The sequence below is a fragment of the Centropristis striata genome, chromosome 2 (genome assembly GCF_030273125.1).
Source record: "Centropristis striata isolate RG_2023a ecotype Rhode Island chromosome 2, C.striata_1.0, whole genome shotgun sequence".
In the NCBI taxonomy this organism is placed as follows: Eukaryota; Metazoa; Chordata; class Actinopteri; order Perciformes; family Serranidae; genus Centropristis; species Centropristis striata.
The window spans coordinates 1,140,022-1,212,110 of NC_081518.1; the positions used below are offsets into that span (position 1 = coordinate 1,140,022).

General features: G+C 33.2%; 1 protein-coding gene across 1 annotated transcript; it reads left to right on the forward strand.

Moving 5' to 3' along the window:
- The first annotated feature begins 3,588 nt into the window (after positions 1-3,588).
- dhx38 (DEAH (Asp-Glu-Ala-His) box polypeptide 38) lies at positions 3,589-38,970 on the forward strand. Its single transcript, XM_059358045.1, has 27 exons — positions 3,589-3,871; positions 6,081-6,400; positions 7,424-7,620; positions 8,728-8,874; positions 8,980-9,142; positions 9,338-9,456; positions 10,308-10,384; positions 10,512-10,667; positions 11,298-11,459; positions 12,489-12,596; positions 14,756-14,880; positions 15,796-15,933; positions 16,815-17,001; positions 18,497-18,682; positions 19,738-19,878; positions 21,475-21,585; positions 22,136-22,252; positions 22,353-22,460; positions 22,893-23,005; positions 23,785-23,993; positions 27,301-27,455; positions 28,512-28,667; positions 29,961-30,095; positions 31,539-31,664; positions 31,762-31,857; positions 32,557-32,681; positions 38,481-38,970. The coding sequence occupies exons 2-27, from the start codon at positions 6,084-6,086 to the stop codon at positions 38,560-38,562; spliced, it is 3,756 nt and encodes a 1,251-aa protein (XP_059214028.1). The 5' UTR covers positions 3,589-3,871; positions 6,081-6,083; the 3' UTR covers positions 38,563-38,970.
- The last annotated feature ends 33,119 nt before the right edge of the window (positions 38,971-72,089 follow it).

The window sequence follows — 72,089 nt, forward strand, 5'->3', positions numbered from 1 at the left end:
AATAATAATAATAATAATAATAATAATAATTATTATTATTATTATTATTACTATTATTGTTTATTCTTTCTATCTATCTATCTAGTTTTTGCTGATATTTACATTTAAATTTACAGTAGAAAACACACTCACTGTATTTTTTTACGGTGAAATTCTGGCAACCACAGCTGCCGGTATTTTACCGTAAATTTAACAGATTTTTTTTTAACAGTGTGGATTGATGCATTTTAATCTGAATTAGTTTATGAAAATACTGCAAGTGAATTTGAAGTTTTCTTTTTCACATAGTAAAACATGAAGCCTGTTGTTGTGCCTCTCTCTGAGCTGATAAGAGGCCCTGAAACACGTGTTTGCTGCTGATAAACTGATTAGCACATTGCAAATGTTTCAACATGGACTTTACATGTGAAGTCTGGATTTCATCGTCTCTTGACACATTCAGGTGTTTGTTGAAGCCTTTTTTAAAGACTTAACCCTAACTGTCTCAAGAGGCATTTAAAAAGACCAAAGCAGTTCAACCTTTGGTTCAACAAAAACTCATCAGATAAAAAGTCGACTTATGCAACAGCCACAAAACTTCTTGTTAGTTGTATAAAGTTCAAACCCCAACAGACCAACAGAGATCCTGCAGAGCCAAACCATGCAAAAAGTCTGAATGGTGTTCTGAAATTTAACTTTAACTTCCCACATATAATATAACTCTGTGCAAGATTCAGGGACTGTTTGGCCTTTTACTGATCTCACAAACAAACAAACAAAAACACGTCAAGATTAACTGTATTTAAAGAAAGAAGAAAGAAGTATTTAGATCCTTTACTGCAGTAAAAGTACTAATACCACACTGTGAAATTATTCCACTACACTGTAAAAAATGTCTGTAGATTTTAGGGTGAAAACTGCTAAACCATGACAGTAAAAGACGTAAAATGATAAATGAGTTAATTCAGTTTCAGTTACAATGAAACACTGTAAATGTTTATATCAGACAGAACTGTGTTGATTTTTTTACAAGTTTTTTATTTTTTAAAATATGTTACTCCACTGTAAAATACTCTGGCACCGTGTTTGTAACAAAAATATACTGTAATATATATATATAGTTGTCATTTTTACATTTATTTTTGTAAAAATACTTTTTCTCACTTAAATGTACTAAACACCATATCTCTAACAGAAATATACTGTACTATTTAATGGTAAAATCTTTAATTTATGCAGCATTTATAAAGTATTTTCTTGTCAATTATATGGCAGAACAGCGTTTCTTTTGATGGATTTTTAAAAAATCTTTTACGGTAAAAAATTTAATAAAATGTCAATCTTAAACGTGAAATCAACAGTGCTATTATAATTTTACTGTAATATTACAAAAAGTTCTAACGTATTTACTACGGTAAAGTTCTGGCAACCACAGCTGCTGGTTTTTTATCATAAAAAAAAAGTAAAAGTACAACAAGTATCAGCATCAAAATGTACTTAAAATATCGAAAGTAAAAGTACTCATATATTTGGTCATTTTGTGTCTTTTTTTAATCACTTTTACATCTATTTTTGTCATTTTGGGTCCTTTTTAGTCATTTTTCATCAATATTTGGTCATTTTGTGTCTTTTTTAGTCATTTTTTCATCTATTTTTGGTAATTTTGTGTCTTTTTTAGTCATTTTTTCCTCTATATTTGGTCATTTTGTGTCTTTTGGTCATTTTGTTCCTTTTTTTTGGTCATTTTTACAACTGTTTTGGTCATTTTGTGGCGTTTTAGGTTGTGGCCAAACCTTTAAAGGTGATTCATGTGTGTCCTTATTGTATATTTTTGATTGAACAGTATTTTTTCAGTGAGCAGACTGAATATTAGCTGCATTAACTTTGCTGAGAACAAACCACCAAGTTGATTCTGGAAGCCTTTATAAGCTTTCTCACCAGGTTTTTACTGAGCTGCTGGATTTGAATAATCTACAGAACATGTTACATTTTAATCAGCTGATCCTCTGAGGTGAAAACAACACAAAGCCATGTTAAAGGTGCTTATAACTGAGAAATTCAACTGCTTTATTTTGGCAAAATTAATCTATTCCTTATTTCTGATTTTATTTTTTGTCTTTTGTGTTTTATTTCTAGGCCTAAATTATACCTGGTGCACCAGGTATGTAAGAGCTGATATCTAGACATTTTCCATGGTTTTCTTGATAATAACCAGAATCATGATCAATAAAACCATGTTAAATGTCTAGATATCAGCTCTTAAATTAAACTCTCATCAGCTATTTTTGTTGTTATCATTATATTTGTCCAAACAAATGAACCTTTAGCTGTAACAGACATTAAAATGAACAAGAAATTGAAGAAAACAAGGCTGGTCAAATAATGTTTTCCATGACTGTATTTTTTGTCATTTTGTGTCTTTTTTAAAATATTTTTTTCATCTATTTTTTGTCATTTTGCGTGTTTTTAAGTTATTTTTACATCTATTTTTGGTCATTTGCATCTTTTTTTGATATTTTTTTCACATCTATAGTTTGTCATTTGCTTATTTAAGTCTTTTTTTTTCATCTGTTATTGGTCATTTTGTGTCTTTTGGTCATTTTTATATCTAATTTGGCCAATTTGTGTCTATTTCGATAATTTTGTGTCCTTTTTTGGTCATTTTTACATCTATTTTTGGTCATTTTGTGTCTTTTTTAGTCTTTTTTTCATCCGTTATTGGTCATTTTATGTCTTTTGGTCATTTTTATATCTATTTTTGGTCATTTTGTGTCTTTTTTAGTCTTTTTTTCATCCGTTATTGGTCATTTTGTGTCTTTTGGTCATTTTTATATCTATTTTTGGTCATTTAGTGTCTTTTTTAGTAATTTTTTCATCTATATTTGGTCATTTTGTGTCTTTATAGTACTTTTTTTCATCTATATTTGGTCATTTTGTGTCTTTTTTAGTCATTTTTTTAAATCTATATTTGGTCATTTTGCGTCTTTTTTAGTCTTTTTTTCATCCGTTATTGGTCATTTTATGTCTTTTGGTCATTTTTACATCTATTTTTGGTCATTTTGTGTCTTTTTTAGTCTTTTTTTCATCCGTTATTGGTCATTTTATGTCTTTTGGTCATTTTTATATCTATTTCTGGTCATTTTGTGTCTTTTTTAGTCTTTTTTTCATCCGTTATTGGTCATTTTGTGTCTTTTGGTCATTTTTATATCTATTTTTGGTCATTTAGTGTCTTTTTTAGTAATTTTTTCATCTATATTTGGTCATTTTGTGTCTTTATAGTACTTTTTTTCATCTATATTTGGTCATTTTGTGTCTTTTTTAGTCATTTTTTTAAATCTATATTTGGTCATTTTGCGTCTTTTTTATTCATTTTACATCTACAGTCATAGAAACATTCTTAATAATAACCAAAATCTTCAATAAAACCATGTTAAATGTCTAGATATCAGCTCTTAAATTAAACTCTTATCACCTATTTGTGTACCTTTAGTTGAACCAGACATTAAAATGACCAATAAACTGAAGTAAACTAAAGGTCTAATAAAGTTTTCCCTGTCTGATCTCTGTCTCTCTGTTAACAGCAGCTGTTTAAATAAAGTTGGTTTCACCGCTATGAATTGTGGGATAGTAATGGCGGCTCTGGTCCGGTAAACAGACGCGTTGTGTTTACTAAAGCCTCCGTTTATTTATTATCCACTAACAGCCACTAGCTCCGTGTTTTAGAGGCTCTTCTCCTCCAGCAGTAGGCCGCACATTCCTCCCCGGCCTGGTGGTAGTCCTCCCCCCGGCCTGGTGGCTCCTCAGGCGGGCAGCTCCCGGTACTCCTCCCCGGCCTGGTGGCTCCACAGGCGGGTAGCTCTCAGGCTAGCCGCCGCTAGCTTCTCCATCCGAGGTACGACGCACATACGACACATACGACTCTTCTAATTCAAGTTATTAAACACGGAGAACATGTGATTATAACTGAACTTTTAATGTCTGGTACAACTAAAGGTTCATTTGTTTGGACAAATATAATGATAAGAACAAAAACAGCTGATAAGAGTTTAATTTAAGAGCTGATATCTAGACATTTAACATGGTTTTATTGAAGATTTTGGTTATTATTAAGAATGTTTCTATGACTGTAGGTGTAAAAAAAGACACAAAATGACCAAAAGACACAAAATGACCAAATATGGATGAAAATATTACTGAAAAAGACACAAAATGACCAAATATAGATTAAAATATTACTGAAAAAGACACAAAATGACCAAATATAGATGAAAATACTACTGAAAAAGAAACAAAATGACCAAAAATAGATGATAAAATTAAAAAATAGACACAAACAACAAAAAATAGATGTAACATTATCAAAAAGACACAAAATGACCAAAAAAAAAGATGAAAAAATTATCAATTTTTTTTTGATTTTGGTTATTATTAAGAATGTTTCTATGACTGTAGATGTAAAAATGACTAAAAAAGACACAAAATGACCAAATATAGATTTAAAAAAATGACTATAAAGATGCAAAATGACCAAATATAGATAAAAAAAATGACTATAAAGATGCAAAATGACCAAATATAGATTTAAAAAAAAAAATGACTATAAAGATGCAAAATGACCAAATATAGATAAAAAAAAAATGACTATAAAGATGCAAAATGACCAAATATAGATAAAAAAAAAATGACTATAAAGATGCAAAATGACCAAATATAGATTGTGTAAATAAGTTACATTTAACTGCCGCAGTTCTGATTTAAAACACGTTGTTTTGGATGAAACGCATCAATGTTAGCGAACCAAGTTTTATATAATATATTTTAAATATTAAAATAAACAGATGCAAGATTTCATGTTAAAGACATTAAGGGCAGTGCATATGTTTAAAACATGTTTAGTCTGAAACGCATCAATGTTAGTAAACCAAGTTGCTATTTTTTTATTTATAACATTAATACGAAACTGTAAAATAAGATATTTGATCTGGCTGGTACGAGTCTCCCTCTGTTTCTGACTATCGAGTAATATGACTAATACTATATTATCAAGAATGTTTCCATGACTGTAGATGTAAAAATAGTTGTAAATATGACCAAAAAAGACACAAAATGACCAAAAATAGATGTAAAAATTACTAAAAAAGACACAAAATGACCAAAAATAGATGTAAAAATGACTATTGACTAATACGAGTAATACTATATTATCAAGAATGTTTCCATGACTGTAGATGTAAAAATGACTAAAAAAAGACACAAAATGACCTAAAATAGAGGTAAAAATGATTAAAAAAGACACAAAATGGCCAAAAAATAGATGTAAAAATAACTAAAAAAGACACAAAATGACCAAAAATAGATGTAAAATTACCAAAGAAAATACACAAAATTATCGAAATAGAAAGAAATTGGCCAAAAATAGTTGTAAAAATGACCAAAAAAGACACAAAATTGCCAAAAATAGATGTAAAAATGACTATCAACTAATACGAGTAATACTATATTATCAAGAATGTTTCCATGACTGTAGATGTAAAAATTACAAAAAAAAGACACAAATGGCCAAAAATTGTTGTATAATTACCAAAGAAAATACACTAAATTATCAAAATAGAAAGAAATTGGCCAAAAAATTGATGTAAAAATGACTAAAAAAGACACAAAATTACAAAAAATACAGTCATGGAAAACACAGACAATGTAATAAGGTTCCCCTTTTCAACATTACAAGCTGTCAGGAATATTTAGATTCATCTTATTCAGTCTTTCTGGAGTAAAATAAGTTCTCATAATCCAGTTACACTGAGTCAGTTTGAGATGGCAAGGCAAGGCCAGTTTATTTGTATAGCACAATTCAACACAAGGTGATTCAAAGTACTTTACATACACATTAAAAACAGCAAGACACAATTGAAAACAGTAAAAACAGTCAATTAAAACAGGGAAATATAAATAAAAATATAAATAAGATAAAATAAGATACAGCAGGATAAGAAAAGACATAAAATAATAAAAAAGCACAAGTCAAACATTGCATAATGATGGGTGTTTATTGTTAGCTTAGCACGTTTTCACCTTCTGCACCTTTGATTATCCCCCCTCAGATAATGGACGAGGACGTGTCCATGCACAGACTGGAGGGGACGGACCCGTCCTCTCAGGTGGGAGGTCTGCTGGTGAAGAAGAAGAGCGCCGCTGCAGAGCCTCACGTCTTCAGAGCTCCGACTCCTCGCACCTCCCTGCTGGGTCTGGACCTGCTGGCCGCCCAGAAGAGGAAGGAGAGGGAGAACAAGGAGCAGGCGGAGGCCGAGGAGGGCAGCAGGAAGAAGTCCAAGGTCTCCTCCTACAAGGACTGGGAGGAGAACAGGAGCGACTCCTCTGATGAAGAGGAGGAAGACAAGGAGAGCGGAGCCAAGAAGGAGAGGTTGGTCAAGTCAAATTTATTTATATATCACATTTCATACGGCAGGCGTAAACTCAATGTGCTTTAAGTACAGAAATATACAATATTCATACACTAAACATTATATAGAAAACAGATAAAATAAACCATAAAATAATGTGACAAACATAAAAACATTTAAGACTTTGTGTCTTTTTTGTTGTTGTCATTTTTACATCTACAGTCATGGAAACATTCTTGATAATAGCAAAAATCATTATGAATAAAACCATGTTAAATGTCTAGATATCAGCTCTTAAAATGAACAAGAAACTGAAGAAAACAATGTGGTGTAATAAAATTTCCCATGACTATATATTTTTTTGTCAATTTGTGTCTTTTTAAAATCATATTTACATCTTTTTTTAGTCATTTTGCATCTTTTTTTAGTCATTTTGCATTTTTTTATAATCTTTTTTTTAGTCATTTTTTCATCTACATTTGGTCATTTTGTGTCTTTTTTGGTCACTTTTACATCTACAGTCATGGAAACGTTCTTTATAATAACCAGAATCATCATCAATAAAACCATGCCAAATGTCTAGATATTAGCTTTTAAGTTAAACTCTTATCAGATATTTTTGTTGTTATCATTATATTTGTCCAAACAAATGAACCTTTAGTTGAACCAGACATTAAAATGAACAAGAAACTGAAGAAAACAAGGATCTAATAATATTTTCCATTTCATTCAGTCATTTTATGTCTTTTTTTTTAGTCATTTCTCGTCTATATTTGGTCATTTTGCGTCTTTATAGTAGTTTTGTGTCTTTTTTGGTCATTTTTACAACTGTTTTTGGTCATTTTTACAACTGTTTTTGGTCATTTTGTGTCTTTTTTTTGATCATTTGATCAAAAAGAATGAACTTAGAACATTAACACATTATTTTCATGTTTATGTATTCTTGTATTTTCTCCTTTCCCCTTTTACTCATTTTTCTAATTATAGGAGTGCACAAATATGTCTGGTATGTCTTTAATATTTTATTTTTTTCCTCTTACCAGCAGGAAGTACCGTGTGACTGGCTCCGAGACGCCGTCCAACCCCGGAGGAGTCAGCGAGGAGTTCAAACGCCGACACCAGCAGAGAGAGAAAGACCGGCGAGAACACGGAGTCTACGCCTCGTCTAAAGAAGATAAAAACAGAGAACGAGACCGAGAACGCAGCAGAGACAAGGGGAGGGACAGACGGGGGGAACGAGGTGAGGGGTCTGTTAGACTTCTGCAGCATCATTTATAATATGTAATTAATAATATTATTATATATATTAAGTTATTCCAAACATTTTCTGGCTTTAGTCTATCAAACGGGAGGATTTCTTACATTACATATTAATCAGTGGATCAAATACTTCATATTGATAATGAAACCAAACGTTAGATCAACCTTTACTTATGCTCCCTTTACTTAATTCAATTCAACTCAACTTTATTTGTAAAACACTTTAAAACAACCACAGCCACAACAAAGTGCTGTACATAAACAAACAGAACAAGAGACAGTAAAATAAATAAAACAGGAATAAACACTAAAATAAATTGTTTCATGGCTTTAAAAAAAAAAAGAAGAATTAAAAATAAATAAATAAAAGCAAACCATAAAACACTAAAACAAGAGTCTCATGCATGGTTAAAAGCCGAGGAATAAAAATAGGTTTTAAGATGACTTTTAAAACATACACCAGAAGACTTTAAAAAGATTTGGAAAAGACTCCTGGAAAACTATCGTGTCACATCTTAAGACGAAGGATTTTCTGTATTTTAGACTTCATATTATAAAGTAATCTTATATTTTAGTCTTAATATAATTTTATCTCACTTTTTTACTTCATCACTATCTAGATAATAATTTCCCTTTCAAATAAACTCATAATTTCTATTATTTCTATGTTTAAATTAGTATATATATCCAAAGCAGACTGTGGTAAGTTTAATTACTGCTTGGTTTTGAGTTGGATTTTGTGGTTTTTGTATCATTATTTCTCTGAATTAAAGCAAAATTGAAATCTAAAACTTTGTCACAAGATAAAACATTTTTTACGCAATTTTGACCAAAACTGTAGTTACTGCAGTTAGACTTTGTAGAGCAGTACAGGCTAAACAGAAAAACATGAAGCTACTTCAGTTTCTGTTGGGACGAAACGAAACGACAAAACCAATTTGGAAGAGTTTCTGTGATGAAAACTCTTGGCTAACGAGGCGTCTTTTCATATATTTTATGAGTAACATGAGCCTTTTCTCTTAGAAGCCTTGAAGGCCTTGCAGATCATTTAAAGTTGTTGAAGGTAACTTTGTGTGTTTTCTGTCAGATGAGCGAGAGAGCAGCCGTGGCAGCAGCAGCAGCCGGTCGGAGCGTTCGGAGCGTTCGGATCGCGGAGAGAGGAGCGATCGCTCTGAACGGATCAGCAGAGGAAGCAAGAGAGACGAACCTCTGACGCCTCAGCACCGACCCAGAGGTACAGGCTCTCACTCAGATGGTTTATTTTAAATTTATCATTCATAATTGTCCTTGGTCCAAGGATAATATATATTATATCTAACTGTTTTTTTTCTTTCCACAGACTCTTTCACCCCGTCCCGCTCCAACTGGGAGGAGGATGACAGCGGTTATTCCAGCTCCCGACATTCCCAGTGGGAGTCTCCGTCTCCGGCTCCGTCTAACAGGGAGATGGATCGATCAGAGAGAAGCCATCGCTCCGGACGGGAGAGCGAGAGGAGAGACAGGTGAACATGTTATTGTCATTAATATATATGTCACTTAGAGGTGTAAGAGGCTTTTCTAAATCCTCAGTTAGCTCCGATGCTGAGCTGCTGAGGAACTGATTCTCTGTCTGCTGACTAATAAAACCTGTTTCTGTGTGCTGTGTTAATAATAATAATAATAATAATAATAATAATATAATAATGCTGTGTGTTCAGGTCAGTGAGAGGTCGGTACTCTGACGACACGCCGCTGCCGACTCCATCATACAAATACAACGAGTGGGCCAACGACAGGAAGCACCTGGGCTCTACGCCACGTTTATCACAAGGAAAAGGTACAAGCTGAACTTACTGTGTTCACATGGAGGATTTAAAGCAGGGGTCTCAAACTCACGGGCCAATTGTGGCCCTCATGAAGATATTTTGTGGCCCCCACCTTGATATGAAAGTTTAATGTGAGTTTTATATGAATGGCACTTTACCGTGTTGTGTGTGGAAGGTCCCTTTAATTACTTTTTTTGGTGATTTTGTGTGTTTTATTGGTAATTTTGTGTTTTTTTTGGTAATTTTGTGTGCTTTTTTCTCATTTTGTGTCTTTTTTTAATAATTTTGTGTCTTTTTTTTGGTCATTTTGTCTTTTTTTAGTAATTTTGTGTCTTTTAAAAAAAACCCTGGTCTAAAGTGACCCGACTAAGTTTTTATATTCTATATCTTTGCAAAAAATTAATCATTCAGTTTTGCAAGTTACATACAAAATGACCAAAAAAAGACACAAAATTACTAAAAAAAAAGACACAAAATGACAGAAAAAAAACTAAATTACTTAAAGACACAAAATTATTATAAAAAAGACAGAAAATCACAAAAAAAGACACAGTTACCAAAAAATGCACAGAATTACCAAAAAAGACACAAAATTATTTAAAAAAAGATACAAAATTATTTAAAAAGACACTAAATTATTTAAAAAAAACACAAAATTACAAAAAAAGTAACTAAAGGGACCTTCCACACACAACACGGTAAAGTTCCATTCATATAAAACTCACATTAAACTTTCATATCAAGGTGGGGGCCACAAAATATCATCACGAGGGCCACAATTGGCCCGCAGGCCACCAGTTTGAGACCCCTGTGTTAAATATTGCATGCCGGATAACATTTCTTCTTCTTTTCTTTAATTCAGGTAGGAAAGATGAGAATGTGGGAGGAATTCTGTTTGATAATGAGGACGAGAAGGACCAGTGGGAGGAGGACCAGAAGGTGAGCAGCACCGTTATCTCTCATACAAGATGTTATAATAATAATAATAATAAATATTATTATTATTATTATTATTATTATTATTATTATTATTATTTAACCTCTCTGATTGTCTCTGTGTTGGCAGCAAGCGGACAGAGATTGGTACATGATGGACGAAGGCTACGACGAGTTCCACAACCCGTTCACCACCACGTCTGAAGAATACGTGAAGAAGAGAGAACAGATCCTCCAGAAACAGACTCAGAAGAGGATCTCCGCCCAGAAGAGACAGATCAACGAGGTACAGATATAGAGAAAAAATAAATTAAAAAATAAAGTAAGATAAAATAAAATAAAATAAGATAAAAAGATATATATAATAATAATAAATAAATAATAAAAAAAGTAAAAGTCAATAATAACAATGGTAAATAAATAAAATAAAAAGCTAGATAAAAAGATAAAACAATAAATAAATAATTAAAAAATATCATATATGTATATATATATATACACATATATATACATATATATGTATATATATACATATATATGTATATATATACATATATATGTGTATATATACATATATATGTATATATATGTGTATATATAATAAATAAATAAATAAAATAAAAAGCTAGACAAAAAGATAAAACAATAAATAAATAATTTGAAAATATTATATATATATGTAAAGATAGATATGTATGTATATATGTGTATATATATTATATATATATAATGTATATATATATATTATATATGTATGTATATATATAATAATAATAAAAATAAATAAATAAAATAAAATAAAAAGCTAGATAAAAAAGATAAAACAATAAATAAATAATGTCCTGCAGTATATATACTATAGTCTTGTCTTGTCTCTGTGTAACCTCTATGTGTGTGTGTGTGTGTGTGTCTCCAGGACAACGAGCGGTGGGAGACCAACCGGATGCTGACCAGCGGCGTGGTCCAGAGGCTGGAGGTTGATGAAGACTTTGAGGAAGATAACGCTGCCAAGGTTCACCTGCTGGTTCACAACCTGGTTCCTCCGTTCCTGGACGGGAGGATCGTCTTCACCAAGCAGGTAAAACAACCTCACGCTGCATCATCAGAGAGCTCTACGGGGACATCTCAGGACATTAGAGTATCAGGAAAAAGTTCAATATTATCTGTCAATCATTTCAGAAAGTGAAACTCATACATTATATAGATTCATTACACATAGAGTGAAACATTTCAATATTTGTTTTTCTTGTAATTTTGATGATTCTGGCTTAGAGAGAATCAAAACACTAAACTCAGTGTCTCAGAGAATTAGAATATTGTGAAAATATTAAATTTTGGAGTCCAGTTGGTATTTTTCTGTCTCTTTTTCGTAAATTTGTGTCTCTTTTTGGTCATTTTGTGTCTTTTTTTTGTGTCATTTTTGTGTCTTTTTTGGTCATTTTTTGCCTTTTTGGTCGTTTTATGTATTTTCTTTGTTATGTTGTGTCTCTTTGAGTAATTTTATGTCTTCCTTTGGTCATTTTTACATCTATTTTTGGTCATTTGGTGTCATTTTGGTCATTTTGGTGTCTTTTTTTGGTCATTTTTGCGTTTACTTTTGGACATTTTTGTGCCTTTTTGGTCATTTTATGTATTTTCTTTGTTATGTTGAGTCTCTGAGTAATTTTATGTCTTCTTTTGGGTCATTTTTACATGTATTTTCGGTCATTTTGTGTCTTTTTTTGTCATTTCTACATGTATTTTCGGTCATTTTGTGTCTTTTTTACACAGGTACAAAATTAGAATATCATTCTCATTTTATACTGAGAAGCTGAGTTTCGTGTTTTCATTCTCTCAAAGCCAGAATCATCAAAATTACAAGAAAAACAGGGTTGAAATATTTCACTATATGTGTAATGAATCTATATAATGTATGAGTTTCACTTTCTGAAATGATTTACAGAAAAATATTGAACTTTTTCACAATATTCTAATTTTTTGAGATGTTCCTGTAGTCACTAGGGGCTTTAACCAAACATTCAGTCATGAATCGGTGTCTTAGATGTCAGAACGATACTGGAGTAGTGTGTTTCTGATCTGAATGTGTGTTTGTTGTGTCCTGGTGCAGCCGGAGCCGGTGATCCCTGTTAAAGACGCCACGTCCGACATGGCCATCATCGCTCGTAAAGGCAGCCAGCTGGTCAGAAAACACCGAGAACAGAAAGAACGCAAGAAGGTTGGTGGGATTAATAAATAACTTTGGTTTAAATGTCCAATTAATGTATTATTATCTCCGCCTGTTTGAAGCCTGGAGGGGATCAGGCTTTCAGTCATGTGTGTATCTGGCTGTAGAAATAATAATTACCAAAAAATAAATTTTATTTATTTATTTTTATATATATATATATATATATATATATATATATATATTATACATATATACATTTTTTGGGGGGGTAATTATTATTTTTGTTTGTGTGTCTGTTTGTTAATTCCCTGTTAAAAATCACTAAAAAATGTTTCTTATTTTTACTTTTATTTATTTATTTAATTTATTTATATATATATATATATATATATATATATATATATATATATATATATATATATATATATATGTATTTACTTTTATTTATTTATTTTATTTATTTTTATATATAAAAAATAAGAAAATAAAAGTAAAATAGAAAACTGGAATATCTTGCATATGTACATATATATGTACATACATATATAAATACATATATACATATATAAACAAAAATAAATAAAATAAACATAAAATAAAAAAGTTTATACAACAAAATGTTGGCTGCATTCTACAAACATTGATGAAAACCAGCCCAGCCTCCAGAAATCTGCACTCTATTGAGTCCACTTTTCTAATTTTTATTCTCATCTGTGCAGAGAAATGTAAACAAAGCCGATATTATTTTGATGCTCTGCTGTTGATAATGTCAGTCGGTTTGTTGCGTTCACCTGTCTGTTTGATAATGTCAATGCTGTCTGACTTCATCACGTCACTAAATAATTTATTCATCATCTCCTTCACTGGTCGCTAGATGACATTTTAACATCAGAGAGGAGAAACCGCTAAACAAACACAACGCAAGATGATCCTTCATCTCTTCTGTGCTGCACTAAATTATAATGTATTTATTATTATTTTATTTTATATATTTTTTATTTTTTTATTTAATTTCATTTATTTATTTATTTTATTATTCATTTATTTATTATTTTATTTTATTTATTTTTTATTTATTTTTATTATTTTTTATTTTTATTGTGCAATAATACAATACGGTGACATAGACAGACAGTGAATATTAAACAACGACAATTGTGTGTGTGTGTGTGTGTGTGTGTGTATGTGTATGTGTGATAGTGTGAGTGTGTGATTGAGTGTGTGAGTTATTAATTAAGTATTAATATATGATAATAAATATTATGTATTATTATTAGGCAGAGAAAGCGGTTGCTAAAATGTAAATAGAATTAAAAAAAAAAAAAATATATATATATATATATATATATATATATATATATATATATAATAATTAAAATATAAATTAAAAAATAAATAAATAAATAAAAGAAAAAAGAGCATGCATGACTAACAATAATACTAATAAGTAAGTATTAATATATGATAATAAATTAAATATATCATTTTTAGGCAGAGAAAGCGGTACTACTAAAATGTAAATAGATTAAAAAAAAAATAGAATTAAAAATATATATATATGATAATAATTAAAAAATAAATAAGTACAGAAAAATAAAGAGCATGCATGAGACAATGAAACTCATAATGATAATTATAGGAGAGAGGAGAAAAATAAAACAAAAAAAACAACAAACAAAAAAAAGAAACCAACATGATGATATGCTTTCTTTGCGAGGATAATGGGAAGAATGATAGCAGCAAAGACAATAATAATAATAATAATAATAATAATAATAATGCTAGTATCAATACTGTCTGGATCTTTAATCCACATAATCATGTGACATGTTTTTTTTTTTTTAAATCAAAATCTGTTTATTGAAGGATTTTCAGTATAACAAAAGACATGGGGTAGTCATGAGTACAACAATTAGCACCAATGTGTCCAGATAGATATGGATTGGGTAGTATAACTTAAAGAGAAACAAAACACAGAAAACAAACAAACAGAGAACAAACAAAAAAAGCAACAACAACCAAATGTAACGATATACAGAAAAGAAGGACAATATAACAAACAAATAAAATCTTCATATGTAAAATAATCCCTCCCTAGTCACTGCCAATACACTACAATAATATGAGCACATTGCCACATCTAAAGCCTGCGCTAACAATAAGCAGATTACTTCATGTGACATGTTTTAATGTTTTATTGTGTTCAGGCGCAGCACAAACACTGGGAGTTAGCAGGAACTAAACTGGGAGACATCATGGGGGTGAAGAAGACGGAGGAGGAGGACAAACCAGGAGGAGCCGCCGTGGGAGAGGACGGGAAGGTAGACTACAGGTGAGCAGACACACACCTGATGACTTTACTGTTTAATAATCCAGCCTTCACTGGTAGAACTGTAATTACTGAGCTGCCATGTCAACTTTGGGCTATTTCTCTCTCTCTCAAGGTTTTAATAGTTTTGGATTTTTCATTAGTTTTAGTTTTAATTTCGTTGTCAATTTTTTCTTTTCAAATTCAGTTAGTTTTTAGAGTGAGTTTGCTAGTTTTCATTAATTTTTATTTTTTGGAAAATGCTTAGTTTTAGTTTAGTTTTTATTAGTTTTAGTGTTAGTTTTAGTTTTTTTTGTCACTTTTTTTGGTTAATTTGACACTTTTTTCTCATAAATTTGTCACTTTTTTTTCGTAAATTTGACACTTTTTTTCTCGTAAATTTGTCACTTTTTTCTCGTAAATTTGACACTTTTTTCTCGTAAATTTGACACTTTTTTTCTCGTAAATTTGACACTTTTTTCTCGTAAATTTGACACTTTTTTCTCGTAAATTTGTCACTTTTTTCTTGTAAATTTGTGCCTTTTTTATTAGTTGTAGTTGTTGTGTAATGGGGTATTTGTTGGGTCCAGATTCAATAAGGTCACGATAAATGTTTCCTTTATTTCCTTTGTCTGATCCATCTCAGCCCCAATAAGTTTATTAAGTCATAAAACCAGATAGATGAAATAGATTTCATATCAACCAAAAAGGTTTACGGATGAAAAAAGCTGACAAAGACGAAAACAAAGGACATTTTACTATAATTTTAGTTAGTTTTAGTTAGTTTTGGAACCACAAAATACAGTTTCAGTTAGTTATCATTTTTGTAAAAACTTGTTTTTCTTTTTATTTCAGTTAACGAAAATGTTTTTTCAATTCTAGTTTTGGTTATTTCGTTAACTATAATAACCTTACTCTCTCTCTCTTTTTGCCTTCCAGAGCAGAGCAGAAGTTTGCGGATCACATGAAAGAAAAGAGTGAAGCCACCAGTGATTTTGCCAAGAAGAAGACTCTCCTGGAGCAGAGACAGTATCTGCCCATCTTTGCTGTCAGGCAGCAACTTCTGAACATCATAAGGTATTAATAATATATTTAATAATATTTTCATTATGGATTAATCTGTCAATTATTTAAACTATTAATAGTTTAGTTGTTTGGTGAATAAAATGTCTAAAAATATCAATGAGTGTTTCCAAACCACCAGATGACGTCCTCAAATCTCTTGTTTTGTCCAAAAACCAAAGAGATATTCAGTTTATTGTCATAAAGGAACAAAGAAACCAGAAATATTCACATTGAAGAAGCTGAAATCAGAGAATTTGGACTTACTGTCTTTAAAAAAAACTGCTCAAACCAATTATTGGATAATCAAAATAGTTGACGATTCATTTAATTATCGATTATTGTTTGATTCATTGAATAATTGTTGCAGATCTAATAATTTTATATATTTTTTGGAAATTTTACATATTTTTAAAGTAAATTTACATCTTTTTTGGGTAATTTTACATCTTTTTGGGTAATTTTTAGGGCTGCAACTAACTATTATAATCAAACTGTTGATAGTTCAAAATAGTTGATGATTAATTTAATCATTGATTTTTGTTCCATTAATATAATAATTGTTGCAGCTCTAATTGATGCATACATATACCTGTGAAAACCAATAAAAAAGGATTACAAAAATGAATAAATTCACCACTAAAAGTGCTACAACAGTTGAAGGCGTGATAGGTCATACGTCTTCATGTGTTAACTGTGTGTGTGTGTGTGTGTGTGTGTGTGTGTGTGTGTGTGTGTGTGTGTGTGTGTGTGTGTGTGTGTGTGTGTGTGTGTGTGTGTGTGTGTGTGTGTGTGTGTGTGTGTGTGTGTGTGTGTGTGTGTGTGTGTGTGTGTGTGTGTGTGTGTGTGTGTGTGTGTGTGTGTGTGTGTGTGTGTGTGTGTGTGTGTGTGTGCAGGGACAACAGCATCGTGATCGTGGTCGGGGAGACGGGCAGTGGGAAGACCACCCAGCTGACTCAGTACCTGCATGAGGACGGCTACACCAGCTACGGCATGGTGGGCTGCACGCAGCCTCGAAGAGTGGCCGCCATGAGCGTCGCCAAGAGAGTCAGCGAGGAGATCGGCACCAACCTGGGGGAGGAGGTGAGACACCTGTTATTATATATAAATACTTAGTTAAATAAATACTTGGACCCACTGTTGAGAACCAGCAGGCTGTCTGCAGGTTTATCTCTGAGTTTAGAACCATTGGAGACATTTCATTTGAGTTCATTCGTGTTAATATTAAGATAAGATATACTTTATTCATCCCAGCAGAGGAATTTAGGTGTTCCAGCAGCTAATATACACACAACACAACACAACACAACACAACACAACACAACACAACACAACACAACACATGTATACATACATATTCCACAGTTACAGCAAGTGTGCAAATAAACAAGTGTGCAAAAATACAGTTCGATGTATACATACAGTATAAGAAGCTTAAGCTAAAGTTTAAATAAATATCAAATAAATATTCTTCTGTCCTTACTAAAAGGGGAGTCGTTATAATGAGAATTGAGTATTGGTTTGATCCATAGACTGTATAAAATGGTTTGATCGTGCAGAAACTGGTTTTAGAACTTCACTGTATTGGACAAAACCCTTGATAATGCTTGATTATTTGTCAGATATTGCTTCTTTTTATGTGGTTTTGCGTCACAATTTTCGTCATTTTGTCTCTTTTTTAGTCTCATTTTGTCTTTGCATGTCATTTTGTGTCCATTTGTCTCTTTTTTGTTTATGAAGACTTAAAATTCAGTGTCTCAAAAAAAATATTACAAAAGACCAATTAAAAGTCTGTTTAATATGTAAATGTTTCCTCTAAAAAAAATATGTCATCTATATGACTCAATACTTGGTTGGGACTGTTTGACTTGAACTACTGGAATTATTATTATTATTATATTCTGATTTATTGAGCTGATCCTGTATGTGCTCATGAACTCTGGAGGAGTTTCAGCGCCCCCTTGTGTCAGGAACAATCATTAAATGTCATGTGTTGTGTAACAGCGCCATCTAGTGTTCAAAGGGAGAATATCATCCTGCATGTTGCTGCTCTGAACTGATGAGCAACAATAAAGAGAAACACAGGAACTGTTTGAATATTAGGGTGAAGTTTGTTTAAAATTTACTCTTACCAAGGTTATAATAGTTTTGTTTTTTCATTAGTTTTTGTTTTAATTTCATTGTGAATTTTTGTTTTCAAATTCAGTTAGTTTTAATGAGTTTTTAGAGTGAGTTTGCTAGTTTTAATTAGTTTTTATATTTTGGAAAATGCCTAGTTTTAGTTTAGTTTTTATTAGTTTTTTTTAGTTTTTATTAGTTATAGTTGTTTTGTAATGGGGTATTTGTCGGGTGCCAAACTTTTTCACAATATTCAACCTTTTTGAGATGTACCTGTAGTCACTAGGGGCTCTAACAAAATATTCAGTCATGAATCCGTGCCTTAGATGTCTTATTTTTATTTCAGTTTTGTTTTTTTCCGTTAGTTTTCGTTAACTTTAATAACCTTGTTCTGTTACTTCAAAGTATTAAAGTGGTGCATATTATTTAGAGTTAACTCTACTGAACTTGTTGTCTTTAGGTCGGCTACGCGATCCGTTTTGAGGACTGCACGTCAGAGAAAACCCTGATCAAGTACATGACGGACGGGATCCTGCTGAGAGAATCTCTGAGGGAGTCGGACCTGGACCACTACAGCGCCGTCATCATGGACGAGGCCCACGAACGCTCTCTGAACACGGACGTGCTGTTTGGTCTGCTGAGGGAGGTCAGAACTCTAGAAACACTTTACACCTGTTAAAGAGCTTTTTAGGGCCAGTGCTCGGGCCCTAATGTATCCATAAGGATTATTTTTCTCCTTCTTTTTTAGGGCCCGAGCACTGACTAGTCAGTGAGGTACTCACATTATAAATACAGTCATGGAAAAAAATATTAAATCACCATTGTTTAATTTAAGAACTGATATCTAGACATTTAACATGGTTTTATTGATTATGATTTTGGTTATTATCTAGAAAACCATCGAAATAGACACAAATTGATGAAAAATAGATGAAAAAATTAACAAAAAGACACAAATTGACCAAAAATAGATGTAAAAATTGACTAAAAAAGACGCAAAATTACAAAAAATACAGTCATGAAAAAAAATATTAGACCATTGTTTTCTTCAGTTTCTTGTTCATTTTAATGTCTGGTTCAACTAAAGGTTCATTTGTTTGGACAAATATAATGATAACAACAAAAATATCTGATAAGAGTTTAATTTAAGAGCTGATATCTAGACATTTAACATGGTTTTATTGGTGATGATTTTGGTTATTATCTAGAAAACTAGATGAAAAAATGACCAAAAAGATGCAAAATGGCCAAAAATAGATGAGAAAATGACAAAAAAAAACGCAAATTACAAAAAAGTAGATGTTAATATTATCAAAAAAGACACAAAATGACCCAAAATAGATGTAAAAATTGACTAAAAAAGACGCAAAATGACAAAAATAGAACATATTAGACCCTTGTTTTCTTCAATTTCTTGTTCATTTTAATGTCTGGTACAACTAAAGGTTCATTCTCTGGAGGAGAACTGGTGGGTAATAAGTTCAGTGAAAACATTTAAAGTTCTGTTCATGTGTAGAGATGGAAGAACATTTAGGAAAAAGTCTGCTGCATATCTTATCCCAGTCTAGAGAATTAAATGTCTGAATCTGCTGTTCTAATGATACATTTAATAAATGACAGATTACCTTGTTTGGTTGCTTGTTTCCTCTTCAGATTTATTGTAAATAACCTGTGTTTCCTCTCCTGCTCTGTTTCCTCCAGGTCGTGTCTCGTCGTACTGATCTGAAACTCATCGTGACTTCTGCTACGATGGACTCTGACAAGTTTGCTGCATTTTTTGGCAACGTTCCTATTTTCCACATTCCAGGAAGAACATTTCCTGTAGACATCTTGTTTAGCAAGGTACGTTTTTATATTTCTGTTCTTCTTTCACCTACACTACACCCTAAATAAATAACATTATCTTTATATCCCAACTTCTGATCATTACTATTGTGCCACATTTCAGGAATTACTACTGTAACATAAATCTTTTTTTGTGTTCAACCCTCCTAAGTCTTGGGCTATTTTGTTGGTTTTTAACTACTTTTCATTCTACCTGTATATTCCACTTCAAAAAATCTTTTTCATGCCATGTTGGTATAATTTTTTTCAGCACAACCTCACCTAAATGACCTGATAATAAATAACCTTTGACTTATACCCTTTTTCGACCAGAGCCAGTTCTGGGCCTGTGCTCATGTGGTTCACAGTTGGTTCAACTTGCGAACCAGCTCTGAACCTGTTTACTTTTCAGCTTGTATATAAATAATGTTTGTAGTGTAGACATTTAATGAGCAAAACGTTCAAATAATACGTCATTAAGTCAAAATACAGTGAAAAGCTCAAAGTTATGAGACCAAACCGCTAAACGTCCTCTTTTCTATCTATATAACGTTATATATAACTTTATTGACACGTTGCCGTGGATACGCTCTGCTTCTCTCCTGGTGACGGCTCGCCTTGTTAGTGACCTGTCAATCAAAGGTAGCCCCGCCCCAAACATACCTAAACATATCAAATAAATGAATGAATGTTTTAGTTGGTTTCTCTCAGCGGCACCGAGTTGTTCTTGTTAGTCAGATAAGCCCACATGGATCACACAAAATTACACAAAAAGACACCAAAAAATTACCAAAAAGAAGGATGTAAAAAGATTTTTTTTTAAAACATGTGAAATGACAAAATGACCAACAATAAACCTTAAATGTTTCCCAAGCAGAACACCCAGGAAGACATTTTTAAAAAGGAGGTGTAAAATGACATAAAAAAGACACAGAATTCGCAAAAAAAAGACATAAGAGACCAACAAAAAATGTAAAATGACCAAAAAGGACATTATATCACCAAGAAAAACACACAAAATGACCAAAAAAGATGTGAAATTACAAAAAGAGACACTAAATTATCTAAGAAGGCACAAAGTTACCTAAAAACATGTTAAAAATGCCCAAAATAAGACATAAAATTACCAAAAATTACAAACCAGTATTGTTCTGCTTCTCTCCTGATGACGGCTCGCCTTGTCAGTGACCTGTCAATCAAAGGTAGCCCCGCCCCAAATCATACCTAAACATATCAAATAAATGAATGAAACACGTTTTAGTTGGTAACCCCACATGGATCAACATTTTAAACCCAAGAGACACAGTTGTAAAAGTGAACACAGTTTGCAATTGTATCATATAAGAGGTAAAATGAGGAAAACATCTAGTTCTATATTTTTATACTAAAATATTTGACCTTTCTCCGGTTTTAATTGGCCTAATGTCATCAAACAAAAACTGTCAGGAGTTTGGAGCCGGTCCTTCACAGGGAGGTTGATGGCAGAACTCAACGTTGCTTCTTTTTTATGTCGTGGCGTCATGAAGACGTGATGTGATTTGATCACGCTGGTGTCATCGTGGACTCGAGAGGGTTAATCCTAAATGTGTTTTGTTTTGTTGTTTTGTTGTGCAGACTCCTCAGGAGGACTACGTGGAGGCAGCAGTGAAACAGGCGCTGCAGATCCACCTCAGTGGGTTAATAGGAGACATCCTCATCTTTATGCCCGGCCAGGAGGATATCGAGGTAAGACACATGGCTGATCTGGATTTCATGTGCAAAACGTGCTGCAGCAGTAAAGTAGTACTTTTTTGCAAAATGACGAAAAAAGACACAAAATGACCAAAAAAGACGCAAAAAGACACAAAATGACTAAAAAAAAAAAGACGCAAAATGACCAAAACAGACACAAAATGACTAAAAAATGACACAAAATTACCAAAACAGACACAAAATGACCAAAAAAAGACACAAAATGACCAAAAAAAAGACACAAAATGACCAAAACAGACACAAAATTACCAAAACAGACTCATAAAGACACAAAATGACCAAAACAGACACAAAATGACAAAAAAGGACACAAAATGGCTAAAAAAAGACACAAAATGACAAAAAAAGACACTAAAGGCAGAAAATAACAAAAAAAAAGACACACAAAGACCAAAATAGATACAAAATGACAAAAAAGACACCTTTTTCTCTTTAAAAAGACAGACTGTAACCTCAGTCAGAGGTTCTTCTTCTTCTCCTCCTGTGTTCCTGTTAGTAGTAAGGTTCATCCTTCTGGTTCCAGGTGACGTCTGACCAGATCGTGGAGCGTCTGGAGGACCTGGAGAACGCTCCGGCTCTGGCCGTGCTGCCCATCTACTCCCAGCTGCCCTCTGACCTGCAGGCCAAGATCTTCCAGAAGGTTTCTATCTGGACCTGCATCTCCACTTCACATCCATCACTCTTTGTTATTAACAATGAGTGATAATATAAAGCTGACTGTTTTTATTTTTTCCCTTTAGGCTCCAGACGGTGTGAGGAAATGCATCGTGGCTACAAACATCGCTGAGACTTCCCTCACTGTGGACGGGATCATGTTTGTTGTAGATGCAGGATACTGCAAACTGAAGGTACTCACATTATATATATATATATATATATAATATATATATTCCACATTGCAGTGCTTTAAGATCTTTTGTTTAAAGAAATATGAAACCTTTTATGTCCTGTGGAGTCCCTCAGGGCTCAGTTCTGGGGCCCCTGTTGTTCTCACTGTACTTACTGCCCCTAGGACAGATCATAAACAGTTTTAACTTTTCTTATCATTTATATGCAGACGACACCCAACTCTGTTTCTCAGACGTATCTGTTTAGACATTTAGTGACGATATGTACCTGGTCAACCACGTGTCTAGGCTTTAATTCTGTTTTCTTGTTGTTTTTCTGTTTGCCTGTATGTTGTTTTATACCCTTGTAAAGAACTTTGTGGGTTTTTTTTCTGTGAAAAGTGCTTTATAAATACATTTTACTTACTTACTTGCTTTTCTTCCTGTCAACAGGTTTTCAACCCTCGTATTGGAATGGATGCTCTGCAGGTTTATCCCATCAGCCAGGCTAACGCTAACCAGCGCTCCGGCAGAGCTGGACGTACCGGACCAGGACAGTGTTACAGGTACAGGACGAGATTTGTGCATGGGTAGAAGTTATATATTTATATATAATCAAACATGGAATCATTACGGTAATTTAACCCTCGCTTCTGCTGGAAGCCCACAAAGCAGGAACACTCAGCATGGAGAAATGGAAACACTAGATTATGTCTGAAAAAAGTTGACAAAGACGAAAACGAAAGACATTTTCACTATAATTTTAGTTAGTTTTGTAACCACAAAATGCAGTTTTTATTTTTATTTCAGTTAACGAAAATGTTTTCTCAATTCTAGGTCCCGTTATTTCGTTAGTTTTTGTTAACTATAATAACCTGTGTGTGTGTGTGTGTGTGTGTGTGTGTGTGTGTGTGTGTGTGTGTGTGTGTGTGTGTGTGTGTGTGTGTGTGTGTGTGTGTGTGTGTCTCTGTGTGTGTGTGTGTCTCTGTGTGTGTGTGTGTGTGTGTCTGTGTGTGTGTGTGTGTGTGTCTCTGTGTGTCTCTGTGTGTGTGTCTCTGTGTGTCTGTGTGTGTGTGTGTGTGTGTGTCTCTGTGTGTCTGTGTGTCTGTGTGTCTGTGTGTGTGTGTGTGTGTGTGTGTGTGTGTGTGTGTGTCTCTGTGTGTCTCTGTGTGTCTGTGTGTGTGTGTGTGTGTGTGTGTGTGTGTGTGTCTCTGTGTGTCTGTGTGTGTGTGTGTGTGTGTGTGTGTGTGTGTGTGTCTCTGTGTGTCTGTGTGTGTGTGTGTGTGTGTGTGTGTGTGTGTGTCTGTGTGTGTGTGTGTGTCTGTGTGTGTGTGTGTGTCTCCAGGCTGTACACTCAGAGTGCGTATAAGAACGAGATGCTGACCACCACCATCCCAGAGATCCAGAGGACCAACCTGGCCAACGTGGTGCTGCTGCTGAAGTCTCTGGGGGTCCAGGACCTGCTGCTGTTCCACTTCATGGACCCCCCCCCTGAAGACAACATGCTCAACTCCATGTACCAGCTCTGGATCCTGGGGGCGCTCGACAACACAGGTGGGCTGATACCTAACGGTTGAAATTACAAGAGTTTGAGTTTATTTTTATTTATTTAAAACAGGGACAATACATATTAATGAACATAGACATGTAAATATGCAAGATTATAGCCAACGGCTAATTTCCATCTTTAGTCCCTTTGGCAGGTTGATGTCAATACCATAAGACAATAAAATCAATAAAACAACAAGTAGAACAGTTGAATGAACAGGAGGAGAGAAAACGTGTCCTTGAGAACACAATAGAACAGAAAATAAAAATAAAAGCAAGAACAATGAAAAGTATAGTGGATCATGGAACATAGAGTGTTAATGTGTAATTATATTGCAGATTGGCCGATAGCACAGTAAATATAAAGTGCTATTTTAAATACACAATACTTAATACACATTACATTTATTAAATACCAGCAATGGTAATTTTATGATATGATAAGAGACAACTGCAACTTAATCTGTGCATCATTCGTTCTTTCCATTTTCAATTGACAATCAAAAACCAAATAATGAAAAATTGACTGGTTATTTTGGCAAGGCAAGTTTATTTGTATAGCACAATTCAACACAAGGTGATTCAAAGTGCTTTACAAAAACATTAAAAACAGCAAGACACAATTGAAAACAGTAAAAACAGTCAATTAAAACAGGGAAATAAAAATGCAAATAAGATAAAATAAGATACAGCAGGATAAGAAAACGCTCAAAGTGAAGTCGGATCAATGATAGGTATTATGGTTTTGCCAAAAATGCTTTCTGTTCGAGGCCAGAAATTACAGTCTGTCCATCTCTGTTCTGGAACATTGGCAGTTGGTGGCAGTTAATTCTGTTGATTGCTTTGATCTGATTGCCTTTGATCTTTGATGTGATTACAGTTACAGATACACACACACACACACATGCATACACGCGCGCACACACACATTTTGAGGTTAAAGGGCATAGTTATAAATCTCTGAAGAATCTCATCATAGTGTACACACACCGGCAGTAGCCCCCGTGGCCCTTTCAAAATTTCCCCAGAGGAAATTTTCTGGCTTGTTTTTATTATAACACAAAAAATGAAAAAAAAATGCTTGTTTTTTCTTTCTTTTAATTGAAAACTGACGGCGGTTTAGAGCAGCTATTCTCAACCTTGGGGTCGGGACCCCAATTGGGGTCGCGAGATGATTTCTGGGGGTCAACAAATCATTTTGAAAGTCAGCTCTGTCTCCACTGTGTTAAAGTGTTCATGTGTTCATGTGCTTGTCTTTTTGGTCATTGGGGGGGTCATTTTGTGTCTTTTTTTTCATTTTGTGTCTTTTTTTGATCATTTTGTGGTCAATTTGTGTCTTTTTTTTTTTTGTCATTTTGTGTCTTTTTTTTGTCATTTTGTGTCTTTTGAGTCATTTTGTTTATTTTTCGGGCCATTTTGTGTCTTTTTCTGATCGTTTTGTGTCATAAAATATAAAAAAAATATATAAATGCACAGACAGAGAGATGTTTTAGTTGTTGTCTGCTTCATTATTTGTCCAAAATTCGTCGTATCGACTGAGTTTGTCTGATCTGAACTGTGATATTCTGTCCAGTGAGTGGAGGTCAATGGGGACAACATGCTGGTTAAACTGGGGGTCAATGGGGACAACATGCATGTTAAACTGGGGGTCCAGACTCAGAAAGGTTGAATCCACTGGTTCTGCAGTGATGCTGCAGCCAGTAAACATGCTGCAGGAGGAGCTGTGAGCTTTATCTGCTGCAGTAATTGCCTGGTAACTGATCCTGTGTTTGATTTGACTGGTCGGCTCTCATTTCGTAGCCAGATTCCAGAGGATTTGGGGCTTTGGGGCTGAGGGGGGCTTGATGAGTCCCTGTATGGTGTGTTAACAGCAGATTATCTCTGATTAAGGCTTACCTGTCCCAGACTGGCTGCTCTGCTGCTCTGCTCTTCCTCCTCATAAGCTCCTTAGACTCTGTCCTCTAATCATTTAAATCACAGCCGCCAAACTTTTTCATCTCACTCACACTTCACTGTCTTTTCTTCTTCTTCTTCTTCTTCTTCTTCTTCTTCTTCTTCTCTACAAGTATTCCGTCTGTCAGCAGTTCATCCTCCTCTCTCAGGCTGATAACAGACAAATAAGTGTCACATTATTCTGGTTTCTTCCTTCCATGGAAAAGAAGCTTATCGCTCGTCTTTTTCGTGCTTCTTCCCTTCTTTTTTTCCTTCTTCAAGTCCTAATTTTGGTCTAAAATTGGTGCGTTTATTATTATAAGGGCAAATGAATTGCGTTTTTGAGGGCTTTATCGTATTCCAAAACTCACCAAACTTGTCATTTTTCATTAGTTTTAGTTTTAATTACGTTGTGATTTTTTTGTTTTCAAATTCAGTTAGTTTTAATGGGTTTTTAGAGTGATTTTGTTAGTTTTAGCCAGTTTTAATTTTTTGGGAAAATGCTTAGTTTTAGTTTAGTTTTAATTAGTTGTAGTTTAGTTTTTATTAGTTGTAGTTGTTTTGTAATGGGGTATTTGTTAGTTGCCAGATTCAATACGGTAACAATAAATGTTTCCTGTTTGTCAATTTTTTCTCGTAAATTTGTCACTTTTTTTCTCGTAAATTTGACAATTTTTTCTTGTATATTCCTCACTTTTTTCTCGTAAATTTGTCACTTTTTTTCTAAAAAATTTGACAATTTTTTCCTGTATATTCCTCACTTTTTTCTCGGCAATTTGTCACTTTTTTTCTAAAAAAATTGACAATTTTTTCTTGTATATTCCTCACTTTTTTCTCGTAAATGTGTCACTTTTTTTCTCGTAAATTTGTCTTTTTTTTCTCAAAAATTTGACAATTTTTTCTTGTATATTCCTCACTTTTTTCTCGTAAATTTGTCACTTTTTTTCTCGTAAATTTGACAATTTTTTCTTGTATATTCCTCACTTTTTTCTCGTAAATTTGTCACTTTTTTTCTCATAAATTTGACAATTTTTTTCCTTGAATTCCTCACTTTTTTCTCGTAAATTCCTCACTTTTTTCTCGTAAATTTGTCACTTTTTTCTTGTAAATTTGTCACTTTTTTCTCGTAAATTTGTCACTTTTTTCTTGTAAATTTGTCACTTTTTTTCTCATAAATTTGTCACTTTTTTCTTGTAAATTTGTCACTTTTTTCTCGTAAATTTGTCACTTTTTTCTTGTAAATTTGTCACTTTTTTTCTCATAAATTTGTCACTTTTTTCTCGTAAATTTGTCACTTTTTTCTCGTAAATTTGTCACTTTTTTCTCGTAAATTTGTCACTTTTTTTCTTGTAAATGTGTCACTTTCTCTTCGTCCTTCCAGGAGCGTTGACCCCGACGGGCCGTCTGATGGTGGAGTTTCCTCTGGACCCGGCGCTCTCCAAGATGCTGATCGTGTCGTGTGATATGGGCTGCAGCGCCGACATCCTCATCATCGTCTCCATGCTGTCGGTGCCGGCCATCTTCTACAGACCCAAGGCACGTTTCAGACACTCACTCTTTCACTGAAACACAGACGGTTTCAGTTTTAGCTTACCAAGTGTCAGTGTGCAATAGATGGAAGGATGCCATCCCTATTTTTGATATTCCTATCCTTTTTTTTTTTTTCCACTTTTCTTTATTGGGGTACTTTTCTTTCGTTCACATACAAAAATAAAGATGATACAAGATGTTAATTTATGCTTGAAATCAACACGAAAGAACAGAATGATCATTGATCTTTTTTAGTTATTTTGTGTCTTTTTTAATCACTGTGTGTCTTTTTGGTCATTTTGTCTCTTTTTGTGTCTTTTTTTTTTTTTTTAGTAATTTTGTGTATTTTTGTGTCTTTTTGGTAATTTTGTGTCCTTTGTTGTGTCTTTTTTTACTCATTGTGTTTCTCTTTTTGGTCATTTTGTTTCTTTTTTGTCATTTTGTGTCTTTTTTTTTAGTAATTTTGTGTCTTTTTTGTCATTTTGTGTCTTTTTTTTAGTAATTTTGTGTCTTTTTTGGTCATTTTGTGTCTTTTTTTGGTCATTTTGTGTATTTTTTTGGTCATTTTGTGTCTTTTTTGGTCATTTTGTGTCTTCTTATCATGTTGTGTCTTTTTTTGGTCATTTTGTGTCTTTTTTTAGTCATTTTGTGTCTTTTTTTGGTCATTATGTGTCTTTTTTAGTCCTTTAGTCCAACATAAAATGTGATTTTGAATCTTTTTTTTACTTTGAAAACACTATCATGCTCAATAAAGCATTCTAAATGTGTCAAATGTGCCCAAAGGTGTCAAATCTACCATATAAGAGGGTTCCATCCAGTTCTATCATTTGATACTAAATCTATTTGAGCTTGTCTCCAGTTTTACTTGGTATATCATCATCAAACTGAAACTGGCCTCATGGAGTTTACAGCCAGAACTTTAGAGGTAAATGTACAGTAGGGCTCCACGCTGCTTTGTTTTATACTCTGATGGAGGCAACAAGTCTGGATTATTTGGAGCTTTTAGAGGGTTAAAATATAAATAAATCTTTATATTTTAAGCTTTAATGTGTCTCTCTGCAGGGTCGAGAGGAGGAGAGCGACCAGGTGAGGGAGAAGTTCTCGGTCCCGGAGAGCGACCACCTCACCTACCTGAACGTCTACATGCAGTGGAAGAACAACAACTACTCCAGCATCTGGTGCAACGAGCACTTCATCCACACCAAAGCCATGCGCAAGGTCAGGATCGTTTTTTATTATTGCCAAGCAGGTTGTTGTCACATGCTGTGGTGTATTCTGTCCTACAGAGTTGGTCAAAGTTGAGTTGTAACTAGAAATGAACTCCTTGATGTCAGTTTTTTTTTTGTCATTTTGTCTTTTTTTTGTTGTTGTCATTTTGTGTCTTTTTTTTTGTCATTTTGTGTCTTTTTTTGGGTCAAAATTAAGTTTGAACTAAACATGAACTCCTTGATGTCTGTTTTATCTTGTGACAAAGTTTTAGAATTCAATTTTGCTTTATTTCAGAGAAATAATTATATAAAAACCACAAAATCCAACTCAAAACCAAGCCACTTACCACAGTCTCATTTAGATATATATTAATTTAAACATAAATATAATAAAAATTTAGTTTATTTGAAAAGGAAATTATTATCTAGATAGTGATGAAGTAAAAAAGTGAGATAAAATGATTATTAAGACTAAAATATAACATTTCTTTATAATATTAAGTCTAAAATACACAAATCTTTGAATAGAGTTGTTGAACACTTTTAAATACACTGTTCATCTGTTATCAATATCTATTTTTCATGATTTTGTCTTTTTTGATAATTTTAACATCTATTTTTGGTCTTTTTGTGTCTTTTTTTAGTAATTTTTACATCAATTTTAGGTACTTTTGTGTCGTTTTTAGTCATTTAAACATACATTTTTGGTAATTTTGTGTCTTTTTCAATCATTTTTACATCTATTTTTGGTCATTTTGAGTCTTTTTTTTTTTATAATTTCAGCATCTATTTTGGTCATTTTGTGAGGTTTTTTTAGTCATTTCTACATCTATTTTTGGTCATTTTATGTCTTTTTTTTAATAATTTCAGCATCTATTTTGGTCATTTTGTGTCCTTTTTAGTCATTTTTACATTTATTTTTGGTCATTTTCTATATTTTTGATCATTTTTACATTTATTTTTGGTCATTTTGTGTCTTTTTTTAAAATCATTTTTACACCTATTTTTGGTCATTTTCTGTCTATTTCGATAACTTTGTGTCCTTTTTTGGTCATTTTTACACCTACAGTCATAGAAACATTCTTGATTATAACCAGAATCATTCTGAATAAAACCATGTTGTGTTACGTCACTGAGACAAACCCAAGACTAGAAAAAGACTGATATGAACCAGATTACTACCTTAAACTGAACCATGAAGATGACTCCAGTAAAACTAGATTAACTAAAGACTCTCAGCTTCTATTCTGGGTCTTTATCATAAGACTTCCTCTCACCAGTCCTACCTGTTGTGTGGTTGCAGGTGCGTGAGGTGCGCTCCCAGCTGAAGGACATCATGGTGCAGCAGAGGATGAACCTGATCTCCTGTGGTTCTGACTGGGACATCATCAGGAAGTGTATCTGTGCTGCGTACTTCCACCAGGCCGCCAAGCTCAAGGTACCTGCTGCTCTGTTCATACGTTACTGCTGGAGGCAGATTTATAGCAGCTTAATTACAGAGTGGAGAAATATCCTCCTGGCCTCACATTAATATGGCGCTAAAATCTGAAAGGGAATTTGAAATCATGACTCTATAATCAAGGCTCCCAGTTTGACTTACGAGCAGCCGGCTGACCGCAGCGATCGCAGCTGTTGGAGATACTTCACGTTTATTTTCCTGCTGTCTGAGGAGCAAATTAGCCCCAATGACCTGCTTCACTCTGACCTCAAGGAGCTCCACAAACACAGTTAACCCTTTGATGCACAGCATGGTCTACAGCAGGGGTCTCTAACTCAGATTACCTGGAGGCCGCTGGAGACAAAATGATCAAAAAAGAAAAATTGCAAAAAAGACACAAAATGACTGAAAAAGACACAAAATTAAATAAATAAAAAATTACTTAAAAAAGACAAAATTATTTAAAAAAGACACAGAATTACCAAAAAAGACAGAAAATTATTTTTTTTAAAACACAATCATTAAAAAAGACACAAAATTACCAAAAAAAGACACAATATTATTTAAAAAAAAAGATACAAAATTACAAAAAAAAGACACAAAATTACAAAAAAGACACAATTATTTTAAAAAGACACAAAATTATTAAAAAAAGGCATTAAATTATTTTCAAAATAAGTAACAAAATGACCAAAAACAGTAATTAAAGGGACCTTCCACACACAACACGGTAAAGTGCCATTCATATAAAACTCACATTAAACTTTCATATCAAGGTGGGGGCCACAAAATATCGTCACGAGGGCCACAATTGGCCCGCGGGCCGCCAGTTTGAGACCAATGGTCTAAAGTGACCCTACTAAGTTTTTATATAATATATCTTTGCAATAAATTAATTTCATCATTCAGTATTTCAGGTTTTCCTCAAATAACTTTGTTTTTTTTATCATTGTCTTAATTTTTTGTTTTCATTTCTTACTTTTTGAATAAAACCCCTTTTTTGTATCATTACACTTCTAATGCACAAGGTCATTTCTGACCCATGTTGTGCATATTTTTAGTCATTTTAACGTTTATTTTTGGTCATTTTGTGTCTTATTTAGTCATTTTAACGTTTATTTTTGGTCATTTTGTGTCTTATTTAGTCATTTTAACGTTTATTTTTGGTAATTTTGTGTCTTTTTTAGTCATTTTAATGTCTATTTTTGGTCATTTTGTGTCTTCTTTGGTCGTGTAATAAATAAAAATAAAAGATATTCAAACACACAGCAGCATGAAATAACATGAGAAATGAATGAGGGTTATTTTAGACCATGTTGGTCATTAGAAGGTGTTTATATGTTGAGCATCAAAGGGTTAAACTGACATTTTCCCACCCAGAAATTCCGAGTGGCACATGTAATTATTTATTATTTCTGCGTTGTGTTCTGTGTCTGCTCCCAGGGAATCGGGGAATATGTGAACGTGAGGACAGGAATGCCGTGTCACCTCCATCCCACCAGCTCGCTGTTCGGGATGGGCTACACCCCCGACTACATCATCTACCACGAGCTCGTCATGACAACCAAGGTAAAGAAATAAAATAACAACAAAAAATCCTTCTGCTGCTGGCAGCATGAGAGAGATTAATAACTGACTGATGGTGTTTAATGTGTGTGTGTTGCAGGAGTACATGCAGTGTGTAACAGCAGTGGACGGAGAGTGGCTGGCTGAACTGGGACCAATGTTCTACAGCATCAAACACGCTGGGAGGAGCAGACAGGTGAGGCCTACCTGGATGGACTAAATGATAAAAACTAAAGGATGGATCTTTAGCAGTGTCTCCTCCAAGCTGTGGAACAGTTTACTGCTGCATATCTGCTCCTCAGAGACTTTGTACACTGTTTCAGTTCTACTTTTCTTATTTTGTTAGTTTTTATAATAATCTATAATAATATTGGGTTGTGCCCAGTTCAACCAAAAAGGTTTACGGATGAAAAAAGTTGACAAAGACCAAAACTAAGGACATTTTCACTATAATTTTAGTTAGTTTTAGTTAGTTTTGGAACCACAAAATACAGTTTCAGTTAGTTATCGTTTTTAAAAAAAACGATAAAAATGATTTAAAGAAGAAGTTACATCTCTTTGTAGGGTCCTTAAAATTCTCGTTTTTATTTTTATTTCATTTAAAGAAAATGTTTTTTTCAATTCTAGTTTTCATATTTTGTTAGTTTTTGTTATCATTTTTTAAAAACAATAAAAAATATTAAAATAGAAGAAGAAGAAGAAGTAGAAGAAGTTATATCTCTTTGTAGGGTCCTTTTTAAAATAACGTTTTTATTTTTATTTCAGTTAACTAAAATGTTTTTTCATATCTAGTTTTCTTATTTCGTTAGTTTTGTGCCCAGTTTAACCAGAAAGTGATCTTTTTCTGTCAACCTTTCTCATCGTTCTGTTTGTATTTTTGTTTCTCCTCCTGCAGGAGAACCGGCGGCGGGCCAAGGAGGAGATCACCAACATGGAGGAGGAGATGTCGATGGCGGAGGAGCAGCTCCGTGCTCGCCGAGAGGAGCAGGAGAAGAAGAACAACAACTCTGGCACTGTGAGGTAAGAGTCTCCTCCTCCTCCTCTCTCCTCCTGCTCCTCCTCCTCCTCCTGCTCCTCTAACAATAGTTCCCTCTGGGCCTCATTCTCCATCTACAGTCACATAGAAACATTTAATTTACCTTCCTCACTGCCAATCCATATCTCCTCCTCCTCCTCCTCCTCCTCTCTCCTCCTCCTCCTCTCTCGCTCCTCATGATGAGCTTTTCTCACCTCTGCTCCCTGCAGACGAGACAAAAAGAAATAATATTGACTCCTGGCTGACCTCCATTACTGCAGCAATTTAAATGGAGCCGTAGCCGAGCGGAGGGAGGAGGAGGGAGGAGGAGGGAGGAGGAGGGAGGAGGAGGGAGGAGGACGTTCAGTTTCAAATTAGACCAAAAAATTAATTTCACAGCCGTCCGCCAGCTTTACAGACAGAAATCAGGTTATAAAGACTTTAGATTTTAGAAGAAGAAGAAGAAGAAGAAGAAGAAGAAGAAGTTTTCTTGTTAATTAATCAGCTGGTTTATCTGTCTGAGTCTGAAACAGACCTGTGAAATAATCAGAGAGGAGCTTTAGGATTCAGGATTAGATTTAACAGAAGAAGCTGATGTGATGATGAAAGTCTCCGGTTCTCCTGGAGCTCTTTGCTTCTCTTTGGTTCTCTTTGTCCTCCAGGAGAACCTCACAAACGTCTCGTCTTTGAAATATTCTCCTGTCTGTTTATCACTCGTCTCCCTGTTCACCAGCACAGATCACTGGTGTGAATTAGTGAAAGCAACAGTCTCTTGTTTTGTGTTAAAGGCTTCGTTTACACGTTTAGGACGCTTAAAATGGTAAAAAGGACAAAATATTTGATGTGAAGTGCCTTTCGTTTAGACGGTGACAGAGTTTTTGGGGCTTAAAAACGTTTAAAAAATGTGAAACCAGCCTCCAGAGTAGAGCTGTGCCGTATTGTATCGTTCACGATTATACCGGTATATTTTTTTATGGGTTTAAAAAAAATGCATGTCATGATATTGGCAACATTCCTACTTCTTGATGTAGTGGTGTAAGGGTTTCCTATTAATGACCTAGACTGTGGTGGCCCGCTATAGTCTCATGTGCTGCACTAACGTCACATTTCAAGTTACTGAAAGTTAGGGTTGTCAAAAGTATCAATACTTAAAAAAGTGTCGATACTAAAACTTTGTATCCGGATACTATTCTCATTTTCAAAAGTATCGATACTAAAACTTTGTATCCGGATACTATTCTCATTTTCAAAAGTATCGATACTAAAACTTTGTATCCGGATACTATTCTCATTTGCAAAAGTATCGATACTAAAACTTTGTATCCGGATACTATTCTCATTTGCAAAAGTATCGATACTAAAACTTTGTATCCGGATACTATTCTCATTTGCAAAAGTATCGATACTAAAACTTTGTATCCGGATACTATTCTCATTTGCAAAAGTATCGATACCCCCCCACCTTTCGTTTCAAACTGACCTATTACTGATGTTATCGTAGCATTAATGTTAGCCGTGTTATTATTAGCCGTTAGCCGCAGCTAGCAATTGAAGGCTGACGTCACGTTAATGATTATAAACAACGTAAATTAATAAATCAGGCACGTAGTATGCCCATATTATGTTTATTGACACAGTGTCAGTGTACAAAAGCATTAAGAGTAAATACGTTTATATAAATGTTGGTGACTGAAAAGTGTTATTTTCTCTCTTGAAGTCCCAGAATGAAGCAGAGAAAAGTCGACTTATTCATCAAGCTTTCCTAATATTGTGCACAGCATGCAAAATATTGTTCTAATTGTTATTGTTTATTGTATTTATTTATTTTTTGCACTACCTCAGACCTGAAGCTTGTTATCATAGTTGCAGTTTCTTTTTGCACAAAAAACAAAACTTCAAAACAAGAACCTGTCTGTAATGTATCAGTCCCCACAGAGAGATGTCTTTGTGTGGGTCTGCGCGAACCAAAATAAATCCAACCAACCTGTTTCCGGGCCGTCAGAGATCCAAACACACTGCTGCATTATGCTGTTTGTTAGCCACGAGCTAACATTAGCTAACAATTAAAGTTGTTTTAATCACAAAAAGCTACTATTACTTTTGTACGGGTGCTTGAAATCCTTGAAAATGCTTGAATTTAAATGTTATATATGTATTTCTCTTGCAATCTGACTATATCCATCTATAGATAATCACATGTTCAATGTAAAAAATAATGAGTAGCCTATCTGAAATGAAAACCATTCCTCCTGACTGAAAAATATATGTAAAAATGACCAAAAAAGACACAAACTGACCAAAAATAGATGTAAAAATGACCAAAAAAGCCTCAAAATTACAAAAATAGATGCAAAAATTACCAAAAAATGACACAAAATTGTCGAAATAGAAACAAACTGACCAAAATAGATGTAAAAATGACCAAAAAAGCCTCAAAATTACAAAAATAGATGTAAAAATGACCAAAAAATGACACAAAATTGTCGAAATAGAAACAAACTGACTAAAAAAGACACAAAATGATGAAAATAGATGTAAAAATTACCAAAAATACAGTCATGGAAAAAAGTATTTGAGCGTTCCTCCTGAAAGTGTAACACCATCTCTGTTGGTTTGGTTCAGTGAAATCTCCCCTTTTACTATGTAAGAACTCATCTAAAACATGCAGCTTACAACAGGTGAAGATACTGGAAAAGACTGGAAATTTACCTGGAAAGTCCTTGAAAAAAGCTTGAATCTGACCACTGATAAAGAGTACCAACCCTGCCTGTCACTATACAAATGCAGCTTTCAAAATAAGAGCACAGAATCCACCACAGAAATTACAATTACAATAATTTTTTTATTATTTGTTAATACTCAAGAGTCAAGAGTATTTTTTTTTTAATTTGGCAACTGTTGAGATTTGCAATTTACACTACATTTAGATTTATGATTGATTTTTATTTTGTTGTGCGATTTTTATTTATTTATAAAGACTAAAAAACAATTTTCTATATATTTTTCCGTATTTTTTAATATCGTCAAGAATATTGATTTCGCAAAAATACTCTGAAATATCGCAGAAAATATCGTGATAATCTTTTAGGGCCATATCGCCCTAAAAGTAAAAATTTCTACATGTATTGATGATTTAATTTTAATGCTCAAAAATCATGATGGTTTATTTGACCTTTGACCCCAAAAATGTAGTTACTGTCTGTCGCTGTCTTTGTCACAAGATAAAACAGACATCAAGGCTTTCATTTTTAGTTATAACTCAATTTTGACCCAAAAAAAGACACAAAGTGACTAAAAAAAGACACAAAATGATTAAAAAATTACACGAAATGACCAAAAAAATACACAAAATGACTGAAAAAGACACAAAAAGATACACTGCTTGGTTTTGAGTTGGATTTTGTGGTATTTTATATAATTATTTCTCTGAAATAAAGCAACGTTTAAATCTAAAACTTTGTCACCAGATAAAAACAGACATCAAGGAGTTCATTTTTAGTTATAACTCAATTTAGACCCAAAATGTAGCTACTGCAGTTAGACTCTGTAGGACTCAGTTCAGTCCAATGCTAACCATCTGTAGCATTGTGCTAAAGCAGTAGCAGCAGCAGCAGCAGCAGTAGTAGCATTAGCATTAGCAGCAGCTAGCTGGTTTAAAGGTGCTGAAGGTGAGGAAGAGTGTGAATATGAAGGTAAAGCAGCAGGACTCAGAGTTAAAAGCTGCTGGAGTCTGTGTGAAGAGCTCTGACAGCACAATCTATCATCTTTAATTACTGCAGACACACACACACACACCTGCAGCCATCAGGCCGTAACCTCCTTCTGTCACTGTCCCGTTCTGTCTCCTCCTTCACTTTAGGACAAATTGTTGCACTTCCTTTAATACACAAGCTGCTGCTAGCTTCACAACAGCTACACACACACACACACACACACACACACACAGTACAAGACAGTACAGTGTGTGTGTGCAAATACGCCAACAATGCACACATGTGGAGTGTTTACTGGATTTAAACACAGATTTAACTCTCCAGGCTTTTAAAGGAGCATTCCACTAGTTTTACCATTCACATTCATGTTTTGTTGTCCTACAAATCTATTTATTTTGGTGCAGTAAAATCAGCCTAAACTGCATTATCACACTGTGTACTTTAAATTTGATAGTAAATGAAGATTTGACACAGAGTACGGTGATTTGACTAAACAACTTAAGAAAATTTCAGAAGCGTGCTGATTGATTTTCAGCTCATATTAGACATGAACAGAGCTGTAAGAGAGAAAAATACATCAATAAATGTGAAGCTGTGTAGCCTGCAGGCAAAAATGTGAAGTACACATCGGCCTTATTATATTATTATTGTTGGTTTTACTGACTATTTTGTATTTAACCTATAACTGCTGTAACTACATTTTTGGTCAAAATTTAGTTAAAACTAAAAATTAACTCCTCGATGTCTGTTTTATCTCTATCTTATTGAAATTTTGCTTTATTTCAGAGAAATAATTATATAATAACCACAAAATCCAACTCAAAACCAAGCCATTTACCACAGTCTGATTTGGACATATATATACTAATTTAAACATAAAAATAATAGAAATTATAAGTTTATTTGAAAGGGAAATTGTTATCTAGATAGTGATGAAGTAAAAAAAAGTGAGATAAAATTATATTAAGACTAAAATTTCTTTATAATATTAAGTCTAAAATACACAAATCTTTGTATTTAGAGTTGTTAAACACTTTTAAATACACTTATAAGAAAATCAATTTAAAAATGTTTTATTCACTGAATAAACAAAATATAACAACATATAACAACATTATAGTTCCTGCTCTCTGTTTATCATCACTATTAGAACCTTTTACAGCAAAACCACAGACAGGAACTATGTTTTTGGGGTCAAAGGTCAAATAAATCATCATGATTTTTTAGCATAAAAATGACATCATCAATATAGTATATATAATATAGAAAAATTTTGGTCATTTTGTGTCTTTTTTAAAATTCATTTGGTGTCTTTTTTTATTCATTTTGTCTTTTTTGTCATTTTGTGTCTTTTTTTTATTCATTTTGTCTTTTTTGTCATTTTGTGTCTTTTTATTCATTTTGTATTTTTTATTCATTTTGTCTTTTTTAGTCATTTTATGTCTTTTTTTAATTCATTTTGTGTCTTTTTTTTATTCACTTTGTGTCCTTTTTCAGCATTTGTCTTTTTTAGTCATTTTGTGTGTTTTTTTTATCATTTTGTGTCTTTTTTTTATCATTTTGTGTCTTTTTTGTCATTTTGTGTCTTTTTTTGTCATTTTGTGTCTTTTTTAATCATTTTGTGTCTTTTTTTTGGTCATTTTGTGTCTTTTTTTAATCATTTTGTGTCTTTTTAATCATTTTGTGTCTTTTTTTTAGTCATTTTGTGTCTTTTTAATCATTTTGTGTCTTTTTTTTTAGTCATTTTGTGTCTTTTTAAAATTCATTTTGTGTCTTTTTAAAATTCATTTTGTGTCTTTTTTTGTCATTTTGTCTTTTTTGACATTTTGTGTCTTTTTTTGTCATTTTGTCTTTTTTGACATTTTGTGTCTTTTTTTAGTCATTTTGTGTCTTTTTTTGTCATTTTGTCTTTTTTGACATTTTGTGTCTTTTTTTAGTCATTTTGTGTCTTATGTTACATTAAAAAAAGCAGTTTTTGTCAGTTCAACCCTTTGTGTAGCTGCAGTTAGACTCTGTATGACAGTATTTAATCAACAACATATTGTCACAGGGACTAAAACTTGACTTTTTCTCTTTTCTTTTTTTTTTTAGGGCTGTGAAAATCTGCACCCCAGGAAGAAAAGACGAAGCTCCCATGACGCCCAGACGCACCCCGGCCCGCTTCGGACTGTAGAACCAGAACCAGAACCAGGACCAGGACCAGAACCTGAACCAGGACCTCCTGGAGGTTAAACCCATGTTGATTTCTTCTCATCTAGAACTCACCAGCAGAAGCAACCCCAGTGTAACTCCCAGCTGTTGTGCTGCAGTTCCTGATCCCGCCACTAGAGTGAGAACTTGTATAAGGCACCAGACGAGCCGCTCCACCACAAACCATTTCATGATCACATGTAAGAAATAAAGGACTGCAGCTAGTTTGTTTTTTGTATATTCAGTATTTATATGTTACAGTGTTTTTACTGATGTCTCTCTAATGATTTTATCTGAGCTGGAAACGATTAATTTTCTATCTTCTGTTGCTTTTTCTCCATCCTGACTGTATCCTGAGAGGGAAACTGATAAATAGTTGATCTGATTTCAATGTTCCTTGTCTTTGTGTCCTTGTGTTTACTGGTTCTAGTGCTGCAGCTGTGTGTGTGTGTGTGTGTGTGTGTGTGTGTGCTGTGTGTGTCACCATGAGGGGCTCCTCTACAGCACTATTCACACTCTACTTGTGTTATGAGTGTCTCCAGACTCTACAGTCGTATTGTTGTGGCCCCAAACACACAAAAAAAACACTCAATTGACCCTTTTCCACTTCCTGTTCACCTTGTTTCACCAGTGTAATGTACCACACAAAATTTTTTTTTACATTAAACACACAAAAAGACAAAAATCACATATAAAACGCACAACAAAAAACACAAAGACAAAAAATAAAATAAAACGCACAAAAAAAACCACACAAAAAGACAAAAAACACATATAAAACGCACAACAAAATACACACAAAAAGACAAAAACCACATATAAAATGCACAACAAAATACAAAAAACACAAAAAGACAAAAAACATTAAACGCACAACAAAATACATAAAACACACAAAAAGACAAAAAACACATAAAATGCACAACAAAATACAAAACACAAAAAGACAAAAAACATATAAAACGCACAGCAAAATACAAAAAACACACAAAAAGCACACAAAAAGACAAAAGACATAAAACGCACAACAAAAAACACAAAAAGACAAAAAACACATAAAATGCACAACAAAATACAAAAAACACACAAAGACAAAAAAAAAAAAACGCACAACAAAATACATAAAACACACAAAAAGACAAAAAACATAAAACGCGCAACAAAAACCACATAAAATGCACAACAAAATACAAAAAACACGCAAAAAGACAAAACACATAAAAAACGCACAACAAAATACATAAAACACAAAAAGACAAAAAACAAACGCACAACAAAATACAAAAAACACACAAAAATCCAAAAACCACATGTAAAAAATAAAATAAAATAGAATTTGACCATTTTTGACAAAAATCGACATGTATGACTTGTTTAGGGGCTCATTTTTGGACATCCCATAATATGGTGTTTTTTTAACCATTTTTGGACGCTCAACTGACCTTTTTCTACTTCCTGTTAACTTGTTCCAACAGTGTAATAATGTACCACACAAAAAAATTACAAAAAATACACATAAAACACACGCACACACACAAAAATGCAACAAAATACAAAAAACACACAAAAAGACAAAAACCACATACAAAAAATAAATAAAATAAAATAGAATTTGACCATTTTTGACAAAAATCGACATGTAATATATAGTATGACTTTTTTTTAGGGGGTCATTCTTGGACATCCCATAATACGGTGTTTTTTAACCATATTTGGACAATCAGCTGACCGACTGTTTCTCCTTCCTGTTAACTTGTTCCAGCAGTAATAATGTAGCACAGCTTTGCTATCAGGCTGATTAAACATGTCCACTGTTTTATTTTCATGGTCAAAAATAGCACAAAACAGTTTCCTTTGTGGTTTTTCTTTGCTAATGTCTCTTTTAAACGTGTGAATGTGTTGATGTGCCCTCTGCTGCCCTCAGCTGATCAGAATATCATTTATCAGCTTCACATAGACTTTATTACATCTGTTATAAAGAGTTTAGTGAGGCCATGTTTGCATAGTGACACTGGTTCTGTTTATGGGATCTGAGACAGCAGAATGGCTGCTAGCTAATGGGGTTTTTTTTTTCTTTTGTAAATGAAAAAAATAAATGTTAGCTATTTTTTTAATCCACAGTGATTTCATTTGATATTGTAAGTCACTAATGTGTCTTTGTGCACGGCTAGTTTCTAACATAATTATGTCATTTAGATGCACATTTTTAAGTTGGTTGTTGCAGCAGCATGAATGATGGCTCAATAAGTGAACGTCATGCAAATTAGTCCAGGCTGTAAATTCTCTCTGTGGCACCAGTCGCCCTATAAAAACAAGTGGTGGATGCTTCATTTACACCTTCTCAGCTGCCTGTAATGCATAATAATAATAATAGTCAAAAAAATATATATATAAAAGAACTTGTCATACTGAAAGGTTGTCCAGAAATATATATATATATATATTTTTTTTTTAATTCTTTTCATGTCTTTGTAAGTCATTTTGTGTCTTTTTTTTTGTCATTTTGTGTCTTTTTTTAGTCATTTTGTGTATTTTTTGTCTTTTTTTAGTCATTTTGTGTCTTTTTTTAGTCATTTTGTGTATTTTTTGTCTTTTTTTTTGTCATTTTGTGTCTTTTTTTAGTCCTTTAGTCCAACATAAAATGTGATTTTGAATCTTTTTTTTACTTTCAAAACACTATCATGCTCAATCAAGAATTTTAAATGTTGCAAATGTGCATTAATTTCAGAGTACACTGAGACATTAAACTGCATCATTTTCAATTAAATTCTGGAAAAGTTGGGGTGTTCTAAAACTTTTGACCAGAAGTGTAAATATATATATATAAAACAAAACCCCACCATATTATAGTATGTCCAAAAATTGAAGGAAAAAAAATGAAATAGTATGACTTTTTTTGGATTTGGGGTCATTTTTGGTGTTTTCACGCTTTTTTTGGACAAACTATACTACCACATGTATCAACAGACTATAATTGATCAATTTTAAGCATTTTTAGGCATTTTTAAATTTGACCATTTTTGACAAAAATCGACATGCTATAGTATGAGGTTTTTTTTGAGGGGGTCATTTTTGGATTGAAAACACCATATTATGGGAATAATATGGTGTTTTCATGTCATTTTTGGACAAACTATACTACCACATGTGACCAATTTTAAGCATTTTTAAAGCATGTTGATAAAAATCAACATGCTATACTATGACTTTTTTTTGAGGGAGTCATTTTTGGACATCCTATAATATGGTGTTGTTTTTGCCAATATTGGATAAACTATACCACCACATGTATCAACAGACTTTAATTGGGCCATTTCTAGCATTTTTAGGCATTTTAGAATTTGACCATTTTTGACAAAAATCGACATGTTATAGTATGACTTTTTCGGATGGGGTCATTTTTGGACATCCCATAATATGGTGTTTTCATGTTATTTTTGGACAAACTATACCACCACATGTATCAACAGATTATAATTGGGCTATTTCTAGCATATTTAGACAATTTAAAATATGACCATTTTTGACAAAAATCGACATGCTATAGTATGACTTTTTTTTGAGGGAGTCATTTTTGGAAATCCCATAATATGTTGGTTTTTGGCCAATTTTGGACAAACCATACCACCACATGTATCAACAGACTATAATGCACAACATGGGTCAGAAATCACCTTGTGCATCAGAAGAGTAGTGATGAAAAAAAGGTTTTTATTCAAAAAGTAAGAAATGAAAACAAAACATTAGGATGTATGATGATCAAAAACAAGTTATTTGAGGAAAACCTGCAATACTGAATGATGAAATTAATTTATTGCAAAATATAGAATATAAAAACTTAGTGGGGTCACTTCAGACCAGGGGTTTCAAACTGGCGGCACGCGGGCCAATTGTGGCCCTCGTGATGATATTTTGTGGCCCCCACCTTGATATGAAAGTTTAATGTGAGTTTTATATGAATGGCACTTTAATGTGTTGTGTGTGGACCGTTTATTATCTGCCGTGTCGTTACCAGAAGAACTGGAAATGTTATGGAATGTAATTTTATGTCTTTTAAGTAATTTTGTGGGGGTTTTTGGCAATTTTGTGTCTTTTTTGGCAATTTTGTGTCTTTTTTTTTGGTAATGTTGTGTCTTTTTTCTTGTAATTTTGTGTCTTTTTTTAGTAACTTTGTGTATTTCTTTGTAATTTTGTGTATTTAGTAATTTTGTGTCTTTTTTTAAGTAATTTTGTGTCTTTTTTTATTAATTTTGTCTTTTTTTGTAATTTTGTGTCTTTTTTTGTAATTTTGTGTCTTATGGTCATTTTGTGTCTTTTTTGGTCATTGTGTGTCTTTTTTGGTCATTGTGTGTCTTTTTTCAGTAATTTTATGTATTTTTTTAAGTAATTTAGTTTTTTTCTGTCATTTTGTCTCTTTTTAGTAATTTGTGTCTTTTTTTCGGTCATTTTGATCCTGCCTCCAGCGGCCCCCAGGTAATTTGAGTTTGAGACCCCTGTTCTAGATGAAGGTTCACATTCTCCAAACACGTGATTGTCGTGTACACATGATAAACTCATTCTTTTAACTAACTGGAGGTCAGAGGTCACAGGCTTTATGTAAACATAAATATGGATCAACTCAAACAAGGTGAACTCCCCGTGAGATTCATAACTGGAATGTTTCTAAATGAAATCCCCAGAATGGTTTGTTTTTCATTTTCAGCTTCAATATTGCGAACCGAGGCAGCGAAAAAACTGATGAGAAGAGAAACAGAAAGCGAGTTTTTTTTGGGCAATTTTGTGTCTTTTTTTGTAATTTTGTGTCTTTTTTAGTAATTTTGTGTCTTTTTTAGTAATTTTGTGTCTTTTTTTTAGTAATTTTGTGTCTTTTTTTTAGTAATTTTGTCTTTTTTTTTTTTGTATATTACTTTGTAATTTTGTGTCTTTTAGTAATTTTGTGTCTTTTTTAGTAATTTTGTGTCTTTTTTAGTAATTTTGTCTTTTTTTTTTAATTTTGTGTATTTCTTTGTAATTTTGTGTCTTTTAGTAATTTTGTGTCTTTTTGGTAATTTTGTCTTTTTTCTTGTAATTTTGTGTTTTTTAAAGTAATTTAGTGTTTTTTTCAGTCATTTTGTGTCTTTTTTTGGTCATTTTGATCCTGCCTCCAGCAGGTAATTTGAGTTTTAGACCCCTGCTTTAGACCATCAAAGGGTTAATTATGACAGATGATGAAGACACTAACTGGAGGTCAGAGGTCAGAGGCTTTATGTAAACATAAATATGGATCAACTCAAACAAGGTGAACTCCCCGTGAGATTCATAACTGGAATGTTTTTAAATGAAATCCCCAGAATGGTTTGTTTTTCATTTTCAGCTTCACCATTGCGAGTCGAGGCAGCGAAAAAACTGATGAAGAGAAACAGAAAGCGTGTTTTTTTTGTGCAATTTTATGTCTTCATTTTTGTAATTTTGTGTCCTTTTTTTGATCACTTTTTTTTGGTAATTTTCTTTTTTTTTCAAGTAATTTTGTCTTTTTTTGTAATTTTGTGTCACTTTTATTAATTTTGTGTCTTTTTTAGTAATTTTGTGTCCTTTTTTAGTAATTTTGTGTCTTTTTTTAGTAATTTTGTGTCTTTTTTTAGTAATTTTGTATATATCTTTGTAATTTTGTGTCTTTCAGTAATTTTGTGTCTTTTTTTAGTCATTTTGTGTCCTTTTTTAGTAATTTTGTGTCTTTTTTTAGTCATTTTGTATATATCTTTGTAATTGTGTGTCTTTTTTAGTAATTTTGTGTCTTTTTTTAGTAATTTTGTGTCTTTTTTTAGTAATTTTGTGTGTTTTTTGGTAATTTTGTGTCTTTTTTAGTAATTTTGTGTCTTTTTTGGTCATTGTGTCTTTTTATAGTTATTCTGTGTATTTTTTTTGGTCAGTTTGTGTCTTTTTTTCTGTAATTTTATGTATTTTTTTAAGTAATTTTGTTTTTTTCTGTCATTTTGTCTCTTTTTTTAATAATTTGTGGCAGGTAATTTGAGTTTTTAGACCCCTGATCTAGATGAAGGTTCACATTCTCCAAACACGTGATTGTCGTGTGCCCATGATAAACTCATTCTTTTAACTAACTGGAGGTCAGAGGTCAGAGGCTTTATGTAAACATAAATATGGATCAACTCAAACAAGGTGAACTCCCCGTGAGATTCATAACTGGAATGTTTTTAAATGAAATCCCCAGAATGGTTGTTTTTCATTTTCAGCTTCACCATTGTGAGTCGAGGCAGCGAAAAAACTGATGAGAAGAGAAAGAGAAATCGTTTCTGTCCTCCGTTAGTCAGATGTGACATGAAGACGAGTGATCCGGAGCTTTGAATCCTTGATGCTTTAGATGAAGAGCAGGCGAGACGTGGCTGGATCTCCTGTTTGGCTTTATTGAAGCTCCATGTAAATGTGCAGGTCAGAGGAACACGGATGGTGTTGCAGCGTCTTCATCACAGCGTCTTCATCACACTGGCGTTTATTGATGTCTCTTACTCGCTCGCATCAATTTGGAGGAAGACAAAAAAAAGGAAAAAAGGAAATAAAAAGCTGTGATTTCTTCAAATGCAGCGTGCAACAACTAGCCCTGTTTTTCTCTCTGCAGCACTTTTTTCTTTCTTGTTGGTCAGTTTCACTGTAAACCTCAAATGCAAATAAGCGTGATGATGATGATGATGATGATGATGATGATGATGAAGATGACTCTCCAGCTCATCCTGATGGAGTGTGGCAGGTGGAGGAGGAGGGGATGGATGGATATAATGGACTCCACCAACTTTAATGAGACAAATCTCAGCTCCTGGCTGACATTTTCCAGTAGTCCTTGTGAACGGCGGAGTCAGCAGTCACCTTTACCAAAGCTCCCCGAGACGCTGCGCGTAATGATGGAGGGAATTAAAAACGGCCTCCGAGGCGCCGAGACGGGAGCCGCAGGATTAGGGCGCTAAGCCACGCCTCTTAAAACAGCTCTACGGCCCCTCCCCAATAAAGGACAGCTCTCCTTCATACACTGTAAAAAAAAAACAACTGTTGTTTTTACCGTTAAAAAAAAAACGGCAGCTGTGGTTGTCAGAACTTTACGGTGCAACTTTTTGAAATAATAAATAAGTAATAATAAATAATAAACTAGAAAATTTCCTCTGGGGAAATTGTGAAAGGGCCACGGGGGCTACTGCCGGTGTGTGTACACTATGATGAGATTCTTCCGAGATTTATAACAATTAATACTAGTAATGTTATGATACTATATAATATACAAGGAGCACACCTACAACAAGCATTCCTTTACAAGTATTTATTTATACAGCAACCTATGACCTTTAACCTCAAAATGTGTGTGTGTGTGTGTGTGTGTGTGTGTGTGTGAAACGTGTATCTGGATGAGTGTGCGCACTTGAGGTAAGAGATACATCAAAGGATCAAAGGCTTTGGGGTCGACCAATCAGAGCAGAGCAATCAACAGAATTAACTGCCACCAACTGTCGAATGTTCCTGAACAGTGACAGCAGCCAGAGGTAGACAGACTGGAATTTCTGGCCTCGAACAGAAAGCATTTTTGGCAAAACCATAATACCTATCATTGATCCGACTTCACTTTGAGCTTCCTGAGTTCTTCCTGAACGTCTACATATGTTTTTTTTAAGAAAAATGAAAAAATAGCTTTGTTAGAGCAATCTAAAAAAACTGTTCCATCTCCCTTTTTCAGAAATCTTCCTGCGTTTTTAATATGGGAGCCAATGAGGCTGTTGGTGGTGTTGGTGGATCATCTGTGCGTCCTACGCCCAAACTATAACTCTGACAGCTTTACCAGAGGATTGTGAGGGAGAAGACTAATTTTCCTACGTTTCTATGTATAAATTATTTCTGTAGAGTGGAATTTGCGGCCTGGAGCGCAGTTTTCAAATTTATTTTTTGACAGTTTTTTCTCTCCCTCTACACTCTGGCGATGATGTCACACACTGTGACACGAACATTCCGTGCAATACACACCCATTATAATCTCAGAATTTCTCCAAAAATGATCATGGTCATTGAACAGGGATTGATAAAAAACTATATGACCTATCGAAACGTGGATTAATACACCGATACACAAGACTTGTGTCTACTGTTTAAAGTTTAAATGGAGTCTCTAGGTGAAATTATGCCGGAGAAGTAGACGTTTAAAAACCTCCAATTATTGTTATTTTTCGCTCATTTTTTTCCGCCGTCCCATTCATCTCAATGCAAAATTTTGGGCAGTTTTTCTCCTTACTTCCTCTCCTTCTTTCCTCTCCTTCCTTCCTTCCTTTCCTCTTGTAGTGTGTGTGGTGGCAGACAGGACGAGCTCTGCTGTCATTATAAACTTAATAAGAGCAGAAGTGAGATTGATGATAAAAACAGAGGCATCAACTGCTCTTTTAATTAACTCTTGTCCCGTAATGGCGTGGTGACGGAGGCAGCGAGCGGAGAACGAGACGTTTTCTTTCTCTTTCTCTGTTTTGTTGCCTCGATAATGAAAAGCCTTCTGGGACCCAATTACCTCCAAGGCTGCATTAGAGCTCAGCGCCCAGAGGAACTCCAGCCTGTTACCCTGCTGGAGACGGCCTTCACTTGATTGAATTTTGAATGTTACCCCCCCTACACACACACACACACACACACACACACACACACACACACACACAGGGTCTTGTGCAGCCCCTTACCTTCACCAGTTGTGAACCCACATGTGGTTTATGATGTATGTATGTCCTTGCTCTGACTGAGTGGCTTTTTGTATACAATGTGTCATAAAACGTCTGTTTGTCCATCGTGTCCCTGAACGCACCGCGTAGCCTTGTTGTGAGGACCCCTGAGAGACGATTAAAACCAGTTAATGTGGTGTTTGTAAAGTGAAGAGGCAATTATTAAAAGGGACAATTCAACCGCAGAATCAGAAGTAAGTTTTCTTTTCTTACAGACGGTGTCTACATTCTTTATTCTTTCAGGGTTAATTGTGCCTTTAACATTTTCTTCATACACCAAACAGGCAAAAAACATAAAAACAAGACAACAGTTTTCCATGGACACCACTTTAAGTCAAGTTTAACGCCAACAACAAGTCACAACAAACAACAAAATCACACACAAAAATCGACATACTATAGTATGACTTTTTTATTTGAGGGGGTCATTTTTGGTGTTTTCACGTTATTTTTGTACAAACTATACTACCACATGTATCATGTATCATGCTTTTTAGAATTTGGTAATTTTTGACAAAAATCAACATACTGTTGTCTGACTTTTTTTGACTCCTGAGAGACGATTAAAACCAGTTAATGTGGTGTTTGTAAAGTGAAGAGGCAATTATTAAAAGGGACAATTCAACCGCAGAATCAAAAGTAAGTTTTCTTTTCTTACAGACGGTGTCTCTGTTCTTTATTCTTTCAGGGTAAATTTTGCCTTTAACATTTTTTCATAGAACAAACAGGCAAAAAACATAAAAAACAAGATAACAGTTTTTCAAGGACACCACTTTAAATCAAGTTTAATGCCAATAATAAGTCACAACAAACAACAAAATTAAAACCAGTTAATGTGGTGTTTGTAAAGTGAAGAGGCAATTATTAAAAGGGACAATTCAACCGCAGAATCAGAAGTAAGTTTTCTTTTCTTACAGATGGTATCTCTGTTCTTTTTTCTTTCAGGGTAAATTGTGCCTTTAACATTTTTTCATATAACAAACAGGCAAAAACATACAAACAAGACAACAGTTTTCCAAGGACACCACTTTAAATCAAGTTTAATGCCAATAACAAGTCACAACAAACAACAAAATCACACAAAAATCAACATACTATGGTATGATTTTTTTTAGGGGGTCATTTTTGGACAAATTATGCTACTCCATGTATCAACAGACTATAATTGACCCATTTCTAGCATTTTAAGGCATTTTTCAACATACTATAGTCTGACTTTTTTGACTCCTGAGAGACGATTAAAACCAGTTAATGTGGTGTTTGTAAAGTGAAGAGGCAATTATTAAAAGGGACAATTCACCCCAGAATCACAAGTAAGTTTTATTTTCTTACAGATGGTGTCTACATTCTTTTTTCTTTCAGGGTTAATTGTGCCTTTAACATTTTTTTCATATAACAAACAGGCAAAAAACATAAAAACAAGACAACAGTTTTTCAAGGACACCACTTTAAATCAAGTTTAATGACAATAACAAGTCACAACAAACAACAAAATCACACACAAAAATCAACATACTATAGTATGACTTTTTTGACTCCTGAGAGACGATTAAAACCAATTAATTAATTTGTTTGTAAAGTGAAGAGGCAATTATTAAAAGGGACAATTCACCCCCAGAATCACAAGTACGTTTTTTTTCTCTTTTGACTGTAGTGTTTTTCTTTTAAAAGGTAATTTTTAGTACTTTTACTTTGAGGGAAGGCAGACATTAAATCAAGTTTAACGCCAACAACAAGTCACAACAAACACCAAAATCACACACAAAAATCGACGTACTGTAGTATGACTTTTTTATTTGAGAGGGTCATTTTTGGTGTTTTCACGTTATTTTTGGACAAACTATACTACCACATGTATCATGTATCATGCATTTTAGAATTTGGCAATTTTTGACAAAAATCAACATACTATAGTATGACTTTTTTGACCCCTGAGAGATGATTAAAACCAATTAATTGTGGTGTTTGTAAAGTGAAGAGGCAATTATTAAAAGGGACAATTCACCCCCAGAATCACAAGTCTTTTCTCTTTTGACTGTAGTAGGTTTTTGTTTTGTTTTAAATGTTTTTATTCATTTTACAGGCAAAAGTACAAACAGTACAATGAGAAATAAAGACTTTTTCTTTTTCCAAAAACAACAACAACAACAACAACCCCTTCTCCCAGTCTTTCATAGTCTTGTTACAGATCAGAGAAAGTGAGAAATAATAATCATCCTTCCTTTTTACCTCCAGCAGATAAACAAATGAATGAGTCCACAGAAAATACAAACAACACACAGAGAAGTAGCATTGTCCATGTGTTGAAATGAGGCAGAGAGGGAAATTAAATATGGAGAGTAAATATGGTTAATTCCCAGAGGTGAGCATTTAATTTATCCTGTAGGGCAGGGGTGTCAAACTCGCGGCCCGTGGGCCAATTGTGGCCCTCGTGATGATATTTTGTGGCCCCCACCTTGATATGAAAGTTTAATGTGAGTTTTATATGAATGGCACTTTACCGTGTTGTGTGTGGAAGGTCCCTTTAATTACTGTTTTTTGGTAATTTTGTGTCTTTTTTTGGTAATTTTGTCTTTTTTTTTTTTTTTTTGTCTTCTTTTTGGTAATTTTGTGTATTTTTGGGGTCATTTTGTGTCTTCTTTAGTAATTTTGTGTATTTTGTTGGTCATTTTGTGTCTTTTTTTTTAGTAATTTTGTGTCTTTTTTTTTAGTAATTTTGTGTCTTTTTTCTGTCATTTTGAGTCTTTTTTTTTGTAATTTTGTGTCTTTTTTCTGTCATTTTGAGTCTTTTTTTTTTAGTAATTGTGTGTCTTTTTTCTGTCATTTTGTGTCTTTTTTTTTTGTAATTTTGTGTCTTTTTTCTGTCATTTTGTGTCTTTTTTAAGTAATTTTTTGTATTTTTCTGTAATTTTGTGTCTTTTTTTAGTAATTTTTTGTATTTTTCTGTAATTTTGTGTCTTTTTTTTGTCATTTATGCCTCCAGCGGCCCCCAGGTAATTTGAGTCTGAGACCCCTGATTTAGTGTCTTCAATTGATCATACAGCCCCAAACAGAAACACATTTTTCAGGTGTTCCCTCAGGTTATATTTAATTTTCTCCAGGTCCTTAAACCAAAGGGAAGCTTTGGGGCCAAATGGCGACTTCCATTCCAACTAAATCCTTCTACATGCTAATAAAGATGCAAAGGTGATCCTCTCCTTAAACTTCTCCCTGATTGTTTGAGGGTGTGATGTCATCACTCGAGGCTAAAACTGATCCTAATGATGACCTTCTGACCTGTTAACATCCTTATAGAAACCCTGTCCTGCAGCCTGGAGGTCTCTGTGTCCAGTCTGATGCTGAGCGTCTCTGATGCTGGAGGACATCTGAGGCATTAATAACAATTATTGGTGTTCTTTAGTTACCTCAGACACCTTAAGTGTGGCGTATTGACTGCTGTGCTGGAGACAATGTTGCCTATTGATCCGGTCGAGGTGATGGTGTCGTCTTCCTGTAAGGCTGGAATTAATCCCACACGCTGCCACACAGTAAATAACTCACCACACCACTGAGAGACTGCTGCAGGAAATATAAAGAGAAGAAGAAGAAGAACCTCTGACTGAGGGTTACAGTCTGTCTTTTAAGAGAAAAAAGTGTCTTTTTTTTAGTCATTTTGTATCTATTCTGGTCATTTTGTGTCTTTTTGCGTCTTTTTTTGGTGATTTTGTGTCTTTTTTTAGTCATTTTGTGTCTTTTTTAGTCATTTTGTGTCATTTTTAGTCATTTTGTGTCTTTTTTAAAGTCATTTTGTGTCTTTTAAGAGAAAAAAGTGTCTTTTTTTTAGTCATTTTGTATCTATTCTGGTCATTTTGTGTCTTTTTTGGTCATTTTGTGTCTTTTTTGGTCATTTTGTGTCTTTTTTTAAAGTCATTTTGTGTCTTTTTTGGTCATTTTGTATCTTTTTTAGTCATTTTGTGTCTTTTTTAAAGTCATTTTGTGTCTTTTTTTGGTAATTTTGTGTCTTTTTTGGTCATTTTGTGTCTTTTTAGTCATTTTGTGTCTTTTGGGTAATTTTGGGTCACACAGTAAATAACTCACCAGACCACTGAGAGACATCTCACAGGGAGCTGCAGGAAAATAAAGAGAAGAAGAAGAAGAAGAAGAAGAAGAAGAAGAAGAAGAAGAAGAAGAAGAAGAAGAAGAAGAAGAAGAAGAAGAAGAAGAAGAAGAAGAAGAAGAAGAAGAAGAAGAAGAAGAAGAAGAAGAAGAAGAAGAAGAAGAAGAAGAAGAACCTCTGACTGAGGTTACAGTCTGTCTTTTAAGAGAAAAAAGTGTCTTTTTTTTAGTCATTTTGTATCTATTCTGGTCATTTTGTGTCTTTTTTTGGTCATTTTATGTCTTTTTTGGTCATTTTGTGTCTTTTTTGGTCATTTTGTGTCTTTTTTAGTCATTTTGTGTCTTTTTTGGTCATTTTGTGTCTTTTTAGTCATTTTGTGTCTTTTGGGTAATTTTGGGTCACACAGTAAATAACTCACCAGACCACTGAGAGACATCTCACAGGGAGCTGCAGGAAAATAAAGAGAAGAAGAAGAAGAAGAAGAAGAAGAAGAAGAAGAAGAAGAAGAAGAAGAAGAAGAAGAAGAAGAAGAAGAAGAAGAAGAAGAAGAAGAAGAAGAAGAAGAAGAAGAAGAAGAAGAAGAAGAAGAAGAAGAAGAAGAAGAAGAAGAACCTCTGACTGAGGTTACAGTCTGTCTTTTAAGAGAAAAAAGTGTCTTTTTTTTAGTCATTTTGTATCTATTCTGGTCATTTTGTGTCTTTTTTTGGTCATTTTATGTCTTTTTTGGTCATTTTGTGTCTTTTTTGGTCATTTTGTGTCTTTTTTAGTCATTTTGTGTCTTTTTTGGTCATTTTGTGTCTTTTTAAAGTCATTTTGTGTCTTTTTTGGTCATTTTGTGTCTTTTTTTAGTCATTTTGTGTCTTTTTTAGTCATTTTGTGTCTTTTTTGGTCATTTTGTGTCTTTTTTGGTCATTTTGTGTCTTTTTAAAGTCATTTTGTGTCTTTTTTGGTCATTTTGTGTCTTTTTTTGGTCATTTTGTGTCTTTTTTTAGTCATTTTGTGTCTTTTTTTGGTCATTTTGTGTCTTTTTTGGTAATTTTGTATCTTTTTTGGGTCATTTTGTGAAGAAGCTGTGGAGGGGAAATGTACTACTTCTCTTGAGTGAGGTATAGTTAATGAAAACTAACGAAACAACGGAAACTAGACTAGACAGAATTGAAAAAACATTTTCAGAATTGAAAAAACATTTTCGTTAACTGAACGCGTATGTGTTTACCTCCCATCCATGCTCCAGGACAGGAAATAAAGAAACGTGGGATTATTTCCATGGTGGGACCTTCAAGCTGCTCTGGCAGCTCTAATAAACTTACAGGAGTATTTCCACCAAATGTCCAGGATATGTACAGATATATTCTCAGTGTATAGACTTTTTTTTTTCTCATTTTGAATTTTCTCGTTATTTTGATTTTTTTCTCGTTATTTTGACATTTTTTTGTGATTTTGATTTTTTTTTCCCTCCTGATTTCAACTTGGCTTTTTTTCTTGTGACTGACTTTTTTGTCGTTAATTTGACTTTTTTCTCTTGACTTCAACTTTTTGTTGTTATTTTGACTTTTTTCGTGATTTCAACTTTTTCTTCTCATTTTGACTTTTTTCTTGTGACTTCAACTTTTTTCTTGTTATTTTGACTTTATTTGACTCTTCTTATCTCATTTACAATATTACTGAACAGAGAAAGATCTGTTCTGTTGTAACAATTACTTCCTAGGCAGCGCACACGTGCACAAAATGAAGCTAATTTTATTTTATTTTTACTTTTTTTTTAAACATCTAAACCAAAAGAAAGACCAGACAAATTCTGCTGAAGCGACAGAGGTTCTTTTTGCAGGGCTGAAATGTGTTTCTATGCAGATACCTGGGATGCTTCTCCATCACATTCTGGATGCAGCGATTGGTGGGAGGAGCCAGACGGCTGTGAACGAGACCTGGGAGATCTAGTGATGGAGGAGAACTTTGTGGAAGGAGTAGCTGATGAAAATGTGTGGCGTGAAAACTTCAACATGCCCAAAGATGCTCTTAACCCTTAATAGGACACTCACTGAAATACTTGAAAATACCACATTTCAACCCTAGAGAATATTGGAGTAAAAAACGTACGGACCCAGGGGAGGAGGGTCATATTTTGAGAAAAAAGTTTACGAGATAAAAGTGGTGAATCTATGAAAAAAAAGTGCAGATGTATGAGATTTAAAGTGGTAAATCTGCGAAAAAAAAGTAGTTTTTTTCACTTTTTTCTCGTAAACCTGCGACTTTTTTCGCACAAATTTCCCACTTCAAATCTCTTAAATCTGCAACTTTTTTTCTTGTAGATTTGCCACTTTAATCTAGTAAATTTGGAACTTTCTTCTCGAAAATATTACATCAGGACCCCATTTTGATATCCATTGAAGTTACCAAATATAGTTCTTCGCCCGATAAAGGGTTATGGCTTTAAGTGATGCCGCCTGGCTGCATACCCAATCACATTCACACACTTTAGATCACCGTATCAGCAGATTTACTCCTGGAAACACTCGAATAAACCAGGAATAAAAAGTGGAGACGAGTCGCCACTTTAGGTCTTCTGTTCAGACCGTCAGCATGGAAACGGAGCCTAAACGTAACATAATATATACGACTTGTAACATAAAATACACTCCAGCTGCTCCAACATTTATTATCCTGCAACAGAATATTATCAATACTGCTTGTATACAAAATTGAGGCTTTAAAAACATCATCTGCAGTTTTTTTCCATGAACTTTCGTCTTGTTTAGCACAAAGTCAAATGGAATTTTACCAAACGAAACAGAAACAGTTTCACTTCAGCTCATAAAATGTAATAAATGTGAGAGTGTTGCAGTGTTTCAGTAATGTTTCTGTGCTCCATTGTCATAATTTTTGTTTTTTTTTGTCATAATTTGTCTTTTTGTAATAATTTGTGTCTTTTTTGTCATAATTTTTGTTTGTTTTTTGTCATAATTATTGTCTTTTTTGTCATAATTTGTGTCGTTTTTGTCATAATTTTGTCTTTTTTTGTCATAATTTGTTTCCTTTTTGTCATAATTTGTCTTCTTTGTCATAATTTTGTGTCTTTTTTGTCATAATTTTGTATTTTTTGTCATTTGTTTCCTTTTTGTCATCATTTTGTGTCTTTTTTGTCATAATTTTGTCTTTTTTGTCATAATTTGTGTCTTTTTTGTCATAATTTGTGTCTTTTTTGTCATAATTTGTTTCGTTTTTGTCATAATTTTGTCTTTTTTGTCATAATTTTGAGTCTTTTTTGTCATAATTTGTGTCGTTTTTGTCATAAAATATACTCCAGCTGCTCCAACATTTATTATCCTGCAACAGAATATCATCAATATCGCTTGTATACAAAATTGAGGCTTTAAAACCATCATCTGCAGTTTTTTTCCATGAACTTTCGTCTTGTTTAGCACAAAGTCAAATGGAATTTTACCAAACGACACAGAAACAGTTTTACTTCAGCTGATAAAATGTAATAAATGTGAGAGTGTTGCAGTGTTTCAGTAATGTTTCTGTGCTCCATTGTCATAATTTTTGTTTTTTTTGTCATAATTTGTCTTTTTGTAATAATTTGTGTCTTTTTTGTCATAATTTTGTCTTTTTGTCATAATTTTGTCTTTTTTGTCATAATTTTGTCTTTTGTCATAATTTTTTGTCTTTTTTGTCATAATTTGTTTCCTTTTTGTCATAATTTGTCTTCTTTGTAATAATTTTGTCTTTTTGTCATAACTTTGTCGTTTTTGTCATAATTTGTTTCGTTTTTGTCATAATTTTGTCTTTTTTGTCATAATTTTGTGTCTTTTTGTCATCATTTGTTTCCTTTTTGTCATAATTTGTCTTCTTTGTCATAATTTTGTGTCTTTTTTGTCATAATTTTGTATTTTTTGTCATTTGTTTCCTTTTTGTCATAATTTGTGTCTTTTTTGTCATAATTTGTCTTTTGTCATAATTTTGTGTCTTTTTTGTCACAATTTTGTGTCTTTTTTGTCATAATTTGTTTCGTTTTTGTCATAATTTTGTCATTTTTGTCATAATTTTGTGGCTTTTTGTCATAATTTGTGTCTTGTCCTGCAACAGAATATTATCAATATCGCTTGTACACAAAATTGAAGCTTTAAAAAACATCATCTGCAGTTTTTTTCCATGAACTTTCGTCTTGTTTAGCACAAAGTCAAATGGAATTTTACCAAACGAAACAGAAACGGTTTCACTTCAGCTGATAAAATGTAATAAATGTGAGTGTTGCAGTGTTTCAGTAATGTTTCTGTGCTCCATTGTCTCTATCTGTCTACTCTCTGCTAGCATGTTAGCTCCCTGTGGACGCTACGCTGCTAACAGCTCATCCACTACTGCTTAGGGGTCTGATTCTGCTCTAGAAGAAAGACTTTATTCTGTCAAACCGAGACATCCCCAGTGATTGAAGGCCGGTGGGCATGGAACTCTCTGAGCTGCCCTCAGAGCTGCTGGTGGGTGGAGAGCAGAACAAAGGCTCAGACGCTTTATTATTCTCTGATTTGGCTCCATCTCTTCTCCATCAGCTCACAGTCATTAAGGCTCGGCTGCTTCGGCTCGTTGCTCCCAGTTTAGTTAGTGGACGAGACTCAGAAAACATCAAGAGGTCGACTCTTTCTCCAGTAGAAATCACTGTACACAAACTAAATCATTAAAAAAATAGATTATAATGTGAGAATGATATCGTTTGTGTGTTTTTGGTCATGATTTGTGTGTTTTTGGTCATAATTTTGTCTTTTTTGTCATAATTTGTGTAATTTTTGTTAAAATTTATCTTTTTTGTCATACATTTTGGTTTTTTTGTCATACTTTGTGTCTTTTTTTGTCATAATTTGTGTAATTTTTGTTATAATTTGTCTTTTTTGTCATAAATTTTAGTTTTTTTGTCATACTTTGTGTCTTTTTTTGTCATAATTTGTTTCCTTTTTGTCATAATTTTGTGTCCTTTTGTCATAATGTGTGTCTTTTGTCATAATTTTGTCTTTTTTGTCATAATTTGTCTTTTTGGTCATTTGTTTCCTTTTTGTCATAATGTGTGTCTTTTGTCATAATTTGTCTTTTTTGTCATAATGTTTTTTTGGCAATTTTGTGTCTTTTTTTGGCAATTTTGTGTCTTTTTTTGGCAATTTTGTGTCTTCTTTTGGTAATTTTGTGTCTTTTTTTAGTAATTTTGTGTCTTTTTTAGTAATTTTGTGTCTTTTTTTGTAATTGTGTGTCTTTTTTTGTAATTTTGTGTCTTTTTTTAGTAATTTTGTGTCTTTTTTTGGTAATTTTGTGTCTTTTTTTTAGTAATTTTGTGTCTTTTTTTGTAATACTGTGTCTTTTTTTTCATAATTTTGTGTCTTTTTTTCATAATTTGTGTCTTTTTTGTCATAATTTGTTTCCTTGTTGTCATAATTTGTCTTTTTTGTCATAATTTTGTGTCTATTTTGTCATAATTTTGTGTCTTTTTATCATAATGTGTTTCCTTTTTGTCATAATTTCATTATTCATTAAGATTTGGCTACATTAGCTTGTGGCTCTAAGTTTAGTTTCTGTAAGCGACTCAGAACACATGAAACACTCGACTTTTTCTTTTGTAGAAATCATTGCAGACAAACTTAATCATTAAAAAAAGAGATTAATATTCCTTTTAGCCCATAAAGTATTAATCTTACATGTACGAAGAACTAATGAAGTCAAAACATTGATGTGATTCAGGGGACAAAATTAAATTAAATGATTCCTGCAGCAGTTTCCTCCCACATAGATAAAGTCTCTAATTATGTCTAATGCAGAACATTTTCAATTACAAATGCTTCAAGATTGTTTTTCTTCTTCTGGCTTTACTGCCACATTCTGAAAGTGTAATTACAGTCACAGCTGGCTGTTAAATCACTTCTAAACACATCAGATATACTGAAAACTCAAGACACTAATAATAAAAACTCTATTATATACCTCAAGTACCTTAAATGCTGCAGGGGGCCAAAATATAACCACATAGCCATAGCCATTTGTGTCTTTTTGTCGGAATTTGTGTCGTTTTTGTCATAATTTTGTGTCTTTTTTGTCATAATTTTATCTTTTTTGTCATAATTTGTGTCTTTTTTGTCATCATTTGTTTCCTTTTTGTCATAATTTGTCTTTTTTGTCATAATTTGTGTCTTTTGTCATAATTTGTGTCTTTCTGTCATAATCTTGTCTTTTTGGTCATAATTTGTGTCTTTTTTGTCATAATTTTTGTTTTTTTGTCGTATTTTGTGTCTTTTTTGTCATAATTTGTGTCTTTTGTCATAATTTTTTGTCTTTTTTGTCATAAATTTGATCTTTTTTGTCACAATTTGTGTCTTTTTGTCGGAATTTGTGTCGTTTTTGTCATAATTTTTGTGTCTTTTTTGTCACAATTTGTGTCTTTTTGTTGGAATTTGTGTCTTTTTTGTCGGTGTCACATATAGGAGCATCACTTCACCAGATATGATGAAACTGCAATTTTAAATATGTTTACAGAGCAGTAACTTAACATATTTCATGCTCAAATGCATGCACACTGCAAAAAAAGGTGTTTAGTCTAAAAAACAGATCAAACAGTAAATCTGAGGGAAATGATCTTGCTGCATGGACAGATAATTTACCTTGACAAGATTTATTAAATTAAGATTATTAAATCTAGAAATCTAGCATGTTGAACTCTTAAAATAAGAAATTAACTCTAAAAAAACAAGATAAATACCGTGTTGTGTGTGGAAGGTCCCTTTAATTACTTTTTTTTGGTAATTTTGTGTCTTTTTTAAAATTATTTTGTGTCTTTTTTAAGTAATTTGGTGTCTTTTTTTGGTAATTTTGTGTCTTTTTTAAATATTGTTGTCTTTATTAGTAATTTTGTGGGTTTTTTTGGTCATTTTGTCTCTTTTGGGGTCATTTTGTGTCTTTTTAAAATAATTTTGTGTATTTTTTTTGGTCTTTGTTTCTTTTTTAAGTAATTTAGGCTTTTTTTCTGTCATTTTGTGTCTTTTTTTAAATAACTTTTTCTTTTTTGGAAATTCTGTGTAGTTTTTGGTCATTTTGTGCAAGAAACAAGATAAATTATCTAACACAAGTTTGTTTTATTTTGGTAAGAAACAAATAATTTGCAGTGTATAACAGTATAAACAGGAATACAAAAGGTTTGAAACAAATACAAAACTTACTGTGATTTCTTATTTTTATCAGTGCAAGAACAGCAGACCAACATTAATTACAAGAAGTAATTTTGTGCAATTTTTACACTGCACTTTTAAGATGCACAACATGGTCTAAAGCAGGGATGGGTAACTTAAATGCTGCAGGGGCCTCAGTTTATCATGTTCACCACCACAGGGCCACATATAGGAGCATCACTTCACCAGATATGATGAAAATGACATTTTAAATATGTTTAACAGTGCAGTAACTTAACATATTTCATGCTCTAATGCATGTTTAACAGTATAAATAGGAATACAAAAGGTTTGAAGCTAATAAAACTGTGATTTCTTTTGTTTTCAGTGCAAGAACAGCAGACCAACATTAATTGCAAGAAGTAAAAAAGACACAAAATGAGAAGACAGAATAACCAAAAAAACCCCCAGAAGACACAAAATGACCAAAAAAAAGACACAAAAAAGACACAAAAAAACCCAAGAAGACACAAATGACCAAAAAAGACACAAAAAGAAATGAAAAAGATTAAAAAATGGACAAAATAGCCCTATAAGACTCCATAGAGTTAACCAGATATGATGAAACTGCAATTTTAAATATGTTTACAGTGCAGTAACTTAACATATTTCATGCTCTAATGCATGTTTAACAGTATAAATAGGAATACAAAAGGTTTGAAGCACATAAAAAATAACCACTTACTGTGATTTCTTGTTTTTTCAGTGCAAGAACAGCAGACCAACATTAATTACAAGAAGTCATTTTGTGCATTTTTACACTGCACTTTTAAGATTTCATGCTCTAATGCATGTAGTTGTACTGAGGGCCACTTCTAGTGAGGGTGCGTAACATCATTCATGGAAACTGCAAATAAAAATCATCCTCTCATGTTTGTTATTGATGGATAAATGTCCGTTCCAGGGACTGTAGAGGTGGATCAGGTGATCTTTCTCTCTCTTTGCTCTGCAGAAACTGGAGGCTGCTGGTGGAGACTGGCTCTTCTCCTCTATCAGACCTCCTCCTGCAGCTAAAACACAAGAGACTTCATTCAGACAATTCAGCCAACACATTGATGATCAAAGAGCATTAATAACGCTAAAAACAAGGGACATTACAACACACTTTGTGTTATTTTTCTTTTAAAGCAACAAGATGACGCCTCAGGTTAAAAGTTAGTTTCAATTCTCTGGAGGAAGCTTCACAGAGTTCACCAGAATAACCCTGATGATGTTTAATAAAAGATGCTATTGAGGATTCAATCCAAACTAGAGACTAAAAGTCATCTTAAGGCTGTTTCCACTACAGTCCAACACCCAGAACTTAGCAACTTTGTTGCTATATTTAGTGACTTTTCAGACCCCCTTAGCGACTATTTTTCAAAAAAGCGACTGGAGACAAATCCAGAGACTCCTTCTTACTCTTCTTAACGAGCCTCCGTTAGCTACAGTTAGCTTTGTAGCGGTACAGTGTGTATGTGCTAATAGGCTAACAGTTAGCTCTGTAGCAGTACAGTGTGTATGTGTTAACAGGCTAACAGTTAGCTCTGTAGCAGCACAGTGTGTATGTGCTAACAGGCTAACAGTTAGCTCTGTAGCAGTACAGTGTGTATGTGCTAACAGGCTAACAGTTAGCTCTGTAGCAGTACAGTGTGTATGTGCTAACAGGCTAACAGTTAGCTCTGTAGCAGTACAGTGTGTATGTGCTAACAGGCTAACAGTTAGCTCTGTAGCAGTACAGTGTGTATGTGCTAACAAGCTAACAGTTAGCTCTGTAGCAGTACAGTGTGTATGTGCTAACAGGCTAACAGTTAGCTCTGTAGCAGTACAGTGTGTATGTGCTAACAGGCTAACAGTTAGCTCTGTAGCAGTACAGTGTGTATGTGCTAACAGGCTAACAGTTAGCTCTGTAGCAGTACAGTGTGTATGTGCTAACAGGCTAACAGTTAGTTCTGTAGCAGTACAGTGTGTATGTGCTAACAGGCTAACAGTTAGCTCTGTAGCAAAACAGTAAAGTGACAAATTTACAAGAAAAAAAGGGACAAATTAACCAGAAAAATTGACAAATTTATGGGGAAAAAGTGAGGAATTTACAGGAAAAAGGGACAAATTTACAAGAAAAAATTGACAAACAGGAAACATTTATTGTGACCTTATTGAATCTGGCACCCAAAAAATACCCCATTACAAAAAAACTAAAACTAAGCATTTCCCAAAAAATAAAAACGAATTAAAACTAGCAAACTCACTCTAAAAACTCATTACAACTAACTGAATTTGAAAACAAAAAATCACAAGGAAATTAAAACTAAAACTAATGAAAAATCCAGAACTATTAGAACCTTGGAGCAGACGTGTGCATCACTTTTAAGTGTCCTCTGGAAACACTTCTGTTGTGTTTTGGTCTTTGCAGCGTTTTCTAAATGCTGCTCTCATGTTGTCAAATTAATGAAGAAGTTTGTGTTGTGTTTTGTGTATTTGCATGTGTGTTTTTTAAAAATTGTGCAGGTTCCCATTAGCTGCTGTGTCACTGAGGCCTGCTGGTTATTTACAGTAGCTGTAAATGGAGGAAACACTGACTGTCAGCTGGTAAAACCTGCAGCAGCAGCAGCAGCAGAGTAAAATCCTTCAGTAACAACGCTGACCAAATCCCCAATCAGCAGTCTCTTGTTAAGCTCTCTCCTGTGTCAGAACTCTCCCTTTTTATTCCCTCATTACATGATTGGACGACAAGCTTGATGGCTTTTTTTATTTGCAGAACAAGCTCTCTAACCAGATGTAAATTCTGACAGAATGCAAATGTGCTCTGCTTATTCTGTCCGAGCTCCACAGCCGTCCCCATCCCTCTGAAGCTGCTTGTTGACCGCGTCGTCTGCTGCAGCAGCTTTGTCATTTTTTGTGTTTTTATGTGTTTTTTGTCATTTTTTTGTGTTTTTTGTCATTTTTTGTGTATTTTTTTGTGTTATTTGTCATCCTTTTGTGTATTTTTTACGTGTTTTTATGTGTGTTTTTTGTCATTTTTTGTGTATTTTTTGTGTCTTTTTTGTCGTTTTTTTGTGTATTTTTTTGTCTTTTTTTTGTCATTTTTTGTGTGTGTTATGTCAGTTTTTTTGTCATTCATTTGTATGTTTTTATTTGTTTTTTGTCATCTTTTGTGTATTTTTATGTGTGTTTTTTGTCATTTTTTGTGTATTTTTATGTGTTTTTATGTGTTTTTTTTGTATTTTTTTGTGTATTTTTTGTGTTTTTATGTGTTTTTGGTGTATTTTTATGTGTTTTTGTCATTTTTTGTGTATTTTTTTGTGTTTTTATGTGTGTTTTTATCATTTTTTGTGTGTTTTTTGTCATTCTTTTGTATATTTTTATGTGTGTTATTTGTCATCCTTTTCTGTATTTTTACGTGTTTTTATGTGTGTTTTTTGTCATTTTTTGTGTATTTTTTATGTGTCTTTTTTGTCATTTTTTGTCTTTTTTTTAGTGTTTTTTTTGTCATTTTTTGTGTATTTTTATGTCTTTTTTGTCATTTTTTGTGTGTTTTATGTCAGTTTTTTTGTCATTCATTTGTGTGTTTTTATTTGTTTTTTGTCATTCTTTTGTGTATTTTTATGTGTGTTTTTGTCATTTTTTGTGTATTCTTGTGTTTTTATGGGTTTATTTTGTAATTTTTTGTGTATTTTTTTGTGTTTTTTGTCATTTTGTGTGTATTTTTATGTGTTTTTTGTCATTTTTTTGTCATTTTTTGCGTATTTTTTGTGTGTTTTTATGTGTTTTTGTCATTTTTTGTGTGTTTTTTGTCATTCTTTTGTATATTTTTATGTGTGTTATTTGTCATCCTTTTGTGTATTTTTACGTGTTTTTATGTGTGTTTTTTGTCATTTTTTATGTGTGTTTTTTGTCATTTTTTGTCATTTTTTGTCATTTTTTTGGGTTTTTATGTGTTTTTTTGTCATTTTTTGTGTATTTTTTATGTCTTTTTTGTCATTTTTTGTGTGTTTTATGTCAGTTTTTTTGTCATTCATTTGTATGTTTTTATTTGTTTTTTGTCATCTTTTGTGTATTTTTATGTGTGTTTTTTGTCATTTTTTGTGTATTTTTATGTGTTTTTATGTGTTTTTTTTGTATTTTTTTGTGTATTTATGTGTTTTTTGTGTATTTTTATGTGTTTTTATGTGTTTTTTGTCAAATCCCCAATCAGCAATCTCTTGTTGAGCTCTCTCCTGTGTCAGAACTCTCCCTTTTTATTCCCTTATTACATGATTGGACGACAAGCTTGATGGCTTTTTTTATTTGCAGAACAAGCTCTCTAACCAGATGTAAATTCTGACAGAATGCAAATGTGCTCTGCTTATTCTGTCCGAGCTCCACAGCCGTCCCCATCCCTCTGAAGCTGCTTGTTGACCGCGTCGTCTGCTGCAGCAGCTTTGTCATTTTTTGTGTATTTTTTGTGTTTTTATGTGTTTTTTTGTCATTTTTTGTGTATTTTTCTGTGTTTTTTGTCATTTTTCTGTGTTTTTTGTCATTTTTTGTGTATTTTTTTGTGTTTTTATGTGTGTTTTTGTCATTTTTTGTGTGTTTTTTGTCATTCTTTTGTATATTTTTATGTGTGTTATTTGTCATCCTTTTGTATATTTTTATGTGTGTTTTTTGTCATTTTTTTGTGTATTTTTTATGTGTCTTTTTTGTCATTTTTGGTCTTTTTTTGTCATTTTTTGTGTGTTTTATGACAGTTTTTTTGTCATTCATTTGTATGTTTTTATTTGTTTTTTGTCATCTTTTGTGTATTTTTATGTGTGTTTTTTTGTCATTTTTTGTGTATTTTTATGTGTTTTTATGTGTTTTCTTTGTATTTTTTTGTGTATTTTTTGTGTTTTTTGTGTATTTTTATGTCTTTTTTTGTCATTTTTTGTGTTTTATGTCAGTTTTTTTGTCATTCATTTGTATGTTTTTATTTGTTTTTTGTCATTCTTTTCTGTATTTTTATGTGTGTTTTTTGTCATTTTTTGTGTATTTTTATGTGTTTTTTTTGTAATTTTTTTGGGTATTTTTTGTGTTTTTTGTGTATTTTTTTGTGTTTTTATGTGTTTTTTGTGTATTTTTATGTGTTTTTTGTCAAATCCCCAATCAGCAATCTCTTGTTAAGCTCTCTCCTGTGTCAGAACTCTCCCTTTTTATTCCCTTATTACATGATTGGACGACAAGCTTGATGGCTTTTTTTATTTGCAGAACAAGCTCTCTAACCAGATGTAAATTCTAACAGAATGCAAATGTGCTCTGCTTATTCTGTCCGAGCTCCACAGCCGTCCCCATCCCTCTTAAGCTGCTTGTTGACCGCCTCGTCTGCTGCAGCAGCTTTGTGTGTTTACACAATCACAGACTCACACAGCAGCGTTAATGTTTATGTCTGCCGGCCCTTTTATTTGTGCTGCTTCACTTCACACCGGGAAATAAACACAATCACACGTGCAAAAAATTATTTTCTAACTCCTAGATAATTAGCCGAAAAGAAACAGTCCAGAGTATGAATAATAATAATAATGTGCCTCGGTAACATTATAACTTTTAAGCATGGGGGTCTAAAAACCAGATAAAAACAGTAAATCTGAGGGAAATGATCTTGCTGCATGGACAGATAATTTACCTTGACAAAAGAAGTGTTTTTTGTTTTTGTTTTTTTGTCATTCTTTTGTATATTTTTATGTGTGTTTTTTGTCATTTTTTCTGTATTTTTTCTGTGTGTTTTTTGTCATTCTTTGTGTATTTTTTATGTGTGCTTTTATGTGTGTTTTTTGTCATTTTTTGATGTGGTTTTTTTGTCATTTTTTGTGTATTTTTATGTTTTTTTTTGGCATTTTTTGTGTGTTTTATGTCAGTTTTTTTGTCATTCATTTGTGTGTTTTTAATTGTTTTTTGTCATTTTTTGTGTATTTTTTTCTTTTTATGTGTGTTTTTTGTCATTTTTTGTGTATTTTTATGTGTTTTTTGTATTTTTTTGTCATTCTTTTGTATATTTTTATGTGTGTTTGTTGTCATTTTTTGTGTATTTTTTATGTGTTTTTTGTCATTCTTTTGTGTATGTTTATGTGTGTTTTTTGTCATTTTTTGTGTATTTTTTATGTGTGTTTTTTGTCATTTTTTGTGTGTTTTATGTCAGTTTTTTTGTCATTTTTTGTGTATTTTTATATGTTTTTTTGTCATTTTTTGTGTGTTTTATGTCAGTTTTTTTGTCATTCATTTGTGTGTTTTTAATTGTTTTTTGTCATTTTTGTGTACTTTTTTCTTTTTATGTGTGTTTTTTGTCATTTTTTGTGTATTTTTATGTGTTTTTTGTATTTTTTTGTCATTCTTTTGTGTATTTTTATGTGCGTCTTTTGTCATGTTTCATGTCTGCCGGCCCTTTTATTTGTGCTGCTTCACTTCACACGGGGAAATAAACACAATCACACGTGCAAAAAATTATTTTCTAACTCCTAGATAATTAGCCGAAAAGAAACAATCCCGAGTATGAATAATAATAATAATGTGCCTGGGTAACATTATAACTTTTAAGCATGGGGAAAAAGGAAAAAAAAAGGATTTGAATGCGGAGAGAAATGAGCTTATCAAATAAAGCTTGAAAATGTGCAGTGAATGAAATGAGTCAATCATTTTAATGTGAGACGGAGCCCCGAGGAGAATAAATAAGCAATCGTCACATCATGCAGGGAGAACAAATGAGCATGGGACACAATTAGGCAGGGTCACACTGTGGCAGAGCGCGTTAGCGTAGCACGCTAATGAGCTGTGTGAGCCGGAGTGTGTACGAGTGTGTAGAAGAAGAGAAAGAGGAAGTAGGAGATGAAGAAGCTGATCCCTGAGCCCTCAACAGTCTGATGTACACACTGAGACAGACACACAATACACACTGAGACAGACACACAAGCTGCCGAGTCAGGCAGAAGAGACGGAGGCGAAGTTTACACCAAGGGGAAACAAACTAAGATATTTTAAAAAAGTATCGATACTAAAGCGTTGTATCAGGATACGATACTCATTTTCAAAAGTATCGATATCCCCCCCACCTTTCGTTTTAAACTGACGCATTACACACACTGCAGAAAAGGTGTTTAGTCTTGATGTTTTTGTTGATGTTTTTTGATGTGTGGTTTTTTTGTCATCTTGTGTATTTTTATGTGTTTTTATGTGTGTTTTTGTCATTTCTTGTGTATTTTTTGTGTTTTTATGTGTTTTTTTGTGTATTTTTATGTGTGTTTTTGTCATTTCTTGTGTATTTTTTGTGTTTTTATGTGTTTTTTTTGTGTATTTTTATGTGTTTTTTATCATTCTTTTGTGTATTTTTATGTGTTTTTATGTGTTTTTTTGTCATTTTTTGTGTATTTTTGTGTTTTTATGTGTTTTTTTAATCATTTTTTTGTTTATTTTTTGTGTGTTTTTTGTCATTCTTTTGTGCGTTTTTATTTGTGTTTTTTATCTTTTTTTGTGTGTGTATTTTTATGTTTTTAGTCATTTTTTGTGTGTTTTTATGTGTTTTTTTGTCATTTTTGTCATTCTTTTGTGTATTTTAATGTGTGTTTTCATGTATGTTTTTTGTCATTCTTTTGTGTATTTTTATGTGTTTTTTTGTCATTCTTTTGTGTGTTTTTTGTCATTTTTTGTGTATTTTTATGTGTTTTTTTGTCATTCTTTTGTGTATTTTTATGTGTTTTTTGTCATTCTTTTGTGTGTTTTTTGTCATTTTTTGTGTTTTTGTGTGTTTTTTGTAATTTTTTGTCAGTCTTTTGTGTATTTTTATGTGTGTTTTATGTGTTTTTTATCATTCTTGTGTATTTTGTGTGATTTTTGTCATTTTTTGTGTATTTGTATGTGTGTCTTTTGTCATTCATGGCTCAGTTCAAAATTTAGTTTAAAAACAAAACTTCTCATCTCATCTTGATGTAAATGACGTTTTGGAAAACGGAGTTTGGAAATGAGTTTCTCTAAATACTCCTGCTATGTATAAATGGGGCCAAAGACAAAAAAAGAGTGTTTTTATGGAGAGAGTAGCCGATTTGGCATCTGGGGCAAGAAAAGAAGAGGAGCCTTCAGGAAGACAGAGCAATGGGCAGGTAGAGCAGAAACAGACAGAAAGATGAGAAGTGGCTCAGAAGGAGCTTTCAGAGGCGACTCCTAGTTATTAACTATTCAATCACATAAAGGAGAGCTGAAGGCGTGAAAGGTTGCCGACCGAAGCACTTTTGCTTCAGTGCATTAAGAGGCTGCAGCACTCTGAAACAGATTGGCTCCAGGAAGACGACTGCTCCCCTTAATAACAGCAATCTGTTGAGAAAATCTAATCCCAAGTACCATTTACACTGAATCTAGATAACTTCTGCTCAGAAAAGCGGACAATATGAATATTTCATTCCCCGAAATATACAAATAAACAGAACAAGCTTCACGTCAATCAGGGCAACAGGAAGTGAAGCGGAAAGGCAAATTGCTAATGAACACATTGCTGATAAAAATGCACATTTTAATAAGCTATTGTGGGAATGTCGTCAAAGTGGCCGACAGAATGAAAATACACTGTAAAAAAAAAGGTGTTTAGTCTAAAACCAGATCAAACAGTAAATCTGAGGGAAATGATCTTGCTGCATGGACAGATTTCTTGAATTAAGATTATTTAATCTAGAAATAAGCATGTTGAACACTTAAAATAATAAATTAACTCTTAAAACCAGATAAATTAAAGCTGCCAGCAGTGATGAACTGTGTTACAATTATTTGGTTCTTACCAAGATAAAAAAAACTTTAGATTTAGAAGTGTTAAGATTATTTATCTTGTTTTAAGAGTTAATTTCTTATTTTATACACACAATACACAAATTGAAAAGACACAAAATGATAAAAAAATAAGAAACAAAATTACCAAAAGAGACATATAAAGACCATTAAAAAGACACAAAATGAACAAAAATAGATGTAAAATCTAGTCTCTAGTCTCTTTTGTGATTTTAAGTCTTTTGTTTCTTTTTTGGTCATTTTACATCTTTTTGTGTCTTTTTTGTGTCTTTTTTTGGCCTTTTTAGTCTTTTTTAGTGTCTTTTTTGGTGATTTTGTGTCTTTTTTTGTGATTTTGTTTCTTTTTACATCTTCTTTTGGTCACAAAATGACCAAAAAAGACAAAAAATGTACAAAAGAGATAAATTAAAGCTGCCAGCAGTGATGAACTGGCCCGAGCAGAGTGACCTGATGATTATTTGGTTCTTACCAAAATAAAAAAAAACCTTTAGATTTAGAAGTGTTAGATCATTTATCTTGTTTTAAGAGTTAATTTAAGCGTTTCTACATGCTTATTTCTAGACTTAACACTCTTAATTTAAGACATCTTGCAAGATTTCCCTCATATTTACTGTTTTTATCTGGTTTTTAGACTAAACACCTTCCTTTTTTTTTGCAGTGTACGATTCTTCAGGAGAGCGTGAACTGTGTGTGATCATATATCTGCGTGGTGTCTGTGACCCGTTCATAAAGAGGGAAATCTAAAGTGAAACACTCACGATGTGGATAACGTGATGACTGATAGACAACAACAAACGGAGCATGAACACCGTCCCTCCATCAGTAATAGCTCCATCTTTAACTCACATACTGTAGTTCCCCCTTTAAGCCCCCGTCTCTGCTCCTGCTGGCCTGGTTCCTCCTCAGTGGAGGATCAGAGGATCAGGATCCATCAGAGGATCAGGATCAGGATCCATATGCATGGACGATGTCTGCAGAGGGACGTCAGCTCCCAAACTACTGGTAATGACACTTAATGAAAGCTGGGGAGACCCCCCCCCCCCACCAGGCCTTCAGACGCCATAAATAAACAAACATGCTGCGTGAGAATAGATGAGATATTTCCCTTTCTTTCTCTCTCTCTCTCTCTCTTTCTCTCTCTCTCGCCACTCCATCCAGTTATTTCTCTATTTATTAATATTCCCTGGACCTCTCTACTGCTGCTGGATCCCTGCAGGCTTTTCAACGTCCCAAAAACATTAGCAGGACCTCACTGCAGCCGCCCTGCAGGCCTTAATGGGCTCCACACACACACACACACACACACACACACACACACACACACACACACACACTGCACAAAAGGTGTGTCTAAAAACCAGATAAAACACTGAATCTGAGGGAAATGATCTTGCTGCATGGACAGATAATTTACCTTGACAAAAAGAGTGTTTTTGTGTGTTTTTTTAGTGTTTTTAGTAATTTTTTGTGTATTTTATGTGTTTTTTTTTGTCATTCTTTTGGGTGTTTTTAGTAATTTTTTGTGGATTTTTCAGTTTTTTTATTAGTTTTTTTGTAATTTTTTGTGTTTTTTTGTCATTTTTGTGTGTATTTTTTGTGTGTTTTTAGTCATTTTTTGTGGATTTTTCTGTGTTTTTTTATTTGTTTTTTTGTCATTTTTTGTGCATTTTTATGCGTGTTTTTTGTATTTTATTGTGCTTTCTTGGGGGGGGGGGGGTTGTTTTTTTTGTGTGTTTTATATGTGGTTTTTGTCAATTTTTTGTGCATGTTTTTTCTATTTTGTTGTGCGTTTTTTTTTTGGGGGGGGGGTGTTTTTGTATGTTTATTATGTGTATGTATATGTTTTCGGTGTGTTTTTGTGAATCTGAGGGAAGTGATCTTGCTGCATGGACAGATAATTTACCTTGCGTGTTTTTTGTCATTCTTTTGTGTATTTGTATGTGTGTTTTCATGTTTTTTTTGTCATTCTTTTGTGTATTATTATGTGTTTTTTGTCATTTTTTTGTGTATTTTTATGTGTGTTTTTTTTGTCATTTTTTGTGTATTTTTATGTGTTTTTTATTTTTGATTTTTGATTTTTATGTGTGTTTTCATGTGTCTTTTTGTCATTCTTTTGTGTGTTTTTATGTGTGTTTTTTGTATTTTGCTGTCAGACCGCCGTTTATTCAGTAAATATTCAGACGTCATGTCACAGATCTCTTATTAGACTCTCTGTTTACTCTTTACTTTCTCTAACGGATTAACAGACTCAGACCTCAAACCCCTCAGAGTCCTCGTTAAACTAGTTAAACTAGTTAAGCTGTTGTCTCTTTAACTGGACTAGTTTAGCACACAGAGGAGCTCTTGTAGCTGAATAACGTGAGGAGGAGGAGGAGGTGAGGAGGAGGAGGAGGTGAGGAGGAGGAGGTGTGTATCAGTGATGGAGCTGAGAGTAAACAGAAGGAATGAGGGATGAAGGAGCTCTTCTTCTTCTTCTCAGCTCAATCCCCTCATCATCACTACAGTCAACACAGGACAGATTGGGTTCACATCTCCTCCTCTTCCTCTCTCCTTCCTCCTCCTCCTCCACTTATCCTTCCTATCAGCCTCCACTTCCCTGTTTTCAATCTGAGGAGATCACAGACAGGATGTGTTGCAGGCAAACGCCACGCAGCACAAACCCAAAAAAACCCAAAGCTCAGTGAGGAGGAGAGGAAGAGACGCTTCAGCTGAGGACGACAAGTAACACGGCACATTCAGATTAGATTTAACACACTTTTACTCTGCAAAAAAAGGTGTTTAAAACCAGATCAAACAGTAAATCTGAGGGAAATTATCTTGCTGCATGGACAGATAATTTACCTTGACAAGATTTATTAAATGAAGATTATTAAATCTAGAAATAAGCATGTTGAACACTTAAAATAAGAAATTAACTCTTAAAAAAATAGTCAGAAATACAGAAAAAAATTACTCTGAAAAACAGGAAAAAATGACTCTGAAAAACAGAAATAAAATAGTCAGAAAACCAGGAAAAAATGAGTCAGAAAAGCAGAAAAAATGAGACAGAAAAACAGAAAAAAATAGCCATAAAAAATGGGAAAAAATACTCTGAAAAAACAGAAAAAAAATTGTCAAAAAAACAGGAAAAAATTAGACAGAAAGGCAGAAAAAATAGTCAGAAAACAGGGAAAAATTGTCCTTAAAGTAAGAAATGAACTCTTAAACCAGATAAATTGATGACCTGACAATTATTTGGTTCTTACCAAGATAAAAAAAAAACTTTAGATTTAGAAGTGTTAGATCATTTATCTGGTTTTAAGAGTTAATTTCTTATTTTAAGTGTTCAACATGCTTATTTCTAGATTTAATAAAAAACAGAAAAAATAGTCAAAAAAACAGAAAAAAAGTACTCTGAAAAACAGAAAAAAGTCAGAAAAACTGGAAAAAAATAAGTATGAAAAGCAGAAAAAAAATGAGACAGAAAAAACGAAAAAATAGTCAGAAATACAGAAAAAAATACTCTGAAAAACAGGAAAAATAGTCAGAAAAGCAGAAAAAATTAGACAGAAAAAAAGAGTCATAAAAAAAGGAAAAAATACTCTGAAAATCAGAAAAAAATAGTCAGAAAAACAGGAAGAAAAATAGACGAAAAACAGAAAAAAAGAGTCAGAAAGACAGCGAAAAATACTCTGAAAATCAGAAAAAATGTCTGAAAAACAAGAAAAAATTGTCCTTAAAATAATAAATGAACTCTTAAAACCAGATAAAGTAAAGCTGCCAGCAGTGATGAACTGGCCCGAGCAGAGTGACCTGATGATTATTGGTATTTGTTTCTGTTTTCCTTCAGATTTACTGTTTTATCTGGTTTTTAGACTAAACAGCTTGTTGCAGTGTGAAGCTTCTATGGCGACATGTTTACTTCAAAGTGTCCTGAGTGTCTCTGTGAACACTAACAAACACTTTAGAGTCTGTGTGTCCAGAGGAGACCACGTCTTTGGGTCAGCTGGGTGAAAAGTTAGCCAACGCTAACAGTGAAACCTCTTCCTCCTCCTCCTCCTCTTCCTCCTCTTCCTCTTCCTCTGCTGCAGCGTGTCCTTTTGATCAACATCTAGCAGCTAACTGCACAAACGTGTTAACAAGCTTTAGCCATCAGAGGAGGCGGGGCCACACAGGTGGGGTCATTTTGTGGTCATTCTGCGTCTTTTTTAAAGTAATTTTGTGTCTTTTTTTAGTTATTTTGTGTCTTTTTGCGTCTTTTTTAAGTAATTTTGTGTCTTTTGTGTCTTTTTTTAGTCATTTTGTGTCTTTTTTTAGTCATTTTGTGTCTTATTGTGTCATTTTTTGGTCATTTTGTAGTTTATAGTTAGTTTTTTTTAGTAATTTTGTGTATTTTTTGGGTCATTTTGTGTCTTATTGTGTCTTTTTTTGGTCATTCTGCATCTTTTTTTAAGTAATTTTGTGTCTTTTTTTAGTTATTTTGTGTCTTTTTGCGTCTTTTTTAAGTAATTTTGTGTCTTTTGTGTCTTTTTTTAGTCATTTTGTGTCTTTTTTTAGTCATTTTGTGTCTTATTGTGTCATTTTTTGGTCATTTTGTAGTTTATAGTTAGTTTTTTTTAGTAATTTTGTGTATTTTTTGGGTCATTTTGTGTCTTATTGTGTCTTTTTTTGGTCATTCTGCGTCTTTTTTTAAGTAATTTTGTGTCTCCTTGTGTCTTTTTTAAGTCATTTTGTGTCTTTTTGT

Bases quoted from the DNA above. Each gene is read 5' to 3' on its own strand.
- dhx38 (XM_059358045.1), top strand. From the start codon at position 6,084: ATGGACGAGGACGTGTCCATGCACAGACTGGAGGGGACGGACCCGTCC. The intron at 12,597-14,755 runs GTTGGTGGGATT...TATTGTGTTCAG, and splicing joins AACAGAAAGAACGCAAGAAG to GCGCAGCACAAACACTGGGA. The intron at 23,994-27,300 runs GTGGGCTGATAC...TCGTCCTTCCAG, and splicing joins GGGGGCGCTCGACAACACAG to GAGCGTTGACCCCGACGGGC.